The 60,948-nt window shown below is 42.8% G+C and overlaps 1 long non-coding RNA gene and 1 pseudogene across 4 annotated transcripts; one reads left to right on the plus strand and one right to left on the minus strand.

Moving 5' to 3' along the window:
• Positions 1-22,172: 22,172 nt before the first annotated feature.
• LOC113833497 lies at positions 22,173-35,137 on the plus strand. 4 transcript variants are annotated; one of them, XR_004771604.1, is made up of 6 exons: positions 22,184-23,616; positions 27,233-27,344; positions 27,631-27,783; positions 29,755-30,004; positions 30,527-31,419; positions 32,953-35,137. It is a non-coding gene; the product is annotated as an uncharacterized LOC113833497 (long non-coding RNA). The 4 variants fall into 4 exon arrangements; XR_003481257.2 differs by lacking the exon at positions 32,953-35,137 and having other exon boundaries at positions 22,173-23,616; positions 30,527-31,829; XR_004771603.1 differs by lacking the exon at positions 32,953-35,137 and having other exon boundaries at positions 22,173-23,616; positions 29,760-30,004; positions 30,527-31,829.
• Positions 35,138-53,322: 18,185 nt separating this feature from the next.
• Positions 53,323-54,679, minus strand: LOC100765964 (annotated as a pseudogene).
• Positions 54,680-60,948: the final 6,269 nt, after the last annotated feature.

Here is a 60,948-nt window from a genome sequence, read left to right on the forward strand (position 1 = left end):
GTCAATCTGTCTAAGAAGTCTTTAAATGGTTCTGTTTGTCCCTGTTCTATTTTTGTAAAAGCTTCTAGCTGTTCTCCTGATTCACGAACCTTGTCCCATGCATTTAATGCTGCTGTTCTGCATAGGGACAGTGTATGGTCGTCATATTCAGCCTGAATCTGTGGGTCAGAATAAATGCCTTCTCCTAGGATTTTTTGGAGAGGTGCATCAACTCCGTCCCTGGCGGCTTGTCGTTCTAAGATTCCAGCTTCTTCCCTGAATAATGCTCTCCATTCAATTAAGCAGGAATTATCGAGGACAGCCGATGCCAAGCCCACCCAATCTGCGGGCGTCACCCTGTTAAAAGTGGCCCAAGAATGCAACAGCTGTTTTACGTATGGGCTATGAAGACCATACGAGACAACCGATTCCTTAATATGCCTAAGATCCTTTAATTGGGTTGGTTGCCACGTATATGCTGTCTGCCCCTGGGAGTGTTTTTTAGATGATTGCTTGTCCACCACCATGGCCGGGTAGACTAAAGGTGTGTGTGTAACCGCTTTAGGGTGATTGAAATACCTTCTCGAATTGTGCATCTCGGATCGAAGTGAGTCAGTGTCTTCTTGTTCAAGGTATGTCAGCCGGGTCAGAATTTCGTCACGCGAGGCTTTAATCTCATCCACCATTAAGGATTCAAGGCGTGATGCGGAATCCTCGATTTGCTTCGACAATTCTCCTGTAAGATTTTCTAGACGAGTAATACGTTCATCCCTAGCTAGCATTTGGGTGGCCTGGAAATAGCCATCCAAAGATTGAAATTTAGAATCAAGGTTGCGATTAATCTCTGCCATTAACTCGGTAGACATTTCCAGTTTGACCACCCTGGTCTGTAACTCCTCCTGTAATCTTTGAAGCTCAGTTCTAAGTTCATTATAGTCCCTCTCACATTTCCCAGCTATTGACTTAGTGGCATTATCTGATTGTTGAAGCCTATTCTGGGTCTCTTGTACCTTAGTGACAAAGGAATAGGAGAGAGAGCCTAGCTGAGTTTCTAAGCGGCTGCATGCCATCTCTAGCGATTCACAGTCTGCTGCCTGCTTAGCCATTAAGGCATCATGGTCTGTAGTTTGTTTTGTTTGTAGAAAACTTAAACTAGATTTCAGTTCCTCATGGTCTGTAACCTGTTTAGTTTGAATTATTCCCAAACTAGATGTCAGTTCCTCATGATCTTTAGTCTGTTTAGCTTGCATTATTCCCAAACTAGATGTCAGTTCCTCATGGTCTTTAGTCTGTTTAGCTTGCAGCATTCCCAAACTAGATGTCAGTTCCTCATGGTCTTTAGTCTGTTTAGCTTGCAGCATTCCCAAACTAGATGTCAGTTCCTCATGGTCTTTAGTCTGTTTAGCTTGTAAGGTCTGAATAAGTTCCTGAGTCTCATCACCATCCTTTGCCCGATCGGCTTGTAAAGACTCTAAGATGGAGCATCTGTCTATTTTTATGTTGTTATAAATGTGCTGAATAAGTTCCTGAATCTCATCACGGTCCTTTGCCTGATCGGCTTTTAAAGACTCGAAGGAGCATCTGTCTATTTTTATGTTGTTATAAATGTGCTGAATAACATCCTGAATCTCATCACGGTCCTTTGCCCGATCGGCCTTTAAAGACTCGATGGAGCATCTGTCCATTTTTATGTTGTTATAAATATGCTGCATTTCAGCTTGAGTAGTAGATAGATCTGTCTGTATCTTATAGAACATTGAACGGAGCCCATCGTCCAGTTTTTGTTCTAACAGCTCAAGAATCGATGAATAGGTAAGTTTTGATTCATTTAGAGCTTGGCTACGTAAGGCTTGTATGTCCTGCAAGTGGGTAGATATATCAACCTTCCTTCTATTCTTGAGGAACAACGACACGTGAATCAAGAAAGTCACAGCTAACAAAACATGTAAGCCCATATTTTGTAAGTCAGCCTGCTCCTCCAGCAGTGAATGCATGTAAGCATAAGAGATATTATACGTATCTAGCTTTAGGGGAAACGTAACCATATCTATTGGTAAATTCATTTCCCGTTGTAGTAACCACGTGCCGGCCAGCAGGTGGCGCAGCGTGTCTATCTAGAGTAGGATCTGACTCACAGAATTCTGCTTTTGCCGCTAAGAAACTTTTTAGAACTTACCTGTGGGTATTTGCGTCAGGCGGGTGGCTGTGCCCACGGCTAGAGTTGAAAGACTTACCCTGCCAGGGTCTGGTCGCAGACGGAGGCAGCAGGTGTAGACAGGCAAGTGGGAACAGGGGTGCTTTCCCTGTAAATGAAAGCTGAAAACCCTCCTCTTTGCGCGCAGGAGCTCTGCGTTCAGGCCCTAAGCGCACACAGGAAGCTAACTAAGATGAGTGCCCCGGAGAATTCTCCCAGGTAGCCGGATGGCCAGACAAAGCCAGGCCGGGTCTCCTGCGGGCGGGCAGCTCTCACGTGGCGGGTCAGAAGTCCCAGTAGCGTGATTGAGCCACGGCATGCACCGGCGCTCCGCGGGAAGCAGAGAAGTCGGCAGGTGGATGGGGCGCTGGAATTACCGCTGCGGGAGTCAGAAGTCCCAGCGGCAGTGGTTATGTGCGGGCGCCGCTGTTCGCGTCTGAGCCGCGGCCTGCAGCACCCGCTAGAAGTGGGCGAATCCAAGGACCCCGCGGCAGGAGTCAGGAGCCCGGGAAAGGTGGTGGGGGGTGGTAAGCCCCTCACGCACGGGGGAAACTCACTGGATTTTCCGGATGCTCGTTGGCTCTTCAGGTTCGTTTATCGTTGGGCGCCAGATATTGGATTAAAGTCTCTTTATTCCAAGCACAGCCGGGTGAAACACAGGCCAGAGCTAGGTTAAGAACCCAGCCAGCGCAGCCAGAACAAAGAGAGCGCGCGGTCCCCACGTGCAGCCTTTTAAGAAGCCCCCCTTACGTCATGCCGGCTTTCCTTCACCCCGCCCTTATGGGCGAGTCCCCAGGTCCACCTGGTACCTGCCCCAGGACTATTGGGCGGGGCTAGGGTTACTCCCTACACACCTCATTAAATGTTTTCTTTTATAAATGTTGCCATGGTCATGGTGTCACCTCAAAGCAACAGAAACCATAACTGAGACACTTGTTTAGTATTGCTATTGGTTTGAAGCATATATGAACTGTTTTCAAAAGCTATATTCTTTTAAAAATTTGTGTGCGCAACTGTGTGTGTGTGTGTGTGTGTGTGTGTGTGTGTGTGCGTGCGTGCGTGCGTGCGTGTGTGCATGCGTGTGTGTGTGTGTGTGTGTGTGTGTGCACATACACATACATGTATACAGGTGCCCTAAGAGGCCAGAAGAGAATGTCAGATAATTGAAGCTGGTCGTATCGGCAGTTTTAAGCTTCCAGATGCAGTTGCTGAGAACCAAACTCAGGTCCTCCACAAGAACATAGGGGCTCTTAACTACTGAGCCATCTCTCCAACCCCAAAACTATATTCTTGACTATTATTCTATAGATTTTCTCTGTAAATACCATCTCTAACTTTTCACTATTCAACTGCTATGTGTCTACTATGGGCCAGAAAAAAAAAAAAAACTAGTACTAAGATTTAAAAAAATCAGGAGCTGCTGTAAGGCAAAGGACACAGTCAACAAGACAAAACAGCAACTCACAGAATGGGAAAAGATCTTCACCAACCCCACATCTGACAGAGGGGTGATCTCCAAAATATACAAAGAACTCAAGAAGCTAGTCTCCAAAACACCAACTAATACAATTAAAAATGTTGGGTACAGAACTAAATAAACAATTCTCAATAGAGGAATCTAAAATGGCTGAAAGACACCTAAGAAAGTGCTCAACATCCTTAGCCATCAGGGAAATGCAAATCAAAACAACTCTGAGATACCATCTTACACCTATCAGAATGGCTAAAATCAAGAAAACCAATGACAGTTTATGCTGGAGAGGATGGGAGAAAGGGGAACACTCCTCCACTGCTGGTGGGAGTGCCAACTTGTACAGCCACTTTGGAAATCAGTATGGCGATTCCTCAGGAAAATGGGAATCAATCTACCACAAGATCCATTAATTTCACTCCTAGGCATATACCCAAAAGATGCACATTCATACAGCAAGGGTATCTGTTCAACCATATTTATAGCAGCATTATTTGTAATAGCCAGAAACTGGAAGCAACCTAGATGCCTCTCAACTGTGGTACATTTCCACAATGGAGTACTACTCAGTGGAAAAAAGCAATGGGATTTTGAAATTTGCAGGCAAATGGATGGAACTAGAAGAAACCATCCTGAGTGAGGTAACCCTGTCTCAAAAAAGACAAAAATGGTATGTACTCGCTCATATATGGATTTTAGACCTGGAACAGGGGATTTCCAGCCTACAATCTATACCGACAGAGAAGTTAGGGAACAAGGAGGACCCTAAGAGAGACACACATAGTCCTCAGGAGAAGGGGAAAGGGACAAGATCTAAGCTATTGAGGATCATGGGGGGAGGGGAGAAGGAGTTAGAAGAAAGAGAATGGGAGAAGGGGAGGGGAGGGGAGGACAGGAGGGAGCAGGAAGATCTAGTCAGGGGAGGGATGGAGGAGAACAGGAAAAGGGACACCATCAGAGAGGGAGCCATTATAGTTTTAATGAGAATTCTGGCACTCAGGAAATGTCCAGAGATCTACACGGTTGACCCCAACTAACAATCTAAGCAATAGCTGAGAGGCTACTTTAAATGCCCTTCTCAGATAATGAGATTGATGACTACCTTACATGCCATCCTAGAGCCTTCATCCAGTAGCCGATGGAAGCAGAAGCAGACACCCACAGCTAAACACTGAGCTGAACTCTGGAATCCAGTTGCAGACAGGGAGGAATGATGAGCAAAGGGGTCATTACCAGGCTGGAGAATCCCACAGAAACAGCTGACCTGAACAAGGGGTTGCTCATGAACCCCAGACTGATAGCTGGGAACCCAGAATAGGACTGTTCCAGACCCCCTGAATGTGGATGTCAGTTTGGAGGTCTGGACAATCTATGGGGCCACTGGTAGGGGATCAGTATTTACCCCTAGTACACAAATGAACTTTGGGAGTCCTCTCCTCACAGAGGGATACTCTCTCAGCCTAGACACATGAGGGAGAGTGTAGGCCCTGCTCCAAATGATATGACAGACTTTGAGGATCCCCATGGAAGGCCTCGCCCTTCCTGGGGAGTAGAAAGGGCTTGGGATGGTGTGGGGCAGGGGAGGAGGGGAGGGAGAAGAAACTGAGATTGACATGTAAAAGAAGCTTATTTCTAATTTAAATGAAAAAAATAAATTACAAAAAATTAAAAAATTAGGAAAAAAGAAATAAATTCTATTTAACCTTTTGGGACATCCACATATTGATTTCCATAGTGGATACAGTTAATATTCAGTGTTCGTTTTCCCCCACATCATCACCAGCATCTACTAGGGGTTATTTGTTTGATGATAGCAATTCTGATTGGAATGAGATGCAGTGTCGGAGCAGTTTTGGTCTGCAAGTTTCCCCTGGCTAAGGATGCTGAGTATCTTTATGTATTTATTGGCCTTTTGTTTTCCTTCTTTTGAGAATTGCCTTTCATTTCATTTGCCCTTTTACTTACTGGATAATATTTGTGTGTGTGTGGTTAATTTTCTGAGTGCCTTTTATAGATTCCCATACAATCCAGCTGTATCAGTCCTGGCTATACATCTGACTTATTTTTTTGCTGTTGTTATTTGATATTGATGTAAACACAATAGCTTTATAGAATGAATTTGGTGTTGTGTTTTCTTTCCATTTTATGAAATACTTTCACGAGCATTGATGGTGGTTCTTGTAGTTTTTTCTTCTTATTGAGGTCTGAATAAAATATTTACTCAACCTTGTCTTTCATTCCTGGTATTCATTATTCAGCTTGACCTAGGAGATAATTTTCACTTGATTAACTGAAATTTTAGTTTCTGACATTTCTGGATACTTTTCTCAGTTTCCTTGATGAATTTCTCATTCCTGTTGCTGAGTTTCAAATATTGCTGTTTTTTAAAAAAGATTTTATTATTTACGTATATGTGGATGTGTGTGCATGTGTTTGTGTGTATGTATGCACCGGAGTAAAGATGCTTGTAGAGGCCAAAAGGGGATTTCAGGTCTTGTGGAGCTGGAATTAGAGGCATCTGTAAGCCATTTGACCCAGGTGTTAGACTTGAACTCAGGTCCTCTGCAAGAACAGCAAGTGCTCTTAACTGGTGGCCAGCTCCTTACGCCCTTGATATCATCTGAACACTGAGTTGATTTCCTTACTTCATTCATCTACTTTTGGTTTCCTTTTTCTCATCACTGACCCTTTTTAGTGGTAGAATTTTGAATTCTGACTAACATCTGAACCATTTAAGTATCATTGAATTTGGTAGTTGATGTCTTATTATTTTTGGAGGTTCCATGTTCTCTTGTTTCGTGGTTCTTATTGTAGTAGTTTGGGGCTATTCATTTGGATGCTTTTCTGATTTTATTTGGGAATCTTCTTACTGAGAAATCTGCTCCACTCAGGGAGGAGTAAGCAAACTTATTACAGTGCCAAACAAAACAAGATATGGAAATATACTTAAGGTTGTATAAAGCTAGTTGGACAGAAATTTTTTAAAAATGTGGGGAAGGTTATGAAGTTAAAAAAATTATTTATGGCCAGGTGTTGGTGGTGCACACACACCTTTAATCCCAGCACTCGGGAGGCAGAGGCAGGCGGATCTCTGTGAGTTTGAGGCCAGCCTGGTCTACAGACCAGGTGCCAGGACAGGCTCCAAAGCTACACAGAGAAATCCTGCCTCAAAAAACAAAACAAAACAAAATTATGGTAAATGTAAAAACACTTGACTAAAGAAAGGGGTGTGTTCAGTACCTGTGGTGAATAGTCTTATGTTAACTTAGTAAAAACTAAAGTCATCTGAGAGGAAGGAACCCCAATTAAGAAAATGACTCTGTAAGATCAAGCTGTAGGCAAGCCTGAAGGGCATTTTTTGTAATTAGTGATTGGTGGGGGAGGGTCCAGCCAGATGTGGGTGGTGCCAACCTTGGGCTGGAGGTCCTCGGTTCTATAAGAAAGCAGGCTGAGTAAGTCATGAGGTGCAAGCCAGTAAACAACACTCCTCCATGGTCTCTGTATCTGCTCCTGCCTCCAAGATCTTGCCCTGCCTGAGTTTTGTCCTGACTTCCTTCAGTGATGAACAGCCATGTAGAAGTAAAGACCAAACAAACCTTTTCCTCCCCAACTTGCTTTTTGTTCATGGTATTTCATCAAAGCAACAGAAACCCTAACTAAGACAGTACTCATTGCTGCAAATAGAACAACAAAAACAAGCACAAGGGCTGGGGATATAGTCACTTATTTTGCATGTGCAAGAGGTTATGCTTGATCCTTAGTAACACATCCACATAAGTAAACAAACAGATAAGGAAAGGGAAAAAATAAAGGTGAAATAAAGTTAAATGGAAGAACAACAACAACAAAACAAAGCAAAAGAAAAAGAGGACTGGAGACCAGTGTTACAAAGGCAAGAAAAGAGCAAGAGACAAAAATTGTCTGGTAACAAAATAAAGACAAACACATAAATAAAATGAGACAAATGTAAGAAGAGAAACAAATAGAAATGTATAAAAACTTTTTAAAAGGAGAAAACAAAGTTAACTGTCCTATTAACCTAGAAGTTAATAGTTAAAGTATAAAGTAGAAGTATAGTTAAAAATAAAAAACTGGTCAGTAAGCTGGCTCGGCAGTTAATTGTAACAAGAGGTTTTTTGCCCCGGTGATTCCTGCTGTCCTTCTCAGCCCCAAATAAACACACAAAGACTTATATTAATTATAAAACTGTTGGCTTGTGGCTAGGGCTTCTTATTGGTTAGATCTGTCTTAATTATTAACCCATTTTTATTAATCTATGTATTTCTTTCTTTTCTTTAATTTTGGCCATCATTTCTTCAGTGTTTTCTTTATTTATTATGTATACAGTGTTCTGCCTGCAGGCCAGAAGAGGGCACCATATTTCATTACAGATGGTTGTGAGTCACCCAACTCAGGACCTCTGGAAGAGCAGCCAGTGTTCCTAACTGCTGGGCCACCTCTCCAGCCCTAATCTATGTATTTCTACATGGCCTTTTCTTACTGGAGAATGCCTGCCGTGTCCTACCCTCTCTGGCTTCACATGGTGACTCCTTTCTGCCCATATGTCCCAGAATTCTCCTCCTCTGCTAGCCCTGCCTATCCTTCCTGCCTGGCCACTAGCTACACAGTGTTTTATTCATCAACCAAAAAGAGAAACATATACACAGAAGGACAACCCCCATCAGTTAATGGTGCTTCTTGCCAACCTTAGGACTTGGGTTTGATCTCTTGCATACACATGGTTGAAGAAGAGAATGGACTCCACAGTGTTGTCCTCTAACCACCACAAATGTGCTGTGAAGAACTGCACAAAGATCTCTGGACATTTGCTTTATTGTTTTTTTTTTTTTTAAGATAGGTCATCTATAGTAGGATTTCTGGACTGAAGGAAACACAATAAAATATTGCTACATGTTTTCATGTAGCCTCTAGAAATCTATTATGATCAAGTTATGAGAGTTTTTGAAGTCATGTGTTCTTGGCATTAAAAGTCATTGGTGATGCAATAAGTAGAGATTATACCTCATTTTAATTAGTACATCTTTAATGATGAATGCAGTTGAGGCAATTTCAATGGCTTATTAACCATTTACATACTATTATGAATTACACAATCATGTCTTTTGGTTATTTGCTTGCTTTAGAAACAGTCGTGGTTGAAGACTGTGGGACAAATGATTACATAGCTAATTAGCGGTAGGACAATTACTGAATTTGTGTCACTTACATAACTTTCCCTACTTCATCCCAGAGCTGCCAAGAGGAGACAAAAGAGTTTTGTAAGAATTGTTATAAAATATTAACATATCATTTGTATTTTATTCGTATATGGTGACAAAGGAAGACTATGTTGCTTACCAGTGTTTTGTAATGCTGCTCATCATGGACACAAAGCCACAAATTCTTGGCTAAATGTTGGTAGGTACTCTGATTTCCATGCTCTTCAATTTTATAGTTTTGAATTACAACTCTGGTTTATAGTTGACAGAGCAACACTTGAATCCATTTAAGGTAAATTCAGGTATTACTGGAAAAATATTATTGTCGTCTGTGAGATGAGGTGACATGAGATGTGTGATTAAAACTTCATCACTTGTAAGCCTTGAGATTTCTTCTTTAAAGACACACTTGGTCCCCTGAAGAAGGGGAAAGGGACAAGATTTCCTAAGCTATTGGGGATCATGGGGGAGGGGAGAAGGAGTTAGAAGAAAGAGAAGAGGAGAAGGGGAGGGGAGAGGAGGGCAGGAGAGAGCAGGAAGATCTAGTCAGGGGAGGAATGGAGGAGAGCAAGAAAAGGGATACCATCATAGAGGGAGCCATTATAGTTTTAAAGAGAATTCTGACACTCAGGAAATGTCTAGAGATCTACAAGGTTGATCCCAACTAACAATCTAAGCAACAGTCAAGAGGCTACCTTAAAAGCCCTTCTCCAATAATGAGATTGATGACTATCTTATATGCCATCCTAATGCCGTCATCCAGTAGCTGATGGAAGCAGAAGCAGACACCCACAGCTAAACACTGAGCTGAACTCTGGAATCCAGTTGCAGAGAGGGAGGAGTGATGAGCAAAAGGGTCAAGACCAGGTTGGAGAAACCCACAGAAACAGCTGACCTGAACAAGGGGTTGCTCATGAACCCCAGACTGATATCTGGGAACCCAGAATAGGACTGTTCCAGACCCCCTGAATGTGGATGTCAGTGAGGAGGCCTGGACAATCTATGGGGCCACTGGTAGGGGATCAGTATTTACCCTTAGTACACAAATGAACTTTGGGAGCCCTCTCCTCACAGAGGGATACTCTTTCAACCTAGACACATGAGGGAGGGTCTAGGCCCTGCTCCAAATGATATGACAGACTTTAGAGATACCCAAGGAAGGACTCACCCTCCCAGGGGAGCAGAAAGGGGGGGCAGGGGAGGAGGGGAGGAAGAAGTAACTGAGATTGACATGTAAAAGAAGCTTGTTTCTAATTTAAATTAAAAAAATTCTTCTTTATTTCTCATTAGAATAACTCTCTGCTGTACATCTGTCCTTTAACACAATGGCCAGCAGCTTCTAAGCCTCTCTCCTTGTTTTCTTCCATTGGAGAGGGACTGACTCATATTTTCACACTGCTGGGTTGTAAAATAGCAGAAAGATTAGATTTAAATCAGCTTTGATCTGGTGCTTACTACCTGACTGAAAACATGACAGCACCTTTGAAGTCAGGTGTCTAGATTGGGAAAAACACTCCATAAGGAAGCAGGCAGGGATTCTGGGACCAGAAAGGGCTGCACACATTCTTTCAGGCTAGAAGGACACATTTGCCATCCCATACCTCCCTCCCTCCAGTAGTTACATCTGCCTTTTTCTCATGTACCCATCTGCTAGGCTGGTTAGGGATGGTGAATGCTTACTGGTTGTCCAATGGGCTAACCCGAGAGCAGTCTAGAGATGCACTCAGTTGGTGGAGGACTGCCATCATGTTAAATGTGTTGGGAGGGCACTGTCTCATGTCATATCTGTTCTACCGAAGCACTTCTTGTTTTAAATGTAACCAAGAGGCTAAGAAAGGGGCTTCATCTTCTCTCCAGGAGAATGGAGCACAGAAGTCTATTCTCCACCAGGTCTGCAAATAGCAAGGGTAAGGTGGGACTGTGGATTGGGCTCGTTTTTGTTTTTGTTTTTCGAGACAGGGTTTCTCTGTAGCTTTGGAGCCTTTCCTGGCACTCACTCTGTAGACCAAGCTGGCCTTGAACTCACAGAGATCCACCTGCCTCTGCCTCCCAAGTGCTGGGATTAAAGGTGTATGCCACCAACTCCCAGCTTGTGTATTGGGCTTGAAGGCTGTCTTTTCAATGTAAAGTACTTGGTAAACACTTGAGCAGACTGCCACTTGGAAAATGGAACTTCAAAGCCTCTAGATTCCATAATTCTTGCTACGCCCTCAATTTGGACTCAGCACTTACTCTATTACAGACACTTGTGTTATGCTCAAGGGAATTCGAACAGGACAGGGAGGAAGCTTTATCCCTAAGGAGCTTTTCATTTAATGGCAATGAAATAACTCAGTCAATCAAAGAGTTTCAGGCAACAGATAGAGTGACTTGTTTACAAAGGTTTAGGCAGTGATTTGGGGCCCAGATGCTGAGCAGCTAGGTTAGACAGGAGAGTCTGGAAGGATAGGAGGAAAGAAAAACAGTGAGGACAAGAATGACAGGGACTTGAGGGCAGTGTCCAAATGCTATGGACACAGTTGTGCTTATGCCCTGAGTTGGGAGAATAAGACAGTAAGGTGGAAGTGAGGACACATCTCACAGTCCACACTGCTGAGAGGATCAGGATACCTATTGCTAGATAAAGGGTGATAAGGCCTCAGCCAGAACAACCCTGGAATAGGGAAGCACACAGTGTCTCTAGCCAATGCCGGCAAGGTAGAATCCTCCAGAGAAAGTGGCTGTCTGGGTGGGAATAGATGTAAGGAAAGGGAAATGTTTGTTTCATTCTTATTCTGGTTTGGGCAACTGTGAGAGTGAAGTTGTTTAGTCCCACGATGGAGAACAGACACAGTAGGAAGCTCAGCTGACAGGAAGTACACTGGGGCTCTCGTTTTTGGAAGGATTTTAACCTGTTTTATGCTAATGGGGTAAAGGCCTGTTGAAAACGGTGATGAGCCTGAATTATTAAAGCAATTGCATTCTTTTGATCAACTCAAACTGCATAATGTCATATATGTAGGTGCTTTGATTCTCCAAATTCTTAACATAACATGAAAGTAAACCATTCTAGAAACTGGTAGGGTTTGAAAGCTCCTATTTGAAGGGCTCTCTTGTCTGTTTGCAGTGCACATAGAATGAAGCACCCATTCTGGAACACTCACTGCAAAGAGATAATCATTTAACGTTAACCATTATTATTTTACAGCCCACAGAAACTAGCATTTTATCTATAGTTGGATTCAGCTATAAGTACCAGAAGGTACCCAAACAGTGGTAATTTAGACAAGATAAAAATCTAATTTTCTCTAATGTCAAAGTCCAGATTCTTGTTATTAGTGCCTGGAATATTCCATAAAGTTCATCCTCCAATTAAAACATTATCTCTGTTATTTATCTTTACCTAGCCTAACCTTGATTACTTCATAGTAAATGTTTAGCAGCATTTAAAATTGTGACTTCAAAGAACAATGTCCAAGCACATAAGCAGTTAAGATGACGTGATTGGAGGTGAGGGGAGACCAGAAACTTCTACTCACAGCATCGCAGAATTGAGGTGAGAGGTGAACATTTTGAAAGCTGCAAGCCAAGGGATCAAGTCAGTTAGGAAGGAGTCCCTAGGAAGAGAAGATAGTGGAGAGAGAGACAGAGACAGAGACAGAGACAGAGACACAGAGACAGAGACAGAGACAGAGAGAGAGGCCAATGGTGTCAATGCTGAGCCACATCCTGGAGCCCCTTAAACAATTTGTTGCCCTGAAAGGGTTCCTGGCTTTGGATTTGGTGCCTTAGTCCCCTCATCTGGCTGGCTTTTTACATTGCTGTGCCTGTGGCACTAGAGAGATCACTGGGAGCACTCTGTCATGGACCTGGCATCTCTCCCCTTTAGCTAGAGAAGTGAAAGGAGAGCTGGGCCAGCTGTAGAGATGCTGGATCCTTCCTGGGACCTTCAGACTTGGGCTGGGTTGAGAACAGAGGCCCTGTTTAGGTCGGTTGTTTATCATGGTTAGTCGCTTTATCTAACCTCCTCTGACTCCCCCCCTCCCACTCTGAGAGAGCCTTCCTGTGGAATGGCAGCTGTCTGTCACTCCAACCAGGAATTGAAGTCTCCATCTGGTACTGCCTTAAAGAGCAAGATAGGGGTTTGCCCGTAACTTTCTACACATACCTCTTGGCTTATGTGACACAGTGGCATATTCAGAAAGGGAAAATGAGTTAAGTATAATCTCACTTCCTATAAAATTTCTTTTTTTATTGCTGTTATTTTTGTTTCTGAAACAGGTTCTTGCTGTGTAGCCCAGGATGGCCTGAATTTGCTATGTAGTCCAGGCTGACCTTGATCTCACAACTTTACTGCTCCAATCACTGGGAATCCTCCTCTCTCTACCTTATTATTGTTTTTTAAAAGACAGAGTCTTTCACTGAATCTGAAGTATGCTGATTCAGCTAGATGGACTGGCCAGTGAGCTCCTGGGATCTGAAGGCCTCAGATCCCTAGCACTGGGGTTCTAGGTACAAGCTAACCATTGCTGGATTTTACCTGGGCTCTGGGGATCTGAACTTGGGTCCTCATGCTTGCATAGTGAGCACTGGGAAATCTCAGCTTAAGAATTTTTATTCTTGAATGACAAGCTTAGAGAAAACTCAGACTGTATCTTTCTGAAGGCATTTCTTGGTTCTCTTTTTCAGCCTTTCAAAACTTCTGACAGTAATTTCCATGCTCCTGGAAACCCATTCTCACAGGGTTGACAGAACATCTGCTCAGGCTCTCCGGTAGGACCATGCCTGTTACTAGGTTTGAGCTCCCGAAATTATATGCTCTTCAATGTTACTAAGTAGCTCTTCATTGCCTCTCGAACCCACATCTTGCTCCCAACAGTCTTCCTTGTCCTTGTAACTCTACTTATTATATTTGAGTTGCTGTTTCTTCTCATGATGCTTTCTCTGGGACAGCATGCCCTGTTTTTTGTTATATGGCCCTTGGTCCACAGATGTCACATAATTTCCCATTATGAATTTATCTTTATTGCTTTGGGGCCACAACAGAGCAATACAATGCCATTGTTTTATAGGAAACACTTAAGAAGTGGCTGGTGAAGACACATCACCTTGCTAGCTGTGGAGTAGCTGAATTGTTTTTCTATGACCACATAACGAATTACCTCAAATAATGGCTTTAAATTACAGTCATCCCTCTGGATCGGTGATGGACCTGCTTTGACACCCACAAATAACAAATTCTGTGAGTGTTCAAGTCCATTCTGAAAAGCAGGCAAGTATTTATGCATATCCTCCACATATCCCACTGTGAACTGCAAATGATCTCTTGATGACTTACAATGCTGACCACTGAATATCAAGACTATGTAATTGCTTGTTATTCTGAGCTGCCAAGGGAAGAAAGACAAGAAAAAAGAAATTGAGCGTGTTCAGTATACAGGTACAGCTTTTTCCTGATGGTTTTGATCCACATTAGGTCCAGTGTAAAGATACAGAACTCACAGATGCTGAGGGCATCTATATGTGTTCTATATGTGTGCCGTCTTACAGTTCTGGAGGTTAGCAATCTAGACTGGCTAGATTTCTCATGGAATCTAAGTTCAAAGTCAAGGTGTCATGTGGGTTGGGCTCTTCTTTCTGGAGGCTTTGGGAAAGAATCCATTTCCAGGCTTATTGAAGTTGTTGGCAGCAGGCCTTAACTTCTTTACAATTTTGCCACTGAGTCCCTCTGGCTTTGGATGGTGTGTGGTTAGTTTTATGTCAACTTGATGCAAGCTAGAATTATTTGAAAGGAAGGAACCTCAACTGCAGAAATGCTTCCACAAGACCCAGCTGTAGGATCTTAATCAGTGATTGATGGGGGAGGACCCAGCCCGTTGTGGGTGGGGCCATCCCTGGGCTGGTGGTCCTGGGCTCTATAAGAAAGTAGACTGAGCAAGCCATGAGGAGCAAGCCAGTAAGCCGCACTCCTCCACAGCCTCTGCATTGGCTCCTGCCTTCAGGTTCCTGCCCTGTGTGAGCTCCTGTCCTGACTTCCCTCTATGATGTTCTATGATTGGAAATATAAGTCAAATAAACCCTTTCCTCCCCAATTTGCTTTAATCATGGTGTTTCATCGCAGCAGTAGTAAGCCTAAGACAGCTGCTTAGTCAATCAGATGTCTCTTACCCCTAGAGGCTTCCCTCAGTCTCTTGTTTTTTGTCAGTACTGTGTCATATCTGGCCTTATATCTCTTATTTCCACTTATCCAAAGGCTTTTCTAGCTTCAAACTTATTCTATTTTTATGAGTTAATGACTCAAAAAGTTATATTATTATTACTTGGATGAAAGTTCATTAGATAAAAAAAGATATGTATTTTAAATCAACTATCCTTTTTTAGTTCCCAGGTGCCTTTACTTTGAAAAATACTTTGTGAGAATTACCATAACACCATAGCAGTGTCTAGCACAAAGTTAATGGTAATTACACATTGATGGGGAATGTACTTCTTTGTATGTTTATCTTATTGATTATTGAATAAAATACAGTTTGGCCAATGAGACAGCAAGTTAGATAGGACTAGGAGTCAAAGAGGATTCTGGGAAATGTAGTAGAGAAGTGGTGATCCAGGCCAGAAGTGACGTAGCAAGGAGACTCATATTTGAGCAAGGAGAAATAGGAAGTGTCCTTTTCCCCTTCAACTCCTCCAGTGGCAGGATGTGAGCCACTGGCAAGAGAGGGTGCCAGCAAAAGTCATCCTCTATAAAGATAAGTCTTATAACATATATAGATTTATGCTAATTAAGACTGAGCTAGCAGACGAGAATCCTAGTCATTGGCCAAGCAGCTTTGAACCTAATACAAGTTTCTGTATATTCATTTGGACCCTAACTCAGGCGGGCGGCTGGCGTAAAGCACACACGTGGCCTTGGGACTCAGCGGCTTTTGGCAGAAAGATTTATCGTCCACAACACATTTCTAAATTAACTAAGCCATGGGGAATAAAAGAATAAGTGGAGTGGGTGAAGAAAATCTAACTGGGAGCTGGAGACTGTCTCAGTGGTTAAGAGCAATTGTTTCTCTTGCAGAGGGCTCGGGTCCTTTCCTAACACTCATGTGGAAGTTTATGACTGTCAGGAACTCCAGTCCCAGGGATTTAATGCCCTTTTCTGACCTTTACAGAACAAAGCATGAATGCGATGTGTATAAATACATTCAGGCAAAACATTCATACATATAAAATAAATAATCTAAAAAAAGGAAGATCAATATATATATATATATATATATATATATATTATATATATATATATATTTGGTTTTTCAAGATATTATTTCTCTGTGTAGTTCTGGCTATCATGGAACTCACTCTGTAGACCAGTCTGGCCTCAAATTTATAGAGATCCACCTGCCTGACTGCTGGGATTAAAGGTGTGTGCCACCACCATCCAGCTCAGGAAAATCAATGTTTACTTTCCTTTTTATTAGTTTTTAGGTGAGCATATGGGATAATGTGTTCATTGGGCATTTTCACACTGTACTTTTTTCTCATTCATCTTCCCTCTTCCAGCTGGTTTCCAATTTTCCTTCGGCTAGTGGTCTTTCACTTTCCAATTCCATGCATTCAGTTATCCCACTTTTTTGGGGGGAGGGGGTTCGAAGCAGGGTTTCTTTGTGGCTTTGGAGGCTGTCCTGGCACTCGCTCTTGTAGACCCGGCTGGTCTCAAACTCACAGAGAACCTCCTGCCTCTGTCTCCAGAGTGCTGGGATTAAAGGAGTGCACCACCACCGCCTGGCTCCACTTTCTTAAGATCTCTTATTCCCTCTTATTTCTAGTTCTGTGACCTGCAAACACACATGTGTAAATACAAATGCAGAGACACACACCCACAGACATGTGCATGGTTCCACATATGAGAGAAAATGTGGTATTTCTTTTGTTGTTTTTGAGACAGAGTTTCGCCATGTAGCCCTGTCTAGCCTTGAGCTCACTGTGTAGACCAGGCTGACCTCAAACTGACAGAGATCTTCCTGCCTCTGCCTCCCATGTCCAGCCTTTAAAATCATTTTTCTTAAATATTTTATTTTGTGTGTATGGATGTTTTGTTTGCTTATGTGTCTGTGCTTGCCTGGTGCCTATGGAGACCAGAAGAGGTCATTGGATTCCCTGGAACTAGAGTGAGGATGATTGTAAAGTAGAAAAAGGTAGAAAAAAAGTATTAGATACTGATTTATTGGTTCATTTAGATAATTCATTTTAAAACTTAAAGCATGACTTGTACTGCCTATTTGCCAAGTGTGACTTCACTTGCTACCTGAAACAGAATGGCCTGGAGAAATAGCTGAACCAATGGGTTGTTGCCCTTAGCAACCTGCTGGCTGCCACATAAACTGTTAAATTGCTCACTTGCCCACTCCACCTTGTGGTTTTAGAGAATAAAATGAGAATACAAACTAGACCCAAGACTGAGGGCTTTAAGGAGCTATCTGGCATAGGTCCACTGGTGACATCTCTCCACTTCCACTCTCATTGTGTCAGAGGGCTTAATCCATAAAGACCCCTGAAACAGTTGTGAGCCACCATGTGGGTACGGAAAATGGAACCCAGGTCATCTGCAAGACTAGCAAGTGCTCTTAACGACTGAGCCATGCCCAGCCTCTGACATGGGGTACTTCTTTCTGAGTTTGGCTGATTTAATTGGCCAGAATTTCTGATCCCCAGCCCCTGACAGGTGAGATGGACTCTCAACACTGTTTTGATTTGCATTTTCCTGATGGCTGTGGCTGTTTGCCACCTTCTCAGGTGTTTATTATTAGCCATTTGTATTTCTCTGTAAGCTGTCTATTCTGTTCATTAGTGTATCTATTGACTGGATGATTTGTTTAGTCCTTACATTTAAATTTTTGCAGTTCTTTATACATCTTAGATATTAATCACCTGCCTGAAGCACAGCTGTCTAAAGGTTTCTTGGTGGAGTATTTAAAGGTCTTTTAAGTACATGATCAAGTCATCTTGAAATAAGGGATGAATTAGACTTCTTCCTTTCCAATTTACAGTCTACATTCATTACCTTTGTTGCTGTGATGAAATATTCAACAAGAGCAATTTGTGGAAGGAAGAGTTTATTTGGCTCATACTTTGAGGAAACAGGCCATCAAGATGGGAAAGGCAGGAGTGTCAAGTGTCGGGTCACATTGCATCCACAGTCAGGAAACAGCGGTATTTGTTCTAGGACTCCAGCCCATGGCATAGTGCTTATCTGCGTAGTTAAATCTTTCTGGAAATACCCACATAGACACACCCAAATATGGTTTCCATGGTTATTTTAAGCTCAATCAAGTCCGCAGTGAAGATGAAACAGCATAGTATCTTTTTAATACCAAGGTCCCCCACATGCTTTATTCCTAAAACCCTGTTCAAATATAAAATGTTGCTAGCAAATGGCTTTGAATCCCAGTACTCAACTGTTATGATAAATCTTTCCGCCAAAGCTGCCCGAGTTCTGCCCGCTGCATGGATGGACAAAATAATACAGAGACATATTAGGTACAAATGCTGCTTGGCCAATGACTAGGATCTCTCATCTGCTAGCTCAGTCTTAATTATCATAAACCTATATATTTTATAAGACTTATCTTATAGAGGATGCCTTCTGCTGGCGCCCTCTCTTGCCGGTGGATCACATGGCACCGCTGGAGGAGGCCAAAGGAGAAAAGGGACCACTTCCTGTTTCTCCTTGCTTAAATATGAGTCTCCTTACTATGTCATTTCCTTCCTGGATCACCACTTCTGTACTACATTTCCCAGAATCCTCTTAGACTCCTAGTCCTGTCTAACTTGCTGTCTCATTGGCCAAGCCGTACTTTATTCAATAATCAATAAGATGAACATACACAGTACATTCCCCATCACTCAACAGGCAGGTGGATTATTGGGAGGTCAAGGTCAGCCTCGTCTACATAGAGAAAACCAGGAAAGCCACAACTGCATAGAGAGACCCTGTGGCAAAGTCAGATGAAGTATAATAGTAATGATTTGGAGCTTGGGAGAAGTTCAGAGCTGCTTCTATGTACTGGGAGGTGAGCCCTCTTTATTCCATGTCAGTGGCTATGAGGTGAGAGTGGGAACCGTAAGGACAAAGCTGAGGGTAAAACCTGAGAAGGAAAATGAGCTCGGAAAGCTGCAAACCCCTACCACTGTTCAAGAGCAGGATATCTGAGCTCACTAGTAACTGTAAAGCCATGTGGAGAAGCCAAGGAAAGCTGCTGTGTGGTGTCCAGAGCTGCCTTCCTCATGCAGGACCCCTTCTCAAGCACCCTCCCTGGCCTCCTTACACTCAACAGGGAAGCAGCCTCTCTACCACGATTAACAAACAAGGAGTTCTCTGCAAGCTCTTGAGCCTCACAGGGGTCTCCTCCTACATAAACACCAAGGGGAGGAAACGCCCCATTAGTTCATGCTGCTTCCAAATCCTGAAAAACGTTCGCCGTTCACCGTATAATCTAAGAATACCATCACTGAAAAGATGTGCCAGCCATAAAAATGTAAGGCCTATTGAAAGAATGTGCCAGCAATAACAATGTTAGTAAAGCTACAAGACGAAGTTTCTTAAAGACCTGGGGTTGCCTGGGAATAGCCCACATCTGTAACGTCGCAATGGAGAGTGTGGGTTTGGAATCAGCTAGGGACTGGTTTCTAACTCCGGTACAAGTCACTTAACCATTTATAAACCCCCACTTCCCATGGGTGGGTCGGAGATAAGAAAGTCTATGTACCTCAAGCGGATGCTAGGAAGACTAAATGAAACCCATTTCAGTAAACACTCGCCACTATCCCCCTAATTACTGCACCCTAAAAGTCTTGAACTAAGAAAACGTATTTTAAAATAAAACCTATCTTGTGAGGCGATGGGTGGTGGCGCACGCCTTTAATCCCATCACTCCTGACAGAGGCAGGTGAATCTGAGTTTGAGATCAGCCTGATCTACAGAGTGAGTTCCAGGACAGCCAGGGCTTCACAGAGAAACCCTGTTTTGAAAAGTAAATCAATCCTACCTTTTCTTTATATGTTTGATAGTGAGCATAAGACTCTTTTGGCTCAGAGCTCAACATCTCCATCAGTTGGGGTTTGCTTTTTCAGCATCCCAAGATTATGTGTATATTCAGGAAAATATTATTTATTCAACTTTCCTGGATTAGAGATTTTTTTGTATGAATAGCAAATTTTCTTGGCTGCAGGCAAGCTGACTCAGTAAAAAGAATGTTAAACCAAATTGTGAAGAAAACTAAATTTATCCTATGACCTTGTCACCAGCTGAGGGCTGGGGGGAATATCTTCACCCTAACCAAGTCTCTTAATGTTGGTTTCCTTATTCATCAAATTTAGTGGCTAATCAGACATAATTGAATCAGCAATAAAGGACTGTATGGTCTGAGTATGAAATGTCCCCCAGGCTCGTGTGCTTGAGTCCTTCTTCTACCTTGGTTGGTGATATTTTGGGAAGAGAGAGAATGTCAGTATTAGGACAGTCACTTGCTAGGAATCCCGGACATTGTTAGATCAAGTGATAACTTTAATGAGAGATAATGTTATTTTGCAAAGAATTAGCAGGCTAGCAAACTTTCTGTGGAGATGGAGAGTAAGAGGAGGATCCCAATAGTAGACACACTTGCCTTTGCATCGAGGCAGTCATTCGAGAAACTTCAGGTAAGGTCTGTGGAAACTACAGAGTGCCTGCAATGAGTAAACACATTTTTTTTTTTTTGTAAAATAATATGCTGACAAACAAGAAGAAAAGCAAAATCATGGCATGGTGAAAAAATGTTAGTGATACCCTATAAACCAAATAAATGTCAGTTATATCAGAAAAATCATGGAATATGGCTTGGAGCTATATGCTGTAAAATGCCACTCTTACCATGCATGTGTTATGTGGCCTTCCACAGTGCTAGCTTGCCAATGGGGTAGATTGGTTCCAGTCCATTAGTGAGAAAGTTGCCAGGAAGAGAGGAAACCCAGAGTTCATGAATGAAAAGGAATACTAGGTGGCAGTCAAAATGGACAAGAAGGAAGGGGAGAGAAGCATGCAATCACTAGAGACGGAGAAGGGAGCAGGGTTTGGGGTGAATGACAAAGAGATTGGGGGGAAGGGCACCACTGCTCCTAGGTATGGTGAAGGAGAAAGTTTATTGTAGCTATGTGGGCGAGCACAGCCAGAGGCAGGGATGTCTCAGAGAGTCCAGCGTGGACACCACCCAGCTGAGCTGGGCCATGGAGTGGGGGAGGACAAGGGAAAAAGAGGGGACCAGCAGCAGCTAGGTGCAGCAGACAGGAAGTCAAAGAAAAAAAGGGGCGGGGTAAGCAAAATGTCTGGATTATATAGGGATGAGCCTCTCAGAGAAGGACAGCCCAGCCCCTGGGCTGGAGTTTAGGGTAGAGGATAGGGTATGCCAGCCCTGTTCAATCCCTGTAACAGGTAGGGGCTGGAGAATACTGGGAGAACCTGACAGCCAGGTCCAGCTTTGATATGTTAAATAGGCACTTCAGCCATTTGTCCCAGGTTTGAAACTTAATGAGGGGGGCGGGGCTGAAATGAGACCATGGGGTGCCCATGTAATCTAGTGGAATTAAGTTTTGAAATATTAGACCAAAATAGTTAGCTACTCCTTTAAAGACATTTTTAAAAATGTGTGTGTGTATGTGTGTCTATGTGTGTGTATGATTGTGTGTGTATGAGTGTGTGTATGTGTGTGTTTGTGAGTATATATGTGTATGTATGTTTGTGTATGTATGTGTGTGTATGAGTGTATGTGTGTGTGTATGTGTGTGTGAGTGTGTGTGTTTTTGTGTATATGTGTGTTTGTGTGTGTGTATGTGTGTATGAGTGTGTGTATGTGTATGTGTTTGTGTGTATATGTGTATGAGTGTGTGTATGTGTGTGTTTGTGTATGTGTGTATATGTATGTATGTGTGTATGAGTGTGTGTATGTGTATGTGTGTGTATATGTGCATGTGTGTGTAGGAGTGTATGTGTGTGTGTATGTATGTGTATGTGAGTGTGTATGTGTATGGGTGTGTGTATGTGTGTGTTTGTGTATGTGTGTGTATGAGTGTGTGTGTATGTGTATGTATGTGTGTGTATGAGTGTGTGTATGTGTATGAGTGTGTGTATGTGTGTGTATATGTGTATGTGTGTTTATGAGTGTATGTGTGTGTTTGTGTGTATATGGGTATGTATGTGCATGTGAGTGTGTGTGTGTATGTGTGTATGAGTGTGTGTATGTGTGTGTGTGTTTGTATGTGTATATGTGTATGTGTGTGTATGAGTGTGTGTGTGTATGTGTGTGTATGTGTGTGTATGTGTGTGTATGTGTATGAGTATGTGTATGTGGCAACGATGCACTCGCCTGCACTCAGATGCTCACATTCAGTGGTCACAAGAAGGCACTGGATCCACTGGAGCTGGAGTCACAGGCAGTTGTGAGCTGCCTGCTGTGGGTGCTGGGAACCAAACTCAAGTCCTCTGCAAGAGCAGGCAGCACTGTTGACTGCTGAGCCAGTTCTCCAGTCCCAGTAGTATTTATTCTTTAAATATTTCCTTATTCATAAAATGACTTAGAGACAAACGGTTAAACTGGTTATGATGGCAGGCACCTTTAAAAGCAATACTTGAAAGGCTGAGACAGGAGAATCTCAAATTCAATGCTAGCCTTGACATACCAAAAAAACAAATATTTATATAAAACTACAACAACAAAAACCTACAAGAGATAAAAACAACAAAAAAGTTATTTTAAATGAAAGCAGATTTGAACTGGATGAACCCACTAAATCTGATGTTAAAAGGTTTGTGGTCATCTTATTAATTCAGATGCATAGCCTTTATTCTGGAGGTTTTCCAATTTAGCTAGCTCTAACAAGGCCCTTGGAGGCTTGCTTTGCTTCACAGTCACCTCTGAGGCAAGCCCAGGATGACCTCCCTACCTTCTACAACAAGCCTTTAGGAGAAAGGGGACTACCAGACTAATTAGGTTGGTCAATAAGAAAATACCAAGCACTGTCCACACCCAGGCTCCAAATGCTGACACCACAGGAACATAGTGTGTGGGCCTTCCCAGCTGTCCAAGAGTGCCTGCCTCAGGCTTTTTAGCTCACACTGAAAGTTAGCTTTGGTTTGCTGTGTTTCATATTTTGGCTTACTATATACAAGTGTGACACATTTGTGGCAAAAAGACTGTACCCGAATGAAGACATCTGCAGCGAGAACTGGAGACATGACAGCTGCTGGTCTAACGGGAATATGCAAATCGACCCGCTAGCCTTTTCTGTTTGGAGCAATTGAAACTTTGAGGCCAGCTTCAAAAGAGGATTAAATTTTCCCTACAAAGCAAAAACCCATGCATAACTTAGTAGTTGGTAGGAAATCTGATATTTTCTGCCCAGCTCCTGGAACTATCCCAGACTACACATGGTTGGTGAACTAGAATTGAAAGCTCCCCCCATCTCCTTGCAAAGACAGGGTTTCACTCTGTAACTCAGAACGGTCTTGAACTCACAACAATCCTCTTGCCTCAGGCTCTAACGCTCCGATCACAGGTGTATGCGACCAAGTCCATCAAGGCTTGTGGCTTTTGACTCAGATCCAAGATTGTTTCACTATACCTCACTCTGCTCCACTCGCAGCAATGTGTGCGCCCTTTATCAGTCTTCTTTTGAGCCAGCCACGGTGGTGCATGCCTATAATAATCCCAGTGGAGGCAGGAGGATGGTGAGATTGAGACCTTGGCTGCAAGGTAAGTTCCAGAGCCACCTTGAACTCCACGGTCTCAAAAACTCTCTGAAATCCTGAAAGACAAGCTGCAGCTGGAGATCAAACTTTCCTGTCTGTGCTTGCTTGGTTCCGGCACGGGGCAGTTTCACATAAGACTATGAAAGTTGTCCTCAGTCTGGTTGAACAAATCTAATCAGCAAGGATCGCTGTATTACAAATGCTCTCACTCCACATCCTGTCATTGCAGAAATGGGTCCGCTTCGGAGATGACCTCATTTTAAAACTACTTACGGGCACACTACGATCCAATCACATCGTGTAAAGTAAAATGAGCACCTGTCATACGAAGTTGATGCGCCCGTAACTGGACCAATTCACACCCATTCTGCACTTCTGTCCCTCCCCGCCAGCATGTCCTGGCTCTGAATCTGTGTTCCCAGATTCTCACTTCCGTGGTAGTTTTCTGTCTAAAATGCTCCTCTCCAAACACTCCAATTCCACCTATCCTTTAAATACCAACAAAAGTTCCGTTCTCTCGGTGAAGGTTATTCCTCCATTGTCAACCGTCTCCTCCCTGCCTGTTCCCTTCCTTCTCACTATCCCAGTACACCCTTTCTGAATCAATCCTAGACGTGTCTGTATTAGCTACATCTTGTTTTGTTTTGAGAGAGGGCCTGACTGGCCCGGGACTAGATATATAGACCAGGCTAGCCTTGAAATCACAGAGATCTACCTGCCTCTGTTTTGTGAGTACTGGTGTGGTAGGGGTCCTGATGGCCCGGGAAAAGAAAGACAGAAAATAGCCACACTGGCTAATCACTGTCCTTTATACATACTCTTGACCACATCTCTCCTGAAACCCCCTCATTGCTTAGTAAGCCTTCCCCGTGACCTTGATGGGAGGACGGAGAGGTCACCTCGTGGTTAAGACTCTGCCAGGAGGCTTACTACATACCCTGAGTCGTTCTTCCTTCTGCCACATACAAGGCCATCTTTAAAATCCCACCTTAAGATTTTAAAACAATCAATAAAATTCTAAGTTGCCATATGTGGGAGACAAATAAATCATGAAAAAAGCCCTGTTTTACTGAATTCTTGATTGGGTTTCTCTATGATCGCAGCGCATCTGAGCCTGCGCATGCACATTAGAGCTGCTTTTCCTGAAGCCGCCTCAGTATAGCTTGCCCCACTATGCCGTTTAGAATCCTGTAACCCTGGGATGAAAGGTACACACTAGTTACTACTAGTTACTAGTTACTCTACTAGTTACTGTGATCCAATATCTGACAGGGCAACTTCAGGGAGGGAGGATTTGTTTGGTGTCATGGTTCAGAGCGGGCATCCTGGGCAGGAAAGCATAGTGATAGGACTGGCTTCTATTCAGGATGGCCAGACCTGAGGCAGGTGGTCTCTGCACCGCAGCACACAGGATGGAGGAAGCTGGGGCTGGAAGTGGGTCAGGCTATGATCATCTCTGTTAGTCATGCATGCTTCTCGGCCCCTCCAACTCCACAATTGCTCATAACAGTGCCACCAGCTGAAGCCCATGTATGGAAAAGCATGATCACACAAGGTACATTTTATATCCAGACCACAACAGCGTCTAGTCACATTCCAATTAGAAATATACAGTTCATCCACTGGTCCTCAGGGGCCGGGAGGGAGGGCAGGATCTGTGCTGAATTGGTCTTTGAATATGATATAACGCTGCTTCTTGATGTCCTACAGCTGCAGGCAGGCAGTGAGTGTGAATTGCACTTAGTGGCATTACTTTGCTCCTTCTGACCCACTCTGTGCACTCTCCACTTGTTCTGTGTACCAGGAAGCTGAGCAGTTAGGTCTGGCCCCTGGGAAGGAGGGTGGGCAGAGGTGAGTTTAGGATAGTTATCGTCCATCTTTCTGCCACAGTCACCAGCAGTTAGTCCTTCCTTCTGTAAAAGGCCACTGCTCTGTTAAGCTATCACTCCTCCACGGTCCCAGCAACCGTGTCTACTCCTCCAACTGTAAGTATGCAGGTGGAAGGAGGAGTTCATCCTGATAGCCCCAAGGGCTTGCTCATGATGCTTTTTCTACTGCAGCTCAGAGCTGCGGTGTAGAAGAAATGGAGGCTTCTAATAGGTTTTCTGTCCATCCCCATAGGTCTCTTTGCTGATTCAGTAAGCCAGATCCAAATTGAAAGAAAGTATAACAACAGGTTTATTTGAGCAAAGCAACTCCCTGGCAGGTTCTCCAGGCCCAGAGATTGAGACTGGAGAAGCTGTGCCCACAAATGAAAGCCACAAGCTGGGTTTGTGCTCAAGTATGGTCAAAAGCTGAGTGATAAGGCGAGGACTTGGGTGGCTGGCAAGTTCAGGGGAAGGAGCTGCAGTGCCACCAAGAATGTGGAATTGGGCTTTTTGGAGCCTTTCTTTTATTCAGAGACTCTCTGGGTGGGTAGGATTTAGAGAGAGAGACAGGAATGGGGTGCTTTTGATGCAGGGGAAAGCTGGAGGTTCCAACTGAACAGCTTCAGCTAGGTGGTGGCAGCACAATCTTTAATCCCAGACTTGGAAGACAGAGGCAGGTGGATCTCTATGAGTTCAAGGCCGGCCTTATGTTGGTCCTGGTGTCTCTTCAATAGAACACTACCTAAGACAGATGCTGCGATGACAGCCATTACTGTTTGCTAATTTCAAAAATGCTGTCTCAAAAAAAGTAACATCGATGCCTTATCTGCTATTTCTCCCTCTGTCTCCCTCTGTCTCCATCTCTCTTTCTTCACTCATCCATATCACACACAGATACTAGGAAGTTCCCCCTTTTCAACCACCCAGAAACTAGCTGCACACATCAGGACATGTCACCTGTTAACAACATTCCAGGTCTGAAGAACAGACTGACCCACCTAAGAAACTCACCTGCTCCCAGACAAGGTCCTGCTTGCAGCTCTTCCCAAATTTCTGCAGCTGCTTCATCACATATTTTATTTCTACACTATTTTCAATGCAGTTTTCTAGCCAGTGTTGCTATGATACATTTGACTGTTATCCCTGTTTGGACTATTTCAAATTTGATCTTTATGTTTACTTTGTTCTTTACTTTATATTCCCTTGTTGTTTTCTTATGTTTATTGGTACAAGGGTGTCAGATCCCCTGGAACTGGAGTTATAGACAGTTGTGAGCTGCCATGTGGGTACTGAGAATTGAACCCAGGTCCTCTGGAAGAGCAGCCAGTGCTCTGAACCGCTAAGCCATCTCTCCAGCCCCACTTCTCCTTTGTTCTTAATACAAACCCAGAAGACCTCTCAGAATAGCCTGTAGTCTGGATCTGTCTTGTTACCTGTGATTAGGCTCAAATCAGACATTTTGCCAAGAGCACCTGAGTGGTATTTTTATCATTTATTTCATAGATAACAAGAAGGTAATCCAGGCCATCCCACTAGTCAAGCTCTGCCTGCCTAATAATGGCAGCCTTCACATTTTGTTCCTAATAATTTACTTAGGTCTTCTAGGGGCAGATACTTTAACACACAAGAGCATTCTGCTACCACAGAGCTTGGCACTTGGTGGTTTGTGCATATCTTCTTAATGAGCTGAACCAACTTTTCTATTTGGGTAAGGGTGTTGAAAATGGGATGCTTCCCTCCTACATTTATTAGCAGTACCATTTGCTTAACTGGACATTGAAGAAAAGAACAGAGTGCTGGAAATCCATCTTAGTTCTTCTGGAACGATGACCCTCCCCGCTCATCTGACCTCACAATTTCAAAGGTAGATTGCACTACTCAAAGTTTCTGATGCCTCAAGTATCAGCCACTTAAGATGGTCACTGTCACACATTGATTTGAGTGTCACCACCCTAAGGGAGCCCTTCTTCGTTGACTGTAAGTGAAGACAATAGTTCTCATTTGTGCCCAGGCTGTACCCTATACAAACTGACACTTGACTACACATAATTACATACTGTGTTTTCTTCCCGAGGGTCTATGAACAACAGGAATCTGGTCTGACTGGTTTTCACATGTTTCCTAATCAGTATTATTATTGTTGTTGTCAGCTTGATACAACAAGGGATCAGTTGGAAGAGAAAACCTCAACTGAAGATTGCATTGATTAAAGTGACCTGTGGGCATGTCTTCTGGGTATTCTGTTGACTGTTAATTGATGCAGGAGGGCTCAGCCCACTGTGGGCAGTACCATCCCTAGGCAGGTGAGTCTGGGCTATATAGGAAAGCTAGTGGAGCATAAATTGGGAGTCAAGCCAGTCAGTGGCATTTCTTAGTAGTTTCGGCTTCACTTTCTGCTTGTATTTCTACCCTGACTTCCTTCAATGAAGGACAGTGACCTGGAAATATCAGCCAAATGAGCCAGTTCCTTCCTAGGTTATTTTGGTCATGGTGTTTAGCATAGCAACAGAGAAGCAAACCAGATGAATAACCACACCCTCCCCTAGCATGATGCTTAGTGGGTACTGAGTTAAATAGAGTTCACACACATGATGTACATTATCTAGAAACACCCCTGAGAGGGAAATAGACCACATGCCATTTACTAGCTTCATGCAGACAACAGAGAGGGAGTGGCTTGTTCTCATGGCCTGGTCTCATGTCCTGTGACAGTGGATAGCCTTGCAGTTACTACCTAAGAAATCACAGTGGAGCTCGCCCAGCAGACAAAGGTTTCCAGAAATATAAAAATGTCTCAAATGGTTATTTCTTTCCCAAAACATTAGACTCATTTTCAGAAAAACTAACTTCCTTGTATATATGCTCCATTTTTCCCCCTGATATTTTTTTCCAGACAGGGTTTCTCTATGCAATAGCCCTGAATGTTCTGGAACTCACATTGTAGACCAGGCTGGCCTTGAACTCACTGAGATCCATCTGCCTCTGCCTTCTCCCCCTGATATTAAAGCCATAGCTTATAGATCTCATTTTGCAAAGGGGAAACAGAGTCATATAAAAAGAGTAGAATAACTTGCCCCACCACACTTCTAGATATCAAAAGGGCTGGGACTTACTCAGAGGGTCCAAGGTGAGGACCTCAGTGGTTCTCAACAGTTTGTTCATGGCTTTAGTGCATAGGAAGTGTTAGGGCTTGATGAAGAAGAACCAGGCAGAAAGGCCAGAGCGGCTCCTCATTTATGAAGGAAAATGTCTGTCCTAGAGAAAGACCAAGTAACCCCCACCCAGGTAATAAATAGTCACAGGCAAACCCAGGCTTCTTCACCCAGATGGCCTGATTGCAGGTGGAGCCTTTGGCTATTGTCTTGCTGCCTTTAATGGCTGTTCCTTTGCCAGCCTGAGCATACCCTACATCTTCTCCTTGGAAAAGGAAGAAAATCGGTCTTGTGTCAAGAATGACAACCAATATTGATCGAGCATTTAGTATGTGCTTGGAAGTTTCTGAGTGTCTGAAACAAATTGTCACATTTCATCCCTAATTCCAACCTATAAAATAGATGTTGCTCTGAGCACGGGTTCTCATTTGCTTTCAAACCACCATCTGTGTAGAACTTAATGATATTTATCTGAGCTGCCTAACTTCCTTAGGAAAAGGCTCACACTATTGGTCATTTAGTAGATGACAGCTCCTGAGGACCTTCAGGGAAGCTCAAAATCAGTAGTGCACAGTGGGGTTGTGTCATCATTTTGGTGTCTCACAATGAGAACCACCTTCAGTGGCATTTGCTTTCTTCTGCAGTAAGTTTTCTAGTTGAATGATATCCTTTAAAAGTCTATTAATTAAATATATACCGTGCTGGTTTGAATGAAAATGGCCCCTGTGCTCATATATTTTGAACACTTGGTCACTAGTTGGTGGAACTATTTGGGAAAGATTAGGGGGTGTGATCTTGTCAGGGGAGGTGCATCCTTGGGGCTGCACTTTGAGATTGCAAAAGCCCATCCCCTTGTCAGTTAGCTCTCTCAACCTCATGTTTATGGATCCAGATGTAAGCTCTCAGCTGCTGCTCCAATACCATGTGTGATGGTTTAAAAGAAAATGTCCCCCAAAGGGAGTGGCACTATTAGGAGGTGTGGCCTTGTTGGAGGAAGTGTGCTACTGTGGCTGGGGGTGGGGGTGGGGGTGGGGAGGTGGGGAGGTGGGGGTGGGCTTTGAGGTCTCTTTTGCTCAAGCTTGGTTCAGTGTGACAGTCAGTCAACTTCCTATTGCCTTTGAGTCAAGACGTAAGGACTCTCACCTCCAGCCCGGAACCTGCCTGCAGGCCGCCATGTTCTCTGCCATGAGGATAATGGACTGAACCTCTGAAACTGTAAGTGAGCCACCCCAATTAAATGTCTCCTTTACAAGATTTGTCGTGGTCATGGTGGCTCCTCAAAGCAATGAGAACCCTAACTAGGACACCGTGCCCATCTGCCTGCTGCTTTGTTTTACATCATGATGGTCACAGCCTCTAACCCTCTGGATCTGTGAGTCGCAAATGAAATGCTTTCTTTTATAAGTTGTCTTGGTCATGGTGTCTTGTGATAGCAATAGAAAAGTAATTAAGCTATGGTGATAAGGATGCACAAGGATGCAACAAGAATGCACATTTGCAAAGGTTCAATACTGTGGGCTTCCAAACACACGATACCAGGAAAGGAACCATGGAGACAGTAAAAAGATGGGTGATTTCCAGGGATGCAAGGGAGGGGCAGGAGGGGCCGCTGTGTGGAACACAGGATGTTTTTAGAAAGTTAAATAATCCTGTGTTGTTTTGTGCATGTCATTGTACACTAACCAGACTGCACACCAAAGATGAGCCCTGATGTAAACTTTGGACTTCAGTAAAAAATGTGTCAATCCCAGCTTATCATTTACAGCAAATGTGCTATATGATTCTATGATTCAGTGATAACAAGATAGCAAGATGAGAGGGAAGATAAAAGACAGGTAGAAACTCCTTGTACTTCCCACTAACTTTTTTTTTTTTTTTTTTTTTTTTTTTTAAGGTGCCAGCAAGCGATTTAACCCAGAGCCATTTAATGTACCCTAGGCAAGCACCTTACCACTTAGCTACATCTTTGGCCATTTTAATTGTTTTTTTATTTGGACACAGAACCTCCAATAAGCCAAGCTAGCCTCAAACTCACTATGCAACCCAGGCAGGCCTTGAATTTATAATCCTCCTGCTTCGACCTCATGAGTAGCCGGGATTCCAGGCATACACCGCCACACCTAGTCCCACCAAGACTTTTATGAACTTAAGGCTAATGAGAAAGAAAAGCCTGTTAATGAAATGTATCTATTCTGATGTATATACCCATGAACACACATCTGTGAGGATGTATGTACAACAAGAATGCACAACAATGAAGGAGCAGTGTTTCCAGGTGTTGCTGTAGTACACTGAGATGCTCTTAAGACTGATTTCATGGGACTTCCTGGGGACCTTTTCTTTATCAGAATTAGGAATCATTAGGATCATATTGAACAAAGCAACTGAGAGGTGCCAGGCCTCAGAAATGCATTCCAAGGTGCTGTCATGAAAATGCAGAACTGCCTGAGGTCTGAGGCAGGGGCTGTAGAGATGGAATCATTACTCACGGGAGGGGCTAAGTGACCTCCGAAGACAGAGAAGGGAGAAGGGTGTGTTCAGCCCAGCAATCCCGACAGACACACGAAAACCTGAACCCTTAGCACGTTTTGCACAACTTTTCAAAGCCAAGTTGAGGAATGAACATCATGAATTGAAAAATAGAAATGAAGAAAAGTGAAATAAATCTTCGAGGGTCAGCTGAGAAAACACACACATTTTAATGGGATGTTTTCAAACTATTGTAACGTAACAGTTTCGGAATCTGACTCTATTATTATAAAGGGGTGAACCATACTGCTCATGCTTGTAAGTTATTCTCCAGTTTCCTTGTGATTCTAAAATAAATATTGCTACTTGCCAGCTCTGTGGTGAGCTTGCCAGGTTTGGTTTAAGCATTTGTGCACGGACACACACATGCACACACACAACATGCACATACACAAACAGGCACACACACACACACACACACACACACACACACACCACATGCACCTTCACTAGGAGAAACTTTGTTATTTGTGCACTTGTTTGAAACGCCAATAACCTTGAAAATGGAAGTTCCCTCACAGAAGCTGCAGTTGCCTGCCTTCTGGGGTACAATATAGATGAGTTTCTCTGCACTGAAGAGGCAGAGACAGGAGACTGTCAGTTTGGTGCAAGTCTGATCTATATAGTGAGACCTTGTCTCGACTAAAAAAAAAAAAAAAAAAAAAAAAGTCAGATATGAAAAGGAGCTGATCCAGCACGCAGAACTGTTGCAACATCCAAATTATATTTAAGAAGAACGATATACACATGTGAAAATTCCTTATAAAGACTTCATGTTAACTGTTACTACCTGTTTTCATTGACTGATAGATAACTGGCATTCCCCACATCTGCTCCACTGCCTGCTCTGTGTTGTTTTGCTCGGGCTGCTCCTGACTTGTACAGGTTCTGGTCTCTAGGGCCACTGTGATCATCTGGAACCTCAGGATGTTCCACCAGTTAGATGAGGTCACCAATGTTAGGTAGTTGCAGCATTTCATGCCTGGCAAAAGATGCCTCAGCAAGAGTGCTGAGAAACCTGGTTGCTTTGCCTCCTAACTGGCCCAGGGACTCAGGCCAGAGTCTGGTGGGCAAGCTAAGTGAAGGTCACACCACCTTCAGGGTCACAACTCCTGATCTTGTTGATGTTCAGTTCAAGCTGGAGACCTTAGACTCTCCTCTTAGATGATTCATCTTGTTCTAGAGTGCATTTTGGAGATGGAGGCATGAGAATCTTAAGCTAAACGCCAGCCTAGGCTACTTTTTGAGTTCTGAGTCAACCCCGGTTACATAGTCTCAAGCAAAACAAAATAATCAAAACCAAAATCCAAATAAACAGCGGCAATTTCATCTCCTTGGCAAAGCAGACATCCGGAGCCTGCACTCCCACTCTTCAATGTGAACTCAGATAAACTTGGAAAGCTCAGTCGTTAGACGGGAGGTTAGCTCTGGGAAGGACTAATACATAGGTCCTCCAAATCAGGACATAAAGAACAAATAAGATGGTGCTTTCTCCAGCTGCACCAGCTCAGGACCTTGCTTGAAGCAGAATGCAGAGGAAAGGATGGCAGTTGATTGGGTGGTCAGGATATGAAAATAGTGCTGACATTTGACCCCAGATAAGCCTACTGAGATGCTTTCAGACAGGATGTAAAAAATAACAGGTGGTAGTGATCAGCTAGGTGTGCCTGCTTAAACTGGCTTCAAGACTTCCTGGCCAGGGGCGCTGTACCCTTTTTCCCTAGTAAGCTTTTCAACTCCTGTTCATCATCTTCTGTCTTATGCATATACTTATGGTAGACTGAATTCTAGGTAAAATGGGATTCCAAAAACAGCATGGCCCAGTCTTGGAAGTGTCTGCTCTAGGAGCTCTCCTAGGACATAACAGCACAGAGAAGACAGGTACGGGGCTTGTCCTGCTAAAGTCTATTCTTCTGAGTGCTCTACTGTGTTTCTGAAGAGTGGGTATGATCTTCCATTAGTGTTGGTGGTGTAAGGGGAAGGGTCATGTGCAAGCAGGTAAACACGCACCCTTACATGCACATGTAAAAGCCAGAATCCAACTTGGACTCTTCCTCACCACCTTATGTGTTTGAGACAGAGTCTCTCCACTGAACCTGGTGCTTGCCAATTCTCTCAACTGGCTGCCACCAAGCTTTGGAGAACTGCTTGTTCCTTGTCTCCACCACTCAGCACTGGGTTGCCAGAACCCACCACCATGCCTGGATTTCTACGCAGGTGCTAGGAATCCCTCCTCGGATCCCCTGGCTTGTGTAGCAGACACTGTAGGCACAGAACTCACTCCCCAGGCCCTTCGAGCATGTTCTTGCTTCTTGGCTTGCTCTAGTTAGACTCTGGACTGTCTGCTCTGCTGCTGAGTCTCATCTGAAGTCTTCTTTCTAGTAGACCTGAGGATGCTGTTGGGGTAGAGACCAGAGGAACCCGGACAGTTCCTGATAACACTATTCAATTCTGTGATACCTAAGCTGGGATCCTGGTGACACTATTCAATTTCAAGACTTCTAAGCATGGATCTGCACAGAAGTACCATATTCAGAACTAACAACATCAGCCACTGTTCAGTTATGTGTCTAAGGCACTGGTTCTTAACCTTCCTATTGCTGCAACCCTTTTAATACAGTTCATTGTGTTGTGGTGACCCTCAACCCTCAAATTATTTCATTGTTACTTCATAACTTTCATTTTTCTACTGTTATGAATCTTAATGTAAATATCTGATATACAGGATAACTGATATGTAACTCCTAAAGGGGTAGTGATCCACAGGTTGAGAACCACTGGTGTGTGTTGACATGGCCAAAACCTTGTCATTGAATTCCTTTGTGTCCATCACACAAATAGCAGAAAAAGAGCTTTTCCATTGATCCTCACAGTGGCAAGTATTTTCACACAAGGAAAGAGTAAGTTTTGTGAACGATATAAAAGCTGTTATTTTGATACATTAAAATTAGGTTTTAGCGAGGTGTGGTGACGCACACCTTTAATCCTAGCACTCAGGCAGCAGAGGCAGACAGATCTCTGTAAGTTCAAGGGCAGCCTAGTCTATAGAGTAACTTCCAGGCAAGCCCTGGCTACAGAAAAGATAAGGTTTTGGCAATGATATTTGGGACAATTTATTTTGGGGAAACCACTTGGAGTCCATTTTCTGACTCCACATGATGCCTGGTGGTTAACTGTGACCTCTTGTATTAGTTTACATTAACACTGAACAAGAAAGATGATTAATAAGAACAGCTTTGTTTTAGGAAGGTTGTTTTCTGTTGTTGGTCATATTTCCATGGGTGAATAAGCCATTTCTCAGTCAACGTTAATTTTTACTTTATCCTTCTTATTGTTACATTTATTTTTCAGGCAAAGAAAAATTCACTTAGTATATTAGGGCTGAATTTTAATAATTGCCCTGAAAGAATAGATGGTCTCATTATGGTTAATTTTTATTCATTAAGTCATTTGTCTAAGTAATAGCTTTTGGCTGTTTTGAGAACTGTGAGCAAAACACAGAGAACTCAGTACTTAAAGCTGAAATATTATAACGATGACTTTGTAAAAATGATCCGCGCGCGCGCGCGCGCGTGTGTGTGTGTGTGTGTGTGTGTGTGTGTGTGTGTGTGTGTGTGTGTGTGTGTGAATAAAGATAGACAATGGGTATATAATTTCCTGAGAATTTTATTTTTAACTGCATTTTTATAAACTTACTTCCATCTCTCCAGTGTTTCATTATTTGGAACTCAGTTTATAAGTAAACTAATTCAAGAAAGGTATTTTGTTGAAAATCATAGCTCATAAAGAATCAGAACACACTAATTCCTCAACAGCAGGTTATCTGTGAAATTATTCTATTCTTGGTTTTCATGCTTTGGGATGATTGCAACAGGAATCTAGTCTTTGTGTACAAAAGAAACTTAGAATAATGTCTTATTGTTTGCTGTGCTCTTTGGACAGGGCCTCGCACCATGTAGCCCATACTAGCTTTGAACTCATGTTATATATATATAATAGTTTTTGAAGATAGGGTTTCTCTGTGTAGCCCTGCCTTCCCTAGAAATTGCTCTGTAGACCATGTTGGCCTTGAACTCACAGATGTCCTCCTGCCTCTGCCCTCCAAGTATTTGGGACTAAAGGTGTTGGCTACTCACCCACCATCACCCATCACCCACACATCACTCAGTGTGTGTGTGTGTTTGTGTGCATATATATTGTGTTTATTTATTTTGTGTGTACACTTGCCCACAAATAGAGACCAATGGACAACCTGTTGGAGCCTCTACCCTGACCGTGTGGGTCCCTGAGATAGAGTTCTGGTTGTCAGATATCCAGGGCTAGGTGTTGCCTGTTGAGCCTTCTTGATGGCCTGTTATTTTTTTTCATTCCTAATATTTGATAATTTTGCTTGGGGACAATAAGACTATTCCTTCATTGAATGATAATAGTCATACGTCAATCACCATTAGGGAGTCTGGAAATGTCTCCTTGATTTATAAAATGGAAAGAAACCATTATGCTGTAATGAGGCTGGAGAGATTATAGGAAGTTAGACCAGAAAGAGATTTACTGGAAATGACAAGCTGCTGGAATTCTGCTGTGATTGTCATGTCTGGGAACTTCTGTCTAAAGCCGTGGAGTACCGCCTACTCTCTCAGTCTCATTTTTTTCATATGCACTTTAGGGGAAAAGAATTTTACATTAAACCTCATTATGTTGCACATGGATTCACATTTAGTTACATCTGTCTTGGTGTAACTGGCCCTAAGTCATAACGTCCAAGTATAAGCATGTCTGAGTGACTGAATAATAAGGATTTTGTAAAGAACAATCCAAATTGTCTCATCACTTGGAATCTGCGGCTGAGTCCTTTTAATTCTCCATCAAGTTAAGTCTTGTGCAGACAGTGTTTATTCCTGTCACATGGTTATGCTTCCCCACAAGAAATGTTTCACATCCTAACTGATTATTTTGTTGTTGCTGTTAAATAAAGAGCTTCCCAAGTGAAGTGAGTGGAAGAGTCCCATCAATGTGTAGACTAGTACCAGCCACACTGAATCCATGTGTCAACTCTGACCAGCCACAGTATAGAGGAACAGGCAAAAAAATGTAATTGCAAGCTGGATATAGTGGTGGACAACTTTAATGCCAGCAGAGGCAGAGAGCAGGTGGCTCTCTCTGAGTTTGTGGGCAGCCTGGTCCATCATATAGAAAAGCTTCATTCAGGCTAGCCAGGGGAACATGTTGAGACCCTGTTTCAAACAAGAAGAAAAGAAATAAAGAAGGGAAAAAAAGAGCAATTGCATCAGAAAAAAGAGATTGTAGAGTTGAGCAATATTTACATTCATTTTTAAGAACTCTTTCATAGTCACTCACAGCAAAGCAAAGTGTCAAGAAGTCTCATGGGACTTGAAGTGGACATTTAAGTTGGCAATAGTTTCCAAAGAAACTAATTCAGGACTATTCTTATTTTATTTTCCTGCTTGCATTCAGGAACATTTGAACCCAAAAAGAGACATGAAGTCTGTCTGTAACCTCCCTCTACTGTGGCATAGGGTCACTGTCCCTTGGGGGCAATCAAGTTTCATTATCATGCCCATTCAACAGGAAGAGGGGGATTCCCTACCCTGCTAGACTCTTTCTTTGATATGTCTAAAATTGTTCAGAATCTTCCAGAATGTTTACATGTCATGGAGGACCACTTGTGTTTGCAAAGTCTTGCAGCCGGAAACAGAACTTGCCCTTCCCTGAGAGGGGTGGACTCTACCATTCCGTGAGAGCCCTCCAAGACCAGACAGGACATGCTGTGCTGTCTCTGCCTGCTATGCAGCAGTGCCCTGCACAGTGTGAGGAAACTCTGCCTTCACTGCAGCTGGCACTGGCTGCAGCAGACACCAGACTGGTGCTTCATGGTGCAGAATGGAGAGTTATCACCACGGACAAGAACTGTCAGAATCAAAGTGGGTCTAAGAGTCCAATGGCAGTCATACTGTCACTCAGACAGTTCTTTTCACCTACAGAGTGCCTCCTCCCCATAAATGACTAGTTTGGGAAGGATTCTAGTGTCTTTCCCGAAGTTCTCTCCGCGATACACTTAGAGTCTCAGAGTAAGAGTCAGTCCATCAATTTTCTCTCTCCCTCCCTCCCAGTCCCTCTCTCTCTTTTCTGGAAAATGAACCTTTCTTTAGTGAGGTTTTTCTAGAGAAACAGAACCAATACAATGAATATCTATTACAATGGAGATTTGCTGGGTTGACTTTCATGACACAGGCCGGGTAGGCCAACAATGGCCACCTACATGCCGAAAAGACTGAGAACATTGAAGTTGTTCATTCCATGAGGCTGGATGCCTCAGCAATCCTGGTCTGCCACTGAGGACTTGGAGGAATCCCAGGGTGATGTGAGTCTTCAGTCCCCAGGGGAGACTGAATTCAGGGACTAAGTTCCAATGTCAGCAAAGGGATGGAAGCAGAGGCAGCAACAGAATGGGTGCACCCAGGAACAGGCAGAAGAGACAAAGAGGCAAAGGCAGCATTCTTTCCCCTTAGATTTCTTATATCTGGGCCATGGCCCACAGGTTCCATCCATACTGGGGGACAATGTCTTGTTACTTTCTATTGCCATGAAGAGATAACATGACCAAAGCAACTTATAGAAGAATGTGGTGATATGTTTATGATTTATTAAAGCTTGCTTGAGGATTCAGAAAGCAAAGCCAGCCTCAAGCTGTGGAGATCAGGCAGTAGTGCTACACACCTTTAATCCCAGCAACTATAGAGCTAGGTGTGGTGGTACACACCTTTAGTCCCAGGACTCAGGATTAATAGGTAGACGGATCTCTGTTAGTTCAAGGCCACACTGACTACACAAAATTGATCCAGTCCTAAAAGAAACAGCTCCCACAAAGTTGATCTCAGCAAATGCTGACATCACATGCCTTTAATCCCAGCACTAGGGAGGCAGAGACAGGAGTAATATGGCTGGACAGAGAAAGGAATAAAAGGCAGGAAGAGACAGGAACTGAGAGCTTTTGCCTCTGAGGATTTGTGGAGACAGGATTGATGTACAGCCTAAAGACTCAGTAAGTCTATTTTATGCATCTGTTTTGAGGAAGTAGGTTTGTTCTATGCAGCTGACTAAGAGAGCATGTTTAGGTAATCATGGTTTGGAGTCTTTATAAGGGAACACATTCAAGCTGTAACATCTGGAAGGAAGGAGCTGCAGTCAATGTTTTCTGCACATATTGTCAACATCTGCACATGGACCAGGGTAAGACTGTTATTCCCCTGGGTCTGAGGCACTGGGATCCTTGACATGGTTATCCTCTGACCCGTCCAGCAGGCCAGGTTATTCGCGGGTCTCGAAGGGGTTGTCACCTAAAGGGGTCATGAGGGCGAGAAAGGAATGGAGACCAAGCGGCTCAAGAAAGGACAAGAGTCCGTCTGTGCAATGTCAAGGTCTCGTTTATTGAAAGGTAAAGCTTGCTTATATGCAGGGGATTTTTACTCAGGGCGGGGTAAGGGAGCAGGAGGAATGGAAAATTTTCAAGAGGAAATAGAGGCAAGGTAAATCTTAGCCCATGGTCCCATTGTTAGCGAACCGCAGCTATTTCTGAGAAAAGGGAGAACATTTTGCAACATGTATTGTGCAGCTTAACCGGAAAAAACATCTTGTAGTCGAAGCGATTCTGGTCATCTAACAATGATTAACTCTTGATTCAGTATGAGGCCCCTTTTGGCCTTCGACATCTCCCCCTTCTGTATACAAAAAGGGATGATGAATCTTATTATCAAGAGAGCCCCTGTCTTAGGCCGCATAGGCTGCGCCCCTGGACAGGCAACGTGCCTTGTTGAGCCGGTCTTGACGACCTCTGTACGTTGTTGCCCCCTGTTCCAGGACCTATGCATACTCCCGTCATTGAGTACTCCCTTGCTGCATCAATCTTGAGTTATTAAACCTGAGTCCTTGATTACTGAACCTGAGCTCTTGCTGTGACCCTCGCTCCTCCCCCGGGTCAGCTGCTACTAATTTGTGGTAATGGACCGAAATACTTTTAGGTAAGGCCGAATCAATTTGTCTTTTAATAAGCTGGGTTAGCCGTTGAAGGGCCCATGGGCCAAAAGAAAGAAGCAATAGGAAAACAATTAAGGGGGCTATAATAGTTGGGAGTAAAGTAGACAACCAGGGGGATCCCTGTAGCAAATTTGAGAACCATCCTTTTTGGTTCTCAAACTCTCTCTTTCTTTTAGCCAACCGTTCTCTCAGGATTTCCATAGACTCTTTGACAATGCCAGTATGGTCAGCATAGAAACAACATTCTTCCCTTAAAGCAGCACAAAGGCCACCTTCCTTAAGGAACAGGAGATCCAGCCCTCTTCTATTTTGCAAAACCACCTCGGATAGAGAGGTCAGCGATTTTTCCAGAGCACTGATGGATCTTTCTATGGCCTCAAGATCCGTGTTCATAGCTATTTGTAATTGCAACAGTTGATTGTTTTATACAAGGGCAGCTGTTCCGGTTCCTATACCGGCAACAAGGCCTCCAATCCCCAGCATAAGGGCAATGGTCATAGAGACAGCCTCTCTCAGCACTCTGCGCTGTGCCTGTGAGACCAGGATCTCCCCTGAATAGTATTTGATTTGAGGCAAAAGCTGTACCAAAACGCAATAATCTTTATTCTCTAGAAACTGAAAGATGGAAAAAAGGCGGTGAGTCCCTGAGAGCAAGCAAAATAAGTTCCATCAGGTGCAGCTACATATGTAGATGACTGGCTAATAATGATAGTTTGGCTGTACATTGGCTGTAAGGGTTCTGGGAAATGGAGTTCCGGTCCTCTAATACGGAGGCCTTTGCCTGAGACCTGACTTAAGGTCAAGCCCTCATGATTCACGGAATGCCATCTTAGTGAGGAAGTCTCATTAGTGAAGAGAAGATTTTTGAAAGTTAGCATGTCCTCATAGAAGGGTGGCTTAGGGGAAAAGCAAATCCAGCATTCCTGATGGTGAGAATTATTAAGGGACTGTAAGGCTAAAGCAGAAGCATTTACCATGGATTTAAGGCCTGAGAATTCCAGTCCTTTAGGACTGTGGGGGTTTTTATAGTCGTCAGGCAGCTCAGAATCTAATGCCTCTAGGAGATGGTAGAGGACTAAAAACCAGTTTTTCGAGGATGGCGTCAATCTGAAACTTAATGAATCTGGTTAGTTTTTGAAAAGGTAGAGGTGACAATTTAAGTAGTTAATCTAGTAGAACAGGCAAGGTAGGAATTAGTAAGTGCCTGCAATTCCCTGATAAAGGGGAGGGATGGAAGAATAACAGACCCAACAGTCCTCTATAAGGGAGTGGTTGGCTTGATGAAGGGGCTGAACAGTAGGGTTAATTAAGGAGAGAATAAGGTAAAAATGGTCAGAGGTTCCCTAGTCTGGAAAGGCCCCAAAGGCTAAAGCATATAAATCAACTATCAGGGGGAATAGGAGGGGGTGGTTGTAGTAGTTGTGGAAACATTGGCAGCATCACTGGCTTGGTTGAGGATCATCCAGGTGTAGTTGTAGATCTGATAAGGGCTTCCAGCGGCAATGGCAGTTGAAGGGGGGAAACACAAGTAGCCAAAAAGACAGCATCTTTTATCTAGAATTAAGCAGAATTAAAAGGCTTCTCAGGGGCTTCCCCTGGGTGGATTATTTATTTTTAAAAGGCATTTAGGCAACCATCTAGCATTATTGGCCTGAGTATCAAAAATCCATGCATGTCCTTTTCCCCAAATGAGGACTGGATCTGGTCTGTGCCATTTGTAAGTTAGGGGATTTTTCCATAAGGCTTGAGTATAATTTTGAGCCATTGATGGATGCCAGAGGCTATCCTCGGCTGATTAAGGCATGCCCCACCACTGCCTGGCTTGTGGGCTAGCCTCATATCTGGCCACTGCTATAGAAGCATGGAGGCAGGCGTTTCATTCCCCCAAGTCAGCGGCATGCTGCGTCCCCAAAGGCCCAGCCATCCCAAGCTGCTACAGGCTTGGCAGGCAGGTCCATGCACGCTGGGCGGGACTAGGCCACAAGAGCTGTCCCGGTAGCACCGGTCTCAGGAATTAAGCACAAAATTGCTGGAAAGCTTTGTTAGTATATCCAGACCCATTATCTGTTTTTATAACTTTTGTCATTCCCATGTAAGCAAAACATCTTAAACAGTGACTTATAACATGCCTGATGGCTTCTCCTGTTTGTGGAGTGGCACATTTTTAACTTGCCAAACTCTGTAATGTGAGTCACATCCATTTGCCATAAATGGTTGGGGAGCAGGCCTTGAGGATTCATCCTTAAATTAGCCATAGCCATATTGTGGACCTATTTTACATTGTTTGATGATTTGACCAGCAGTCTCTCTGGTTAAGCCAAATTTCTTACTTAGACTTTTGCTATTATGAAGAAAGTTACAAGCCTGTCAAGCTTTTTCTATTTGAGGCAAATCAACTGATTTTGTTAATCAGTTAATTCATTCCATTTGGCCAGTAATCAGTGAAAGGCCTATTTAATAGGTTCCCAATGTGACCCATAAACATGATAATTCTCTTAGGTGAATAACATTTTGAATTTGCTCAAATTAATCTAATATTGGATCCTATGTATGGAATTGTCTCTATTGCCATAAGATCCTTGAAGACATAGTGACTGTCAGAATATAAATTAAATGAATTATTTACCAGGATTTAAAAGACCATTATAACAGCTTGCAATTTAATTATTTGAGCTGAAGTCAGAGCTGTCTGCTCTATCTATTTCTTTGTATTAATAACCTATATAAGTGACTCTCCCAATAGAACCATTGGTAAAAATTAACATAGCATATTTTTATAGGACTGCTTTTTACAATTTTGGAAATACAAAAATGCATTAGTGCAAACTGTAACAGTTCATGAGCTAGAAACTGATTATTAATTCTTCCTGAAAACTGAGCAATCACCCATAAATCATTGTTCTGAAACCATCAATTAAACTGTTGCTTAGAGTAGGAGACATGTATCATACTTTGTTCTCTTTTAAAATACTTTCTAAAACATTGAACAAATGCGCATTTGGATGTCAGCAATTCGGGGAAGCTGCACACCCCAGCAAGGGTTACAGGCTCCTTATACAGAAAAAAAAACACAGATCAGCATACAGGCAAGGGGCATAAAGTGATTGATTACAAAGTATGATCTCATGTTAGAGTGGTCACCCAGGTGTGACTTGCTTTTCTACAAAGGAAAAACCATAGAATGTACCCTGGGAAGTCCTTGATTGTTTGTTGGCCAGCCAGGTGTGACCCAAAGAGGATTGTTTTGGCAATTGCCCCCGTCTAAACCATAGGATGTGCCCAGGGTTGGGGCCAACCCCCTTGTAATGGGCCAAGGCCTGTGGGAAACTTTTTCTCTCTGTGAACTAAAATCTTTTAAAACTTTTTCTCTCAGCAAACTAAAATATTTCATTCCCCCATCTTTTTTTGTGAGGTTTTAATCCTAAAACCCATGGTCCTGCTTATTGCCTGAGAGCCTGATATTGCTGATTAAGAACTAGGGCTTGGGTTATGGATAAGCATTCTTTAATAAATCGGAGTAGGTGATTAAGAATATATAGCCCAAAAGTAAGCAGCAGTAAAAGAATAAGTAGGGGTCCTAAGAGGGTGGAGATTCCTTTAAACCAGCCTTGTTGGAACTCCCGTTCCTTTCACCATTGGTTGAGTCTTTCTCTGAGCTTGGCCATGGAATCCCTAATAACTCCAGAATGGTTAACATAGAAACAGCACTCCTCTTTTAGGGCAGCATAGAGTAATCATGGAATTGTTGTCTCTCCAGCGTCCCCATCAGGGAGTGAGAGATATGAACTTGTCTACCTTTCTAGTTGGTTGTTTAGGTATATCTGGATCATTATCTCCTTATAGAATATTACTTAAAGGATTTAAATCATCATTAGATGTCCAAAAAAATACTTAACCAATGAATATTTTATAACAATTTCTAAAAAACTCATTTAAAAGATTTTTAAATTATCTTTTCTAATTGTTATCTATTAAGCCCCAATTTCTTTAGAATATAACATATGTCTTTAACAGTTCTCTAGATTTATTTAGAGTTTTTGAGTAGCCTTTTCTAATCTAATCTTTGAGGCTGACAAGCTGATAAGACCTCACTTGCATGTTAGCTGACCTGCCAAGCTGTGAATCTAACAGGTTGGCTCTTTTTTGAGGCTTCTCATAAATCCTTCTCAAAATCATGTATCAACCCTTATTTTCTAGATGTCCTTTTTTAACCATAAAATTTTAGTAAGACCTACATCCTCTCATCTGCCAAATTTTATAGTATCATAGATTCCTCATATCTCTAAGCTAATGCTATAAACTTTTGCTAACTTTTTAATTGACTATTTTCTAGGGCTCAAATCATAATTTTTTCTGTTAAGACATTGACTCATTAACTGGATGCTCTTTTGACTCTATTAAAGTGAATTTGATATTTTTTAAACAATATCCAAGGCAATGTAAATATCTCTAATCATATCCAAGGCAATTTAGGCATTTCCATTCATCCACATTCATAAATTCACAATCACATCACGCATCCAGGTGTGGCCACACCGTTCATTCATAACTTGCATACGTCTCACATTTTTCCTTTTGCCTAGGCTATGATCAGCTTGTAGAAAAGAAAAATCCTAATTGAAATTTTGAACATAGTAGCTTATAGTCAATCATTGAAATATGAGCATCCAAAATTTGAACAATTCTAAGCTTAAATATGTTGCCTTTTCTTTTTTATAAGTCTCAAAAACAGTTTCTGACCCGTCCAGCAGGCCAGGTTATTCGCGGGTCTCGAAGGGGTTGTCACCTAAAGGGGTCATGAGGGCGAGAAAGGAATGGAGACCAAGCGGCTCAAGAAAAGACAAGAGTCCGTCTGTGCAATGTCAAGGTCTCGTTTATTGAAAGGTAAAGCTTGCTTATATGCAGGGGATTTTTACTCAGGGCGGGGTAAGGGAGCAGGAGGAATGGAAAATTTTCAAGAGGAAATAGAGGCAAGGTAAATCTTAGCCCATGGTCCCATTGTTAGCGAACCGCAGCTATTTCTGAGAAAAGGGAGAACATTTTGCAACATGTATTGTGCAGCTTAACCGGAAAAAACATCTTGTAGTCGAAGCGATTCTGGTCATCTAACAATGATTAACTCTTGATTCAGTATGAGGCCCCTTTTGGCCTTCGACAATCCTCATGTCAAACAATATACATTCATGCAAGACTTCAACCACTGCCCATAGTTACTCCTGCCATAATGCCTTCACTACCATCATAATGGAGTATGCCTTCAAACCATGAGCCAAAACAAAACCTTGGCTCTTTAAGTTGCTTCTGGCCAAGTGCTTGGTCATAAGAATAGAGGAATTAACAAATACAGACAATTTTCTATGAACTACAACAATGGCCTGAAAAGTGCAATAGTGGTGTTATGTCTTGGCAGTAACCAACATCTATCTAATTGGATTTATGGCATGCTCAACAGAGGGAAATTATGCCCGGTACTGGAAACCTAGCTAATCATGCCAAGATAGTGAGGCAATGGGTCCTAACAGAGGACCTACCTATGCTATGTGTCTAAACCAGGGTAATTCTGAACTCCATTCTGAGTGCCTATCCTCAGACAAAGAAAGAAAAGCATCTCTGCAGCAGACAGAAACTGTTACAGAAAGCCATGACTGGTCAAAATGCAGAGAACAATTGATAGTGGAGTGCCTAACCCAACTGGCACCTCTGCAACACAACCTTTACACCCAAGGTTCAGGGAACATCGAGAAGGAAGCCAGGAAATACTGTAAGAGGCACAGGACCAGAAAGTCTGCTCTGAGTTGTAAAATGATGGAGTAGCTACACCCATGAAACCTTGACAATATGGCTGCCTAAATAAAACCTGAACCAGAACCTTGCCAATAGACATGCTATCACAGAAGGGGGAGGTCTTACAGGACCCCTACCCATAGATGAAGAGCTATGAGCAACTGAGCACTGTTGAGAGATGGAGAATCAGTCTTCCCCAGAGATGAGTCCCCTAATTTATTAACCAATACCAAGTGGTCAGCCCTGAGAACATATATGCAACACTAAATAGACCAGCAGACCAGCAGTATTTATATACTTATTCATATATGTGTGTGCGAGACAATAATAATTAAAGAAAAAGAGGCCATGGATTTGAGGAAAGGTGGAGGATGTGAGAAGGGTGGGAGGGCGAAAACTATATAATTATATTTTATTTTTCTAATTGCAAATAAAAAATTAGCTGACCTTAGGTTATCTTTTTTTTTTTTTTTTCCTGTAAGGATTAGGCAGAGGTAACCACATATCATGACAGTTGAATGTAGCTAGCTTGGGAATTTTTGCTGTTAAATCTCTAATGCTGATCTTCAGGAAGGATAGACAAGGCTGTTTTCAGTTTGGTGACATGGACCTTCAACATGAGTGTCTCTATTGTGGTATTCATTCTGGTCTATGAAGGACAAGTAGAGAGCCTTAGTTAAAAAACATGGATTCTTGTTATTTTAATTTAACATTTTCCTTTAAATAATAACCAAGAGTCGTGAACTGAGATAGGGTTGTTTGAGCCCACCAGGTTAGCCGGGGTAATGTAGGAAAACCCTGCCTCAAATAAAATAAAATGAAATGTCAACCACCCAACAAATAAATGACATTTTGTTATTTTGTATCAGCTTAGTTGCAGGGTTGCACTATGACTACTAAAATCCATCCCAGGTACCTTCCTTAGCAGAGGTAATTGGCCTAAAGTACTTAGCCATGGTCACAATGATTTAATCTGGTGAAGTCACTGTGTGTGGTTTCTTACTTCTTTGAAAGCAGAGATCAACAAAAAACTTCAGGACAGACCCAGGCATAGTATGCATACCAATACTTTCACCAGCACTAGGGAGTGAGGAAGGAGGATTGTAGGCTCCAGGCTAGCCTGGAATGTGTAGTGAGACTTCACATCAACAAAATAAAACAAAATAGGGTTGGGAAGAGATCCTTTAGTGAAGTTCTTACTTGAAAAGGTCCTGAATTCCATCCCCAGAAAACATGTAACAAAAAATTGACCCAGTGGTGTGTAACCGTAAACCCAGCACTGGGGAGGTGGAGATAGGTACATTTTGGGGGTTCATTGGCCAGCCAGTATAGTTCATTTGACAAGTTTGAAGCCAATGAGAGATTCTGTCTCAAAAAATAACAACAATGGATCATGGGCTGACACTTGAGCATGTCTCCAGCACAGACACGCGCGCGCACACACACACACACACACACACACACACACACACACACACCAATCCATAAGAGAAAAGAAAGCAGCAAGACAAAAGTCATCCCAAATCAAAAACAAATCCTTAAACTTAAAAAATATTTTTAAATGTTTTGATGAAGTGCTTACTGAGTCATCAAATGCCAGTTTTATCAATTGTCTTATATATGATAGGTAGATACTGTGACAGAGAAGGAAATCCTAAGACTGCGAACCAGAGAAGGGAATAGTTAATCAATGTTCAGTTTCATGAACTACAGTAGAAAGTGCCCGAACTCTATCTACAGTGTCTCTACCTTCACCTGCCTTTTGTAACCTTTGGATGTGTTCTTAGCTCAGTGTGATTTTAGTTGTCTTATCATTAATTAGATTGTATTAAAATTGCAGTACAGCACCACAGTCCTTGTGTTATTATGAAAGACAAATATATATTTTTCTGTAGGTATTTCATGCAGGTAGAAGCTGCTAAGACGAATTAGCAAAATCAGTTATCAATGATTCTAAGGAAGCCATTGTTGTAATTTAAAAAAAAAAGTGGCTTGAGAGAGAAAGATGCAGCGCAACAGAGTTCAAGTCGAGGGGTTTTTGTTTTGTTTTGTTTTGTTTTGTTTTGTTTTCCATTAGGGGAAAGGGATCATAAAAATGGGAAAGGGGAGAGGGAAGACTGTCCTTCTGGGGGCAGAAGCAGCAGGAGAGAGGAAAGAGAGGCAGAGAGAAGGACAGAAAAGGGAGAAAAAGAAAGAGAGAAGGATAGGAGGTGGACAGGGCCCTTTTAAAAGGGAACCTAGAGAATAGGCACAGGTGGTGGTGCTCTTCGTGGCTGCAGCTGAGGCTGATATCAGAGCTGCAGTTCTGATATCCTGTTAGAACTCCAAGGGCAGGCCAGCACAAACACCTAAATGCTAACAACCATCCCCAGAGTTCTCACCTTTAACTCAGTTCTATGCTTGACAGACCCCTGACCCTACTGAACAGCGTTGCCCATAAATACTGAATGCTGATTCAAGGTTCAGCTTGGGTGTGGGAAGGGTGTGATAGGAATATGGCTAGATAGGAGATGAGTTCAATGAAGCGCAGGCTCTGCTGATAACAGTTTTATATCTGTGATCCAAAGGTCACAAAGATTAGATGATTATGCCAATTTTCAATGACAGGAACTAGTGGGAATCACTCCAGGAACCCGGTGAATGCTAGAGGATGTAAAGGGAGTCCAGACCAGGACAGTCTGAATGACAAAGCAGTGACTCCTGGAGAATGTGACAAAGGAACACTTTGGGAGCAGGAGGGAGAGCCTTCTCTACTGCCATGAGGAGGCTATTTCTCTAGCTTCCTGACCCTGGGAGAGCCCACAAGGTGATGGGCATCTCTCAGTTAATTTTCATTTCTTTCTTATGCGTGTATTACATGCCTGGAATAGTCCCAGGCAAGAGGGATAAAGGCCAAGTCCTTGTTTGATGGAACTGACATTCTAGCTACGGGGAAAGACAATACACATGAAGGAACATGTGAGGTAACTTCAGGGGAAGAGAAGGCGCTAAAAAACTACAAGGCTGGTTCAGTGGGAAGAAAGTACTAGTAGAGGGAAGGGCAGTGATCAAGTGAAGGTTGTCACAAGGTCCTCTCTCTCTAAGGAGGTTACATTCGAAATAAAGTGTCAGAATGAAGAGACCGCTTTGTGAAGATGGGCTGGGAATATGTGTGGTGATACATTGTTTATGATTTATTAAAGCCACTGGAGATCAAAATAGCAAAGCAGCCATACTATTTAGCCATAGAAGCCAGGCAGTGGTGGCACACACCTTTAATCCGAGGACTCAGGAGACAAAGGCAGATGGATCTCTCTCTTAGTTCAAGGCCACCCAGGGCTACACTAGATTGATTCAGTCTAAAAGAGAAACAGAGCTCATGCCTTTAATCCCAGGACTCATGAGAGGTATTTAAGACAGGAACAGGGTCTCAGAGCTGGCATTCATTCTTCAGCCACACTGAAGAAAGGCAGCAGTCTGGGGCTTGGTGGAGAGCACATAGAGACAGGATCAGCCCTATCAGCCTGAGGTAGAGGTGAGAGCTAGTGGCTTGGGGCTGCTTTGCTTCTCTGAACCTCAGCTTGAACTCCAATATCAGTCTCTGGGTCTTTTATTATTCGTGTTACAAATGTGTTTTAAACACATTTAAAGAGCAGGGAGACGGAACGCCAGGGTGCTGAAGAAACAAAAAGAAAGCTAGAGAGAATGGAGTCTGGGATGGGAAGAAAAGAACTCTGGGCAGTGCTTTCAGGCCACAGGAGGGGTTCAGCTTGTTCCAACGGTACTAGGCAGCAAACCACTGTGAATTTATGAAAAGTGACACCAGCTCCATAAGTACATCACCAGCCACAACTGACATTTTTATGTTACCATGGCTTCTGTATATATTAATAAAAACTGAAATCAGACTAATAAAAGGAGACCAGCCACTTTACCTGCATGTGGATCTGAGCAAGAGATGGCTTTAATAAAGGCTTGATGAGGTCTGCTCTTATCTGATGTCCTGTCATTCATGGAGAAAAGCAATCTCAGAGAACGGGAGTCATGTGCAGAGACAGGACCGCTGGGTGGAGAGAGAGAAAGGTGATTAAAGTGGGGAGGGGGGATGGGCTACAAGGCTCAATATAAACAGAAGATCCGCAGTCAAAAAACACAGTTTATGGAAGGTAGTGACAAAGAGGCAGTTTAAGTCAAAACCCAAGACTTCCCTTCATAACCTGGAAGTAAGGAGTAATGGAAGAAAACACACTTGTAGTTCGTTTGGAAACAACACAAACTTCCTTTCCAAGTATATTTAATGAACAAGATTTGGAGGAAGCTTATAATCACAAACAGAGAAGGAGACCTATTAACACATTTGGATTTTTCCAGAAGAATTTCATAATGACATGTAGGTGGCCTTCTTGGTGAATACTGAAGAAACATTTTTAGCCATACAGGGTGTAACATGCTTGTAATGTCAGCACTTGGTCAGTGGAGGCAGGAATCTCAGGAGATGTAGATGGCCAGCTGCTTAGAGTGCTTGGGGCCAGCCTGGGCTACATAAAGGCACTGTCTCAAAACAAGCAAAAAAGAGATATATTTTCATAAAAATGTTCTAAGCCAAAACAAAGCACAAGCAACATAAAACTTCAAAAAGGTGTTTGCATATGTAAATAGCTACAATTAGCATTTTGATTATGTTTTCCTGTCTTTTTTTCCCTAGGTGGGTACCCCCCCCCACACACACACATGTTTTTTGAGATAGTGTAGCTCTGGCTGGTCTTGAACTCCTGCCTCTGCCTCCTGAGTGCTGGGATTAAAGGCCTGTGCCACCGCTCCCAGCACATATGCATTTATATTTAAGGAGGGTTGATTATTATGATGTGTGTGCACACACAGTGTGAGTGTGCTGCAGGCATATGTGTGGATGTCAGGAAGACTCTGGAGCTGGTTCTATAAAGAACAATTGCTGGAAAGAAGCTGCCCACTTAGCTGAAGCACTGACAACTTCAAGGGCTATGAAGAGTTTGGAACGGTGCAGGTCCAATCACTTAGTTACAGCTTTTTTTGACCTCTCATTAGCCCCAATCCCTGCCCACCTCTGTGTCAACCCTAACATCCTGGTAAACAGTTTGCAAACAATTAGTTTAACAAACTCCTGTTCTCTGCCAGTGCTGGGACTAAGAATGCTATCAGGCAGCCTCCAGGTGCTACAGTTGGGATTCATCTGCTGGCACTTGCTGTGCACTTAATGTTTCCACCAATGTAATTTCAAATTGCCTTGATTTATAACTTTCTTCGCTCTGTTACTATAAAAACTCTATGAAGCTTCTTATACATTGGAACATGGTGTTTGAGGAGACCTACATAGACATCGCTCTACCACAGTTACTCACATTTGACTACAGAAGGAACCATCTGTTGTTTCCTTTGAGATGGGAGCTGTGTTCTTTTGTGTGAACTGTTTTGTTTGTTGTTTGTTTTGTTTGTTTGTTTTTACCTTCATGTATATTCTTGGGACTGAACTCATGCCATCAGGCTTGCCAAGAGCCCTGGTGCCAGCCTCCTCAAGATGTTTATTTTGGATGAACAATTGCAGATGCTATGCCGTTTATTGTTTGTGTTTTCTCACTGTACATATTCTCTATAAAGTTACTGAGTTTTTTTCTCCTTTGTCTACAATAATGCTGTACTTGGTAAATGTAAATATCGTATCATACTGAAATTGATTGATGCCTTACAGAGAAAAGCTGATTAAATGCTGTTGTATGGACTAAGTATGGCATCGTCCAAATTTTAGAAGTTACAGAATTGGAGTTTTAGATTTATAATAAAAAGAGAAAGCAAATGTTTTCCCAAATTACGATTTTTCTAGGTGGCACGGCATCTCCCCATCCCACTTGTAAAAAGTCTGTGAATTGATTCACATGACAAAAGGATTAGAAAATACCATGAGTGATCTCAGACGTTGTGTGGGAAGATGTATGTTACAGGTCAAGAAGGTAGAAAATAACTAAAAGTAGTGATGAGTATAAAACCATGCATAATAAGTGCAGCAGCATTCTGGAACAAAGGGAAACCAATTCAGTGAAAGAAAAGCTACAGTGGGCCAGATGCTGCCCGAAAGAACAGGAACACTGATTGACAGAAGATTAACTCGAAGAGCTCTAGGGATGAGTTGTCCATTAGATTAGCCACAAGCCCCAGGGAGGTGCATATTGTTTTATATCATACCTGCTTCATCACCCTCTCACTTCTTCCACACCTGCTAAGCCTCTGTCTTCCCAGCCAGCCCCCTTTCTACTTTTCTGACTTTGTGTGCGCATGCGCGCACATGCTGGAGTTTCATTATGGTTATTTACAAGAGTATGGACCCCTCACCAATGGCTACATCACTGAATAAAATGTCTGCCTCTGTCTCTGCCCCATTTAAAGTTAACTGCATATAAACCCCCAGGGAAAAGTGGGGACCCACGAGTCCTTCCCCTGTGCGTGCAAGATGCCGATGGCCCCGATCTTGCAGATCTTGTGTAGGTCACAGCAGCTGTGCATTCAAGAGTATAACAGCAATGTTATGCCCCTGGTCAGTGTCTCACACCATTTCCCACCTTCCTCCAGCTCTTATGCTCTCCCCACTTCTTCTGCAATGCTCCCTGGGCCTCTGAGGAGCTGGTAGAGATATTCCATTTATAGCAGGGCATTCCACAGTCATTTATTCTCTGCACATTGACCAGTCATGAGCCTCGGCAGTCCCTGCTGATCCCTGCAAAAGGAAGCTTGTCTAATTAAAGCTGACAGCGGCACTGTTCTGTGGAAATATGCAGAGTTGTTTACAAGGTAATGTGACAGGCACATCATGTCCATCTAGCAAAACAACAGCAATAACTTTCCTACTAGGACTTATGACCTCTCTAGCCACAGACCTTTTTGCTTGCATTTAGAGTACCAGCTGAAACTTCTCCCCCTGTAAATCAGGTATCAAATGCAATCAAAAAGCAGTTGGTTACTCCCATAACAGATCTGCCACTATTGTACAAGAGAGCTCATCTTACCTGTAGGCCTGTTGTACCCAGGGAAAACAGACAATGAGACTGTTGATTGTGGAGCCTAGAACAGCTTGGCCACACTGCTGCCATGGCATGCTTAATAAAAACCAGCTAAAAAGCAGGCCTGGGTTTCAGTTTACTGGCAGGCAGTGTTAGGTTCCAGGAAAAGCCAAGAGCTGACACTACCCAGAGAGGGCCAGCATCTAAGGGAAGTACCTGACATTCCAAACATCCCAACCTTTAGATAAGATTAGATAAGATCACCAGAAGTCCTTGAGCCCAGCACACACCTATTCCCATTTCACCAAGACACCTCTAGACAAATGTCAGTCAATCAGGGTCTTGAACCCAAAAAATCCCCTCAACCCCAACATCTACTATGATAAGGAAAAAAAAAAAAAAGCCCTGCCCCACCAGGGCTGGGCACTCTCTGCTCTCAACAGCTGCTTCAGAGACAAAGTGTCCAAGCTCCAGCTTGAATAAAGGTTCTTTGTTTTTACATATGAGTTCCGACTCTGGTTTTCGGGGAACTCAGAGATCTGGGCATAACACTGATGACAACTTTCCTTTAGCAGCCTACATAATATCATCTGGCACAGGGGCCTAGCCACCAAGGAGCTGCTTCTAGAGCAGTTAATTTCTTCATTCTGTGACCAAGACACATGATATCTTTTTTTTTCTTAATACTTAACAAATCTGTATTAGCAATACAAAAGCACAGACGGGGCACGAAACAAGAACAGGTGATGGAGGACTCCAGCCCCCAAAGTTCTTAGGTTCCCTGTACACAAATAAATTGTAGAAAATTTTGGTCACTGTTTGAATCTTGAATACACCTGTTGAAACTGATCTGTTAACCATATACTAGTTTGTGTGAAAACAAGTTATTTCAGATCCTCACAGTACTTGTGCAAATGTGTATTCACACTGGACTGCCTTCTCACTCTTCGAATGTGTACTTAACTTCCAGTTTCAGAGGTCTGAGGTTGAAGCCTGACATTTCTTTTGGGTTTTATGTGCACAACCACCACACAGTCAAACAGCATTAGTGGGGCCAGCAAAGGCTGCTGCTGGTGTCTAAGCCTGTAAGATTCAGAGTAAACTAAGGGGGTTGTGAAGCCTGAATACAAACTCAGGTCAGGAGAGTGCAAAACAGCCAAGTTCCTGATGGCCTTCCTCATTGGCATGAACCAACACGTTTTTTCCCTCCATCAGTCTCATCAGTGGCTTGCACATGACTGCACCTGGTAAAATAAAGTAGGCCTTTATAACAAAATCACATCTGCCCCAATGTGCACATAGAATGCTTTCAGGATCACTGGTTGCTCTTCCTTTTTCTTGCTCTTTTTTTTTCCCCAGAGTGTGCAGGTGTTGGAGTTTTTTGCCCCTCTTCTTTCACTGTGGGCACAGGCTGTTTGAAAATGACTTCATCATCTTTACTGTCATTGATTTCGGTCACTTCTGATTTTCGTCTCTCCAAAAATGTTGGTGTACAAACTAGTGTGGGACCCTGGCTGTCTACAGACTTCTTAGACCACCTGTTTTGCCTGTGACAATGCTTCTGTGAACTCCCTTCAACATCTTCCTCTCCTTTTTCTTAGGTATACCTGAAAGCCTTTTTCCTGGGGCAGGCAAAACCTGGGTACCTTCGGACTCCTTGGGATCCTCAGGGGTGCTAAGAGTGCCCTGTGAAGTCTTTTACTTCGGATTAGGTAAGACCAACGAAGGGAAACTATAATCAACCCCCTTCTTAGCTAGCTTCTTCCAGAGTAATTTTTCCTTCCTCTTGAACCAATATTCCATCTTCAACATTTCAAAATGCCCCCGTTTCTGATTATAGCGTCTCACTGATGGAAGTGATGGTTGTTGAAACGGAACATTCCATTCTTTAAAAAGTTCTTTATGGACTCTTTCTGGTGGCATAAATTTACAAGATAAAAGTCTTTCACCAGAAAGGTAGTTTCTGCAACTATCTTGGCAACATCCTCAGACTCAAACTCCACAAAGGCATATCCTCTGCTGTTTCTAGTCCGTTTACTTCTGGACAATTTGAATCTGCTAATAGTGCCAAACTGGGTAAAGTAGTCATAGATGTGGGTTTCAAAAAGTGTTGAAGGCAGGCGGCCCAGAAAGATCACTCCAAGGTTAAGATTTCCTTCCTTCTTTTGCCTTTTCACTCGCTGTTGGACTTGCGTCACCTCCTTTTGAAACAGCGAGTCTTCCTGAGGGTTCAGCGCCAGATTCAGCTTTGTGGGGCCATCTAACACCGCCTTACAGGCAGAGCCTTACCAGCGGGTCCGTCACATGATATCTTTAGCGACATAGTCTTACCATTTAGTTCTAATGGGCAATCAATAGAAGTGGCAATTTTCTTGTATTGTTTTGAGGGACCACAGAGGCCTCCCTGGCAAATGACTTGTAGAGAGATCACCTACCCTTGGCACTGGGACCTTTTGTTTAATAACCTCTGAGTTCTCAGGAACTTTCTTAACCCACACAGCTGAGTTTTGAGTCTAAATTGAAATAGATCAAATGTCAGTCCCACTGGTTGACAATGAGACCACTACCACAATTTAAAGTCAAATTTGAAACAATATTTAATTAAATCCTGGCCAAGTAGATGGGCTCTGACCAGATCCATCTCTGGTTTTCCAGAAAATGACCCGGGTCATGGTTTACATGACTTAGAAGGGGCTTAAAAATGGAGATCCCACAATTCAGTTCATTCCCCATTAGGTCCGATCAGGGGCAAGCATACATCCTGACATAATTCTGGCGTTTGTGCCTCCTGGATAAGGCACATCCAGGGGAGCTAGGTCAAACAAACTGGTTCAGGGAGTGAAAACCTATGGCCTGTTATCAACAATAGCCTTCAGCATTTCAGGAAGTTATCTGTCTTAGGGCGAGGGCCTTATATGTTAGAGACATTTTATTTTATGGATTTCTTAGGCACAGTAATTACAATATAAAAATGTAACTTCGGCTCTCATACACACTAGACTCTGACAGTATATAAAATAAAGTCTGGTTTATGTGTAGTAAACAAAAGCTTTTATTTTCTGATTTTGTGTATATAAAATGATAATAGTTTGGATTTACCATTTTAAATAAACTATCATTAAAATTACTTTCACCTTTCATTTAAAAAATGTAGCTTCTAGACCAGGTGTTTGTGGCACATCCCTTTAATCCCAGCACTCAGGAGGCAGAGGCAGAGGCAGGAGGATCTCTGTGAGTTCAAGACCAGCCTGGTCTACAAGAACTCATTCCAGAACAGCCTCCAAAGCCACAGAGAAACCCTGTCTTGAAAAACAAAAACAAAAACAAAAAAACAAAAAGAAGAAGAAGAAGAAGAAGAAGAAGAAGAAGAAGGAGAAGGAGAAGGAGAAGGAGAAGGAGAAGGAGAAGGAGAAGGAGAAGGAGAAGGAGAAGGAGAAAGAGAAGGAGAAGGAGAAGAAGAAGAAGAAGAAGAAGGTTCAAAGTCAAACATATGGATCATAGTTAATTTTGATTATTGATGTTGCTGGGGTTTTTTAAATACAAACAAAAGATGGCAAACTGCAGCTACCCAAGATCACTTAAATAAAGTGCCAAAAACAAGAAAGAGAAGCCAGACTGCCCTTGAGCGCCTCTGATGTAACCTAGCAGTCTGGAGGGAGAGCTTTGTTTGAAGCCCATGTCACAATGTGCAGATTCCAGTGTTACAATATTTTGATGCCAATGTTACTATGTTAATGATGACTGTATTACTTAGGGAAAAAAAAGAAGTTCAGCAAGTATGGAAAAATAGGTGTTTTCATGGGCAGTGGTAATAATTTTCTAATTAAAGTTACAGTAGCACCATTTTATGGGCATAAACATAGTTATTTAGAAGGCAATTTGACAGGCATATCGTGTCTGTCTGGGAAAACAACAGCAGTAACTTCCTTCCCTTCTAGGACTTATGACCTCCCTAGCTTTAGACCAACTCAATTAATTGCAGGTGAGGGGGGACTAACCAATAATTGCAAGCAAGCATGGTTTTGAACTGAAATCTCAGGAAGGAAATGGGTTCGTGATAAAATCCGGGTGTCCTTTAAATAGAGTGATGGAGTAATAAAGTTGAGTTAGCCAACAGTGCATGAGAGGGAAGAAATTTATCTTGAAGGCAAGAGGAGAAGGTACTGGAGGAGACAGAATGCAGCCAAATGGAGGCAGAACCAGAGCAAGATAGTGTTGAGGAGACAGAAAGACAGAAGAGCTGAGGACAGTCAACAGTTGATGTAAAATCTGTGGTATTGCTTTCCTTAGCTAGTATGGTGGTTTGAAGGAGACTGTCCCACCATAGATTGATATGTTTGAATACTTGGTCCCCAGTTGGTGGAACTGTTTAGGAAGAATTAGGAGGTGTGGTTTTGTTGGAGGAGGTGTGTCCCTAAGAGCCAGCTTTGGCGATTCAAAAGACTCATATAATTCTCACTGTGTTCCCCCTCTGCCCTGTGGTTGTGCACCGAGATGTGAGCTCTCAGCTGTTCCTTTGTTCCACCATTGTTTACTCTAACCCTCCTCCAAAACTGTAAGCCAAATTAAATGCTTTCTTTTAGAAGTTGTCTTGATTATGGTGTTTTATAGCAGCAATAAAAAGTAACTAATAAAACTGGTACAACAAATTCCCAATAATGTAGTGCCTTAAAATAATCAAAATTTGGGGCTGGAGAACTGGCTCAGTGGTTAAAAGTGCCTGCTTCTTTTTCAGAAGACCTGGGCTCAGTTCCCAGCACCCATATGGCCGCTCACAAGCAGTTGTAACTCCATTTCCAGGGGATCCAACTCCCTCTTCTGGTCTCCATGGACACCAGTCACAAACATAGTACATGTACATATATGCAGGTATATAGTCACACACATAAGATAAAAACAAATCTTCAAAAAAATAAGAACCAGAATTTTTTTTCTATAATATTTGGGGAAGGACAGGGGTCCAAAATGAATACCAGTAATCCTAAATCAGTATGTCAGCAGGGCCACACTTGCCATGGAAGCCAGTCTCTGTTCCTTCCGACTTCTGGTGAATGTTACCAGTTTTTGGCTTGTGACAACATCACCCCCATCTATGAGACATGCGTCTTCAAACTCTTCTCTGCTGTCTTTATCTTGCCTAATCTGTGGACAAAATCTCTCTCTCTCCCTCTTGGAAGGATAGCTCAAGGTTTATTTAGTTCCCAAGCTATTCATCCAGGATCAACTCACATCTCAATATCCTCAGGCAAGTCCTATCTACTCAACACTGTTTTTTTTTTTAAAAATTTATTTATTAGTTCTAGTTAGGGAACAAGCTTGTTTCACATGTAAGTCCCTTCTCCCTCTCCCTCTCCTCACCCCCATCCCTCCTCCCCCACCCCCAACCTACCCCCCACCCCATCCACCCACCACTCCCCAGGCAGGGTAGGGCCCTCAACAGGGGCTCTGCAAAGTCCACCAAATCTTCCTGTGCTGGTCCTGGGCCCTTCCCCATGTGTCCAGGGCCAGAGTGTAACCCTTCACGTGGGATGGGCTCTCAAAGTCCCTTCTTGCACCAGGGAAAAATACTAATCCACCACCAGAGGCTCCCTGGAGTGCAGAGGCCTCCTTATTGACATCCATGTTCAGGGGTCTGGATCAGTCTTGTACTGGCCTCCCTGACAGCATCTGGGGTCGATGTGCTCTCCCTTGTTCAGGTCAACTGTTCCTGTGGGTTTCTCCAACCTGGTACAGACCCCTTCGCTCTTCATTCCTCCCTTTCTTCAACTAAATTCCTGATTTCGGCTCAGTGTATATCTATGGATGTCTGTCTCTGCTTCCATCAGCCACTGGATGAGGGCTCTAGGATGGCATAAAGAGAAGTCACCAATCTCATTTTAGGGGAAGAGCTTTTAGGTTATCCTCTCCACCATTGCCTGGATTGTCAGATCGTGTCATTCTTGTAGCTCTCTGGAGATCTCCCTGGTTCCAGATCTCTTCTCTGACCTATAGTGGCTCCCTCTGATATGGTATCTCTCATCCTGCTCTCTCTCCTCTATTCTTCCCCCAACTCAATATTTCTGCCCCTCCATTTCCTCTCCTCTGCTCCTCTTCTCTTGCTCTTATTGTAGTAGCTCCTTCCCCCCCTACCCTCATGCTCCCAATTAGTTCAGGAGTTCATGCCACTTCCATTCCTGGGGACCATTTATCCCTTAGAGTCCTTCATGTTTCCTAGTTTCTTTGGTGAAGAGGATTATAGGCTGGTAATCCTTTGCTCTATGTCTAAAATTCATATATGAGTGAGTACATACCATGTTTGTCTTTTTGTGACTGGGTTACCTCACTCAGGATGGTTTCTTCTAGTTCCATCCATTTGCCTGTGAATTTCAAGATTCCATTGCTTTTTTCTGCTGAGTAGTACTCCATTGTATACATGTACCACATTTTCTCAATCCATTCTTCAGTTGAGGGGCATCTAGAGGTGGCTCAGAGGTTAAGAGCACTGACTGTTCTTCCAGAGGTCCTGAGTTCAATTCCCAGCAACCACGTGGTGGATCTCAGCACTGTTTTTAAAGCAAGTAAAATTATGTTAACAAATTCCAGGGTTTAGGATGGGAGGGGTTAAAACAAAAGCATTTTGAAGAATGTTTTACTTGTTTTTCCACACTTGTGATGGTAATACCCAACAACATAATTTATATGGATTAATATATTTACTTTGGGTCACTTGCAGAGGGTTCAGTCCATCACCCTATGCTCTTGAGCAGGATATCATGTTGGCAGGAACAAGTGGAGAAGGGGAGGCTGGCTGCCTAACTGATAAGATGCACAGAGGCAGAGACATAGCCAAAAGCCATACATACATTCAAAGACGTCTCCAGAGAGGCTCCACCTCCTCAAGGTTCCCCCAACCTTCCCAAACAATGCCTCCAGCTGGGGAGAAGTCTGTGGGAGTCATTCCATTTTCAAACCATACAAACAATAACTGAAAACAAAGGAGATGCCAAAAAGAGTCCCCAAAAGGAAAAGGATGTCCCTGTTACCCATCTGGGTTACTTTGATCATCTTAATGCAGTTCAAGTCTTAGATCAAGAAAAAAAAAAGCTGAAGACAATTTCATTTGCTAAAATTAATGTAATAATAAAAGAACTCAAGTCAAATAACTAACCCTGATGAACAGCAATTGAAAAAGTCCAGCTCTTTCCCCAGCAAGGAATCATGACGAGTCCCTGCCCTGGAGATTGAGTCTATTCTTAATTGTGTGGGAAACTCCAACATGGCTGCTGCACTTCACTTGGCTTCTCTAAGGAGTAACAGAGAGTTTAGTTACACCAGAGAGTTTAGTTTTTTGCAGGCTTCTGCAGATACAGAACAGAGAGAGGGGAAATCCTTGCCAAGAATTCTGACACTACAAAGGCTGGAGGAAATGTGGAGTGGGTGAAGTATTTCAGGAAATTTAAAAACTGAGAGTGCCAGAGCCATTTAGTGCACTGAGAAAATAAAGATAATTCTGCAATTCTTGGAACAATGGAAATCTGGACTATATTATCTTCATTCTTTTTCTCCTACTGCTCTTCACATCCAGCCGTGCACTTTCAGTGTTGTGGGATACATTATATAGCTCAATATAAAAGCGGTTAGAATGATATGGACATTGAATCCTTTAATTTTATTTTGTTTGATTTTTCTGAATCTTTGCAAAGCATCTTCATGCTGAGAATAAAACCAGGTTTTACACACATGCTTTAGAAGTACTTAGTCTTGTAATTTACTCTCGGAGTGTTAAATATTTACTTTGTCTATTCCATTCTGTTTCTGTAACAGGGTCTTACATCATCTCTCCAGTGACTGGAACTCACTATGTAGCCCAGGCTTGCTTAAAGCAAGTCAGTCCTCCTACATAAGTCTCCTGAGCGTTGTGATTACAGGTGCAAATCACCACTCCAAGCTCGTTTGTTTTCATTTGTTGGGCTTCTTTTTTCAGGGGTGGGACAGAATCTCACTGGGTAGTGTAGGTTAGCCTCAGACTTTTGATCCTTCCTGCCCCAGGGCAAGGACTTCAGGTGCACATTTTGCTACACCTACTACTTCTTTAAAGTTTATGTTATTCATTGTTGTGGGGTGGGCATGATGAGGTCAGAGGACAACTTTGTAAAATAAGTTCTCTTTTTTCATCTTTACCTGGGTTCTGAGAATTGAACTCAACTCATCAGGTTTTCTCTTCAAGCATCCTTGCCCCATGAGCCACCTCACAAGTGTCTATTTCTTTTGATGACTTTATTTTTAAAGACTTTTTTTAACAGTTTATTTTTGTATGTGAAGAGGGGTGGGCTTGGGGGCGGGGTTACATGCCAGAGAACTTGAGGAGGAGCTGGTTCTCCTCTCCCACCGTATGATGGTCAGTGATTGAGACTCAGTCTTCGGGCTTGTAGGTAAGCACCTTTAGCTGCTGAATGATCTCTCTGGCTTATAATATCTTTATTTTAAAGTGAATCCTAGATTTCTTTGACTAGTAAATATTCATTGAAACATATGAATTTATTATGGCAATAAGTATTTGTAGAATGATTTGATGGATGGATGGATGGATGGATGAACATTAGCTCAAACACACTCAGAGGGCAGTGAAGTGGTCTTCTTCAGAGGCCCCTGAGGATCAGGAACCTGTGGACTGAGAAATTATTACAGCTATGGGCTGTGGGTATGGTGGTATTATGGTTGACTGTGCATCCCAGAAAATCCTGCCAGAGAATAGTCCTGAAAACATGGAAAAGAGTGACAGAAACCTATTGTTTCAGTGATGTTCATTGTTCAGTGAATAATCTGGAGAGTTACTTCCTCCTTGCCCCTGAAAATGATCTGTCCTCTTCCTTTTCCTTGTAGCCTCCCTTATAATTCTCTTCCTCACCATCCTCATTTTGTGTCTCCCCATACTGTGCTGGATATTGGACAGATTCATCAT

Source organism: Cricetulus griseus, assembly GCF_003668045.3.
Source record: "Cricetulus griseus strain 17A/GY chromosome 1 unlocalized genomic scaffold, alternate assembly CriGri-PICRH-1.0 chr1_0, whole genome shotgun sequence".
In the NCBI taxonomy this organism is placed as follows: domain Eukaryota; kingdom Metazoa; phylum Chordata; class Mammalia; order Rodentia; family Cricetidae; genus Cricetulus; species Cricetulus griseus.